This window comes from Rhineura floridana, chromosome 1 (genome assembly GCF_030035675.1).
Source record: "Rhineura floridana isolate rRhiFlo1 chromosome 1, rRhiFlo1.hap2, whole genome shotgun sequence".
NCBI lineage: Eukaryota > Metazoa > Chordata > Lepidosauria > Squamata > Rhineuridae > Rhineura > Rhineura floridana.
The window spans coordinates 160,349,535-160,420,198 of NC_084480.1; the positions used below are offsets into that span (position 1 = coordinate 160,349,535).

The following is a 70,664-nucleotide window of genomic DNA, read 5'->3' on the forward strand; positions in this document are numbered from 1 at the left end:
TCCAATAACCCAGCTTGAAGCTGGATTGAAATTAATCTAGATAATGTGCTTCATCCAGGAAAACGTAGAGTTGAGATGACATCACATGCTGATGCACCTTGCCAAGAATGGAATACTGTGGACTGGCCAGAAATTATCCAATATGATGGGGTTCAGGGAGGGCTTACTAGTGCTTTTTAAAAGCATGATGGAATCATACCCTTTTGTATTATTCAGCCATGAGCAGCCAAACTTGCCCTCCCTTCTTCCTCTCCCCTCCTTTCTTCCTCTCCCCTCCCTCTTGCCCCTTGTCTCCCCCTTCCTTTGCCCCTCCAATGTTATTGTACTGCCCTGAAAAATGAAATGAACTGCCTTCAAGTCGATTCCGACTTATGGCGACCCTATGAATAGGGTTTTCATGGTAAGCGGTATTCAGAGGTGGTTTTACCATTGCCTTCCTCTGAGGCTGAGAGGCAGTGACTGGCCCAAGGTCACCCAGTGAGCTTCATGGCTGTGTGAGGATTTGAACCCTGGTGTCCCAGGTCATAGTCCATCACTCTAACCACTAAAAGCAGACAAGTTCCGGGGGGGGAGGAACACAGTCATAATAAAGCAAATCCTCTCTACTGAGGATAATTCGTACAATACTCTAAATAACTACATTTTGTCCAAATCTTCTATTCTAAAAGGTTAAGAATATATTGCATTTATCCAAGAATTAGTTTCTACTTACCTGCCTACTCTAAACTAAATTAAATTCGCTAACAGGCAAAAAACCTTGCAGTTTAAGGACGTACCTACAGCCCACAGATATTTCTATCAAACTTTAAAAAGCAGGGAAATTGGGTAGCTATAGTGAATCCACTAGGGGAGCAGGAGACCTGACCTTCTCTCTGAGATATTGTACTGCCCTACAAATCTGTAAAAATGCAAATACAATTTGAGTTGGTCTTTCACAGCATAATCCACTTCCTGTGTACTTGGAAGAATTTAGTCACATGTGCCTCTGAGCATATGGTGAGTGGTGGCAACACCTGCAATCAGTCCAGATAACAGAAACAAGACATGTGCTGTGCTGATCTTGTTTTAGCAGGGAGGAAGTAACAATATTATTTATTTTTATTTATTTATTTAATTCCATTTCTATACCACCCATAGCAAGCTCTCTGGGCGGTGTACATCAAATAAAAACACAGCAAATACAATTTAAACGATCTGCTCATCAAATTACAATTTAACTGTCTGTTAGAACATTAAGTACAAAATACTAAAATATTAAAAATGTTAAAAAAATGTTAAAATGTTAAAATGCCTGGGCAAAGATATTAGTTGATATAGTTCAGATAGTCCCTTTAAATATTTTTGATTTACTTTACAATTTTAGTGAAGCATTTTCTTTTGCTTCTGTTTCTGTGAATGTGTGAAGTACAGCAACACTTTGCATAATTTACACTAAAAAAACCTCTCCAAACAATTGTGGAATAATGGTACTGACTACTTTGCAGAATAGTCTCCAATGGGCATGAGGAATGTCTCAGTTTGCACAGCAATTGAAGGATATAACTTGTTCAAAAAGAACAGAAGGAAGAGAAAGGGAGGCAGAGTCATGCTATATGTTAAAAATGTATATCCCTGAACAAAAATACAGGAGGATGAGCTCTGTAGCTCCACCGAGAATATCTGGATTAAAATAAATGGGGCAAGGAATAAAAGGAATATGGTGGTTGGAGTCTACTACTGACCACCCAATCAAGAAGACGAAGATGAAACTTTTGAAAAGCAAACTGCCAATGGTTTGAGGAGACATGATATACTAGTAATGGGGGACTTCAATTACACCGATACCTGTTGGGGAACAAATTCTGCCCAACATAGCCCCTCCAAGAAATTCCTGACTTATGCTGCAGATAATTTTCTCCTACAGGAAGTGGAGGATGGAACTAGAGGATCAGCTATCCGCGACTTGATTTTAACCAATAGAGATGACTTGGTGGATGAAGTGACAGTTACGGGAACTCTTGTGGAAAGTGACCATGTTATACTTGAGTTCTTGATTTTAAAGGAAGCAAAAGCTGAGGGTAGCCATACGCATGCCCTGGATGTCAGGAAAGCTGATTTTAATAAACTCAGAACAATGTAAGTAAGGTACCATGGCAAGCAATCTTTATGAGAAAAGGAGTCCAGGATGGGTGGGAGTTTCTAAAAAAGGACATTCTAAAGGCACAATGGCAAACAATTCCATCAAGGAAAAAAGGGGGAAGACAGCAGAAGAAGCCAATGTGGCTTCACAGAAAACTTAGAGATGACCTGAAAACAAAAAAGGACACATACAGAAAGTGGAAGGAAGGCCACACCACAAAGGAAGAATACAGAAAGGTAGCACAAAATTGCAGGGATGGCATCAGGAAGGCTAAAGCTGAGAATGAGCTGAGGATAGCGAGAGATGCCAAAAGCAACAAAAAAGCTTTCTTCACATACATCCATGCGATTGCTAAACTGTACGCTAAATATCTGTTAGGTAAATTGGAACAATGGGCTGCCGAGAACTCGATTCTTACCGAAGAACAGGCGGGGTTTATCAGAGGAAAATCCAGTACAGATCAATGCTTCACACTCCTCCATCTAATTCAGAAATTATTCGCCACTTTTGTTGACTTTGCTTCCGTCTTCGACCTTATAGATTGCAGGTGATTGTGGCAAAAGTTAGCATCTACTAATATCGGTAGAAGATTATCTAATCCAGATGCTACATTCTAACACCTCGCTTAGGGTTAGACTGGGAGCAAATGGCCTGTTATCTGAATCCATCCCCACTCTGAGAGGTGTCCATCAAGGCTGCCTTTCAGCCCCTTTTCTTTTTAACTTTTATATTAATAATATTGTTCAAAACCTGAGTGGCCCGGATTATTTTCCAGCCACAATCTTAGATACCAAACTTTCAGTTCTTTTATATGCAGATGATCTAGTTTTGATCGTTATCACACAAATTGGCATGAGAAGGCTACTAAGAAGCCTGGACAAGTTCTGTGCCAAGGAACACTTAGAGCAGGCAAAACTAGAGCTAGACTTCAAAAACATTCATCTTAATTCTGATGTCCCAAACCCCCAAATGGTTCTGGGTCTCAATTCCTTAGGTGGGTTTTTTTTAATCTACTAGTGATTGATTTTATATTGCTATCTATATTATATATTGCTATGTTAATGTCTTGTGACATTATATGTTTTACTCTTTTTATATGTATTTACTTTTGTATATTGTGGCGGCCAATGGCTATGAACAATAAATGGTCTATCTATCTATCACATACATCCATAGTAAAAGACACAGAAAAGAAATGGTGGTACAGCTACTCAACGAGAATGGCAAAATGATAACAGATGATAAAGAAAACACAGAAGTGCTCAACGCCTGTGTTGGCTCAGTCTTCTCCCAAAAGAGGGTCTATGACCCTCTTGGGAAACATGAAGTTGAAGAGGCAGGATTGCAGCTTGAGATTGAGACTGATAGACAAATGGTCAAGGAATACCTAATTGCTTTGAATGAGTTCAAATCTGCAGGGCCCAATGAACTGCATCCTAAAGTATTGAAAAAATCTGGCTGAAGAACTCTCAGAACCACTGTCTATTATCTTTTCAAAACTGTGGAGGATGGATGACGTGCCGGACAATTAGAGGAGGGCTAATGTTGTCCCAGTCTTCAAAGATGACAAAAAGGAGGAACTTGGGAACTACAGACCAGTCAGCCTGGCATCAATCCCTGGTTAAATTATGGAGCAGATTATAAAACAGTCATTCTGGAAGCACCTTGAAAACAGTGCAATGATTACTAGAAGCCAATATGGATTTATCAAGAACAAATCCTGCCAAACTAATCTTATCTCATTCTTTGATCAGATAACCTCCCTGGTAGACTGTGGGAATGCTGTGGACATAATATCTCTCTACTTCAGCAAAGCTTTTGACGAAGTACCCCATGATATTCTGATTAGTAAGCTACCTAATGTGGGCTGGATGGAGCAACTATCAGGTGGATCCACAGTTGGCTATAGAACAGTACTCAAAGACTGCTTATCAATGATCCCTTCTCAAACTGGGGGGGAGGTAACGAGTGAGATACTGCAGGGTTAGGTCCTGGGCGCAGTGCTCTTCAACACTTTTATTAATGACTTGGATGAGGAGGTGCAGGGAATGCTTATCAAATTTGCAGATGATACATAATTGGGAGGGATAGCTAATACCTTGGAAGACAGAAACAAAATTCAAAGTGATATTGATAGGCTTGAGCATTGGGCTGATGGGTGCAAAGTTCTACACCTAGGAAAAAGAAACCAAATGCACAGTTATAAGATGGGGGATACTTGACTCAGCAATATGACATGTGGGAAGGATCTTGGAATTGTTGTTGATCACATGCTGAACATGAGACAACAGTGTGATGTGGTTGCAAAAAAAGCACATGCTGTTTTAGGCTGCATTAACAGAAGTATAGTTGCCAAATCATGTGCAGTATTGGCTCCCCTCTATTCAGCACTGATTAGGCCTCATCTTGAGTACTGAGTCCAGGATGCAGACAAACTGGAACAGGTTCAGAGGAGGGCAATGAGGATGATCAGGGGACTAGAAATAAACCTTTTGAGGAGAGACTGAAAGAACTGGGCATGTTTAGCCTTGAGAAGAGGAGGGCAGATATGATAGCACTCTTCAAATACTTTAAAGGTTGCCATACAGAGGAGGATTTATTCTCAATTGTCCCAGAGTTCAGGATACAGAATAATGGGCTCAAGTTGCAGGAAGCCAGATTTCAACTGGACATCAGGAAAAACTTCCTAACAGAGTGGTATGACAATGAAATCAATTACCTAGGGAGGTGGTGGGCTCTCCAACACTGGAGGCATTCAAGAGGCTGCAGGACAGCCACCTGTCGGGTATGCTTTAATTTGGATTTCTACATTGAGCAGGGGGTTGAACTCGATGGTCTTATAGGCCCCTTCCAACTCTATGATTCTAAAATAAAACAGTGGGAGATGAAATATATTCTAGCAAATTTCTAGCTGTGCTCTATGTTTTAAATTAACCATGCCCACCCTTCCTTAAGTGGGGTGGTTTAAGCTGAACACATGCATCTTGGGCAGGCCAAGTTTGTTTTTTCCAACAGCTAGATTCATTGCTTACATAACAGATTGTAATCAGTCTGGTTTTACATCAAACTGCAATTTTAGATTCAACTGTTAATGCACCCAAAATAGAAATAAAACCTCCAAGTTGAAACACAAAAGGCTGTCTTCACTATCATAAGACATTGACCAATAAAAAGGCTTTGAAATTAATAAAAAATAAATTTGATACAGATTTCTAGGATGAATAATGAGAGAAATATAATTTTCTAGGTTAGATGTGCTGTAGAAACAGTAGTAACACAGGAAAGAAGGAAAGCAAGAAGAACAAACATACAAAAATGTAATTCTCCATCTTTAGAGATGTAGTCCTGATTACAGGTGTTGCCATCGCTCACCATATGCTCAGAGGCGACTTCCCAAGAGGATCCCTCCGCCTGTGCAGCCTCTGAGACGGGCTCCCGTCTTGGATGAAACTTTTTCAGTTTTAAATCCAGTCAGAAGGGTTTTTTTTGACTGGGGATAATTTCTTCCGGATAAGGAAGAAACGTGAGATTTCCCACACAGCTTTGTTGTGATTGTTGGAGACTGGAATTCGTCAGAATTGTCTGTGAAAGAAGGTCTTCCAGCAGCTTGGACGGAGCGAGGATTTCTAGCTAGCTCAGCTGAATAAGTGACCCTTTTTTTTTCTTTAAAGAAAAACGGACTAACAGGCAAGCATTCTCCTGTCTACGCTTATTACTTTCTTATCTATACAGCTAAAGAGATTTGTCAAAGAACCAGCAATTAAGAAAACCTGGGTGAGTCAAAACTTTCCTTCTCTTTTACTCACGGAACTAAGGGGGAAGAAAATAAAAATAGCCTATCTTTTTTTTATTGCAAAAAGCTGACATGGAAAATAGCATTATAAAGATTACAATGGATGAGGGGTTTCTGATTGGAAGAGAAAAGAAAAATCTTTTTGATTTATAAGACTTTTGTGTAATATATGTCGGACTATTTTTTCTGATCTACTTTTTTTTGACGAATCTGCTCATTCTGTTTGCTACTAGTTATTTGGACGCTGTGAACTAAAGCTGTTTTTGCACTTCTGGGCATATAAGAGATAAGAGCTGTCTAGAATGTGACACTAGTTGGTTTGAAAGATTAACTCCTTTGTAACTGGATAAAGAAATAAACTGCTCTTTGCTTGGGACATTGAAAATTGAAGGAGTTTTGTTTCTTTGGCTTTAAGAATGACAATTAAGAAGATCATGGATGTACAAGAAGGGACTTTATCTTTAGACATGTTTCAGAAAATAATGAATGGGATTAAGTCAATAAAACAAGAACTGAGAAATAATAGTCAAGCGTTGAGAATTGAATTTGACGAAATGAGACAGGAGCTGAAAGAAATTCAGGATTCTATGAGAAAGGAGAATAAAGATAGATCTGGAAAACCAAAAAAGGATGAAAGAGAAATTAAAGGCAAGGTTCAAACTATGGAGATTGGATTAAATATGGACATGGAAAAAGATTTGGATTTCCTGGCTGTGATGGATCCTGGAGACAAATATTACGGTTTGGAACTCAGCGCTGTCCCTGAAGGAATTGAAGAGATTGGAGATAAAGATATTATCGGTTCAAAAAAATTCCTGGACTGGAAGGATTTGATGGAACTTGAAATGGAGAAAGTTAACAGAATTAATCCCTGCTTTGTGTCAATGGAAAAATCTTCAAGAGATGTGCTAGTGTATCATGTAAAAAAGAGGAGCAGAGATGCGGCTTTGCAACAATACTTCAGTGATACGTTCGGAATTGATGGCAAGAAAATATCTGTATAAAGGAAATTCCTATCAGACTCTTATTATATGACTATGACAGCAAGATTATTGGGTGTGTAAAGATGGAAGATGGAAGATGGAACCAATACGGATAATGGAAGAAGAGCGATTTGAAATTACTGGACTTAGTAGACTTGATGAGTTGGATTAATTGACATGTTTATCTAGAAAAAAAATTGATGGACATATATCTCAAGGATTGGAAACTTCTCTTTGACTTTTTGTGGAAGAATAAAATGATATGATGTTAATGAGATTTGAAACCAATTAAGATAACCGCTGGAGGAAGGTGATTTTATAATCTATTAAGAGACAGGCTTGTTATATATTATAGATTTATAGCTGAACTACGACAAATCGGAAGTCAATATTTTTATATTTTTTTTTCTTTTTTTATTGTATTAGTTATTGATTTGTGTTTTTTCTTTTTGTATTGTTTTGGTTTTGAAAATTTGAATAAAAATTAATTGAAAAAAAAACCATATGCTCAGAGGCACAGGAAGTGGATTGGACTGTGAAAGATTAACCCAAATTGTGTTTGCATTTTTACAAATTTGTAGGGCAGTACAAGAGGCAGTACAAGAGTCAGGTCTCCTGCCCCCCTGGTGCATTCACTATAGCTGCCCAATTTCCCTGCTTCTTAAAAGTTTGATAGAAATATCTGTTACTATAAGTACATTCTTAAACCATGAGGGGTTTTTTTTTGCCTTTTAGTGAATTATTTATTTTACTTACTTAATAAATTCATATCCCACCCTTCCTCCTAGGAGCCCAAAAACACTCTAAAATATCTTAAAAACAAAAGACTTTAAAACATATTAAAACAAAACATTAAAAAATCTTAAAACGAAGCATCTTTAAAAACTTATTAAAACAAATCTTTAAAAATATATATTTTTAAAAAAGCTTTAAAAACATCTAAAAAGTAATTCCAACACAGAAGCAAACTGAGATACGGTCTCTATTAAAAGGCTTTTTGAAAGAGGAAGGTCTTCAGTAGGCACCAAAAAGATAACAGAGATGGCAGCTGTCTAATATTTAAGGAGAGGGAATTCCAAAGGGTAGGTGCCCCAACACTAAAAGTCCTCACCTGCAGAGCACAGTGATCAACTGGGTATATAAGGGGTATGATGATCTTTCAGGTATTCTGGTCCCAAGCTGCACAGGGCTTTGTACACCAAAACCATAATCTTGAACTTGGCCCGGCAGCTAATTGGCAGCCAATGCAATTCCTTCAGCAGTGGGGTGACATGTTGGCAATACCCTGCCCCAGTGAGTAGTTGCGCTGCCGCATTTTACACCAGCTGCAGCTCCTGGACCAACTTCAAGGGCAGCCCACATAAAGCACATTACAATAATGCCCAACAGTGGTCAGGCTATCCCAGTCCAGAAACAGCCGCAGCTGTCTTACAAGACAAAGCTGGTAAAAGGCACTCCTAGCCACTGAGGTCACCTGGGCCTCTAGCAACAAAGTTGGATCCAGGAGCACCCCCAGACTACGAACCTGCTCTTGCAGAGGGAATACAACTTCATCCAAAGTGGGCAATTGACCAATAATCCAAATTTGAGAACCACTAACCCACAGTGCCTGTCTTGCTAGGATTCAGACTCAGTTTACTGGCCTTCATCCAGCCCACCACTGAGTCCAGGCAGCAGTCCAGGGCTTGCACAGCCTCTCTTGATTTAGATATTACAGAGCTGGATATCATCAATGTACTGCTGACAACTTGCCGCAAATCTCCTGATAACCACTCCCAAGGGCTTCATATAGATGTTAAACAGCATGGGGGACAAGATGGTACCCTGCGGCACCACACAGCACAACTGCCAGGGGGCCAAAAGACATGCACCCAATGCTATGCTCTGAAAATGACCCTGGAGATAGGATCGGAACCACCATAACAAGGTGTCTCCAATACCCGTCTCACTAAATTGGCTCAGAAGGATACCATGGTCAATGGTATCAAAAAGCTGCTAAGAGGTCAAGTAAGAATAATAGGGTCACACTCCCCTGTCCTTCTCCTGATAAATGTCATCCATTAGGGCACCCAAGGCCAATTCAGTCCCCAAACCAGGCCTGAATCCAGATTGGAATGGGGCAAGATAATCTATTTCATCCAAGAATACTTGCAATTGCTGTGCCACAATCCTCTTGATTACCTTCTCTAAAACGGTTTGTGACCGGATAGTAGTTATCACAAACCAATGGGATATTTCAGGAGTGGTTGGATCACTGCTTCTTCAGGGAGGCTGGGACCACTCCCTCCTGCAATGATGCATTGACCACACCCTGGATCCACTCGGTCAGACCCCCTTGGCAAACTTTAATAAGCCAAGAAGGGCAAGGGTCGAGAGGACACACTGCTGGCCTCATTGTCACAAGTTCCTTGTCCACATCATCAGGCCACATCAACTGAAACTTATCCTAAGAAGTTGCAGCAGACATTGCACTGGGCACCTCACTAGGGACTATAGCAGATGTGGATGGGGCATTAAGATTGCTACGGAGGCAAGCAACTTTACCCTCAAAGTGCCTTGCAAACAATTCACAGTGGTCCTCCAAAGGATCTAAAACTCCATTTCCTGGAGTTGATATCAACAGAGCCCTGACAATACAAAAAAGCTCCACTGGATGGCTACTTGAGGATGCAATGAGGCAGAGAAGTGGGCCTTCTTCGCCACCCTCACCACCACAGAGTAGGCACGATTATGATGTTTTACTCATGCTCAATCAGCCTCACACCACATCTTTTGCCACTTGTGCTTTAGCCGTCGTCCAGCCTGCTTCATTGCCCCTAGTTCACTGATGTACCAAGGTGCAAACTGGGCTCCACAATACTGGAGAGGGCATTCAGGGACAACAGTGTTAAAAACCCAACATGTCTCATGGTTCCACAGTGTGACAAGGGCTTCAACACCTGCTCTATCTACTAGAAACACCCCAGGGCATGCAGGAATCCAGTGCATTCCATTAGTCTCCGGGGATGGATCATCTTAATCTATCTACCTCTCCTGCAGGGGAGGATTGGAGCCGTAAGTCTAAACTTCACCAGCAAGTGGTCCCAGGCTATGGTCTGAAGGCACATGAGGCCAGCACACCGCTGAAGTTAAGCAGGGTCAGGTTTGGTCAGTGCCTGGATGGGAGACCGCCTAGGAACGATATGTAAGCCTCCTTGAGTTTCTATCATGGAAAGAAAGGCGGGGTATAAGTGTAATAAATAAATAATAATAAATAAATAAGTGGTCTGACCAAGGCAATGGAGTGACATCCATCCTCCCATCTCCAAACCACCCTTTCCTCCACGTGGAGCAAAAACTAAGTTGAGGGTCATGAAGTCCTAAGCCGGAACATTGGAGGCAGCCACAGCATGGACACTGACATCACCCAGGACTATCGTTCTGGGCTCCTCCAATACCACAGCCAAGATGGCCTCAGCCAGCTCAGTCAGAGAAGCTACTGGGCAGCAGAGTAGATCGTACACCTGCAGCAATCCTAGTTTACTGTCTCCTTGGCCCAGCACCAGGTAGGGACCCTCACAGCCAGCTCCAAGACAGAGTGGTTTCCTGGTGACAAAGATGGAAGTTTTGTAGACCACAAAAACTCCTCACCCCCGTCCTTGCAGTCTGTGCTGGTGTTGCCCCAAGTATCCAGGTGGGCAAAGCTGGGTCAGATCAACTCCCCCACAGCTCACCCACCCAGGTCTCAGTAATGCACACCAAATCGGCACCCTCATCCATGATCAAATCATAGATGAGTGTGGCCTTATTGTGCATCGATATTGTAGAAAGGTATTCTCTACTGACCTTGCCCACTCAGCCAGTCCCCCTTCCCCCGTTTATAAACCAGGAAGGGCAAGGGTCAAATATACACATGATACATCTGACATCTCCAAGGATCCTGTCCAAATCCTTGGGCTGTACAAATCTAAAAGTATCTAATACTGATCCTGACCAAGCACATGTCAGGTCACATTAATGTACCTACTATGTGGTGGTGGCAAAGATGACCTCAGTGGCTAGGAGTATCTATTTCCAGCTCCAGCTGGTTCGCTAGCTATGGCCCCTTTTGGACAGAGATGATTGGGCAAGAGACTCCATGCTGTAGTAGCTTCCAGATTGGATTATTGCAATGCGCTCTACATGGGGCTGCCCTTGAAGACGACTTGAAAACTTCAACTGGTCCAAAATGCAGTGGTCAAGTTACTGGCTGGGGTTGCTTTTAGAACACATAAAAATCCCTGTTCTAAAACAGTTGCATTGGTTGCTAATTATACAGCCACGAGAGTGGCTGTACACTATAGCCAGTGTGGATTTTTCACATTCCGCAATGTTAAATTGAAAATAGCCCCCCATGCCATTCTGATGCTTCCCATAAGCTCATTTCAAAACAAAACCTTACAAAACTTATAGTCCTGAACTCAGAAACAGTTGCTTAACAACCTTCTAAACCCTCTGAGAGCCAGTGTGGTGTAGTGGTTAAGGTGTTGGACTACGACCTGGGAGACCACGGTTCGAATCCCCACATAGCCATGAAGCTCACTGGGTGACCTTGGGCCAGTCACTACCTCTCAGCCTCAGAGGGAGGCAATGGTAAACCCCCTCTGAACACCGCTTACCATGAAAACCCTATTCATAGGGTCGCCATAAATCAGAATCGACTTGAAGGTAGTCCCCAAATTTTCATGGCGATACACAGAACAGTCAGAGAGAATAGAGAGTTCAAAATCTAAAAAGAGAGAGAGAAAAACCCCAGAGCCCTTTTGGACATTTTTCTGTCAGAGTTCTCATAATCTGTTGAAATTCATTACAAATCAGCCATGTTCACAGAGTACCTGTAATCCTATTACTGACTTTGCCCCATACTCTGACCTTCATCTTCTGCAGTTTAAAAGTTAAAAAAAATGCTTGGCTAATTTTTAATTAATTTAAGAAATTTTGCATTGAACTGAATGATAGTGTTAGGCATGCTCAGTAAGAGGTAGGTAGAGAGTGGATGTCATTCAGTGAAACAGTTGAATGGAGGGGGGTAGCCCAGAATGACGAAAAAGCATAAGTAAAAAGTCAGTTTTATTCCATTTATGTAAATTAAAATTGTAAAAAAAGCCCAACGCGTTTCAGCTAATCTTATATAGCCTTCACCAGGGGCTGAAAGAGACAGATATACATTGGAATCACTAAACATTCTGTACAAACTTGTAACTTACAGTTTCTGTTTTTTGAAAAAGGGAAGGTGGGATGGGAGTACATACATTTCTTTACTCACATGCTTATTTTAAATTCTTCATTCAAAGTAATGATGATTCAGATTCTATTCAAAAGATCAACAATCACTCAATAATTACGAACTCCAGCTGAGAGCATTTGAGACGGACTATATTTTACTGTGCAGCTTTCAACAAACACGCTCACTAGATTCGGCCTGACAAACGTGCTGCTGATAATCAACAATCTTTTGATTGCTGCTCCTTATTGGTGGCCTATGCTTTTTGCAACCATTGTCATCTGGCCGTCTCAGGGTGGTATCCCCTGTGAAGAAGAGAGATCTTGGAGCTGGCTTATATGCGCACAGAGTGCGAGACTATGCTGGTGTGTCGATGTGATTTGAGATGAATGGGTGGTTGGCTATATGAATGTATGTGTGAGTGCGTATGTTTATATGTTGTATGTATGGTTGTTTTTACATGTATAATTGTTGTATTTTTTAGTTTTATTATGTGCTTCGGAGAGAGTTTCATCTATCAGGCGGGGAGACTTGAGGGGGCCACAATTACCATAGTGACGGGCAAAGGAAGGTATGGCGCTGTGAGAAGGACGTGCCAGGTAAGGGGAACGCGGTCCAGACATATTGTGGCTGTGCCTTGTTCCGGTCCTTCCCACACCCGCAAGGTCGTTGGTAGTCCTCTCAGCCAACTCTCAGATCTCCAGTTGCTGTTATTAAATGCCAGATCGGTATATAATAAAACCTCTCTCGTCCACGATTTGATTGTGGATGAGGCAGCCGATCTGGCATGTATAACCGAGACCTGGGTGGGTGAGCAGGGAGGAGTTGGTCTCTCTCAGCTCTGCCCACCGGGGTACTTGGTTCAGCATCATGGTAGATCTGAGGGTCGGGGAGGTGGGGTTGCTGTCGTCTATAAGAGTTCCATCTCACTCACCAAGCACCATGTTCATGCAGTTACTGGCCTGGAGTGTTTGCACCTTGTGTTGGGCCAGAGGGACAGACTGGGAATCCTTTTGGTGTACCGCCCACCCTGCTGCCCAACGGCTTCCCTAACTGAGTTGGCGCAAGTGGTCTCGGATATATTGTTGAGATCCCCCAGACTATTAGTACTGGGGGATTTCAACATTCAACTTTGTCTGGAGCGGCTCAGGACTTCATGGCTTCCATGACAGCCATGGGGCTGTCTCAATATGTTAGTGGTCCAACGCGTGTATCGGGGCACACTCTAGACCTTGTTTTTGCTACTGAGCATGGGGATAGTGATCTGGATGTGGGGAGTCTTACAACACTCCCTTTGTCATGGACAGACCACTGCTTGCTGAAGTTTAGACTTTCAGTAACCTCTTCCCTCTGCAAGGGTGGGGGACCTATTAAATTGGTCCACCCCCGGAGACTAATGAATTCTGAAGGTTTTCAAAAGGCTCTGGGGGTTTTTCCGGCTGATAAGACTGGCGCTCCTGCCGAAGCCCTGGTCGATCTGTGGAATACAGAGATGACCGGGGCTGTAAACACGATCGCTCCTGCACGCCCTCTCCTGTGTAGAGCTCATACAGCTCCATGGTATACTCTGGAGCTGAGAGCGATGAAACAAGATAGGAGGCGGCTTGAGCGGAAATGGAGGCGAACTCCCGACGGATACAATTATGCGCTGGTTAGTGCTTCGACTAAGCTTTATGTAGGAGCGGTGAAGGCAGCTAAAAAACATCATTTTGCTGCCACTATTAAATCATCTCTCTGCCGCCCAGCGGAGCTTTTTCGAGTTGTCCGGGGGCTTCTTCATGCAAACCCTCCAGACACAGTGGAATCATCGGAGGCCCACTGCAATCAGTTCGCCGATCACTTCCAGAATAAGATCTCATGTATCCGTCGGGACCTAGACTCTCAAGTTATAGCAGTTGATCCTAGTGAGATGTCCGGAGCACAGTCTTGTCATGTTTTGTTGGATGAGCTCCAGTTGGTTCAGCTCGAGGACGTGGACAAGATGCTTGGACAGGTTACGTGCAACCACTTCGGTACTGGATCCTTGCCTCTCCTGGCTGATAAAAACTAGCAGGAATGGAACAGGTAGCTGGGCCAAGGAAGTGATAAATGCCTCTTTACTAGAGGGAGTACTAGAGGGACCCTTTACTAGAGGGTCCCGGGCTGTCTGAAAGAGGCAGTGGTGAGACCACTCCTGAAAAAGCCTTCCTTGGACCCAGACAATTTTAACAGCTACAGGCCAGTGGCGAATGTTCCATTCCTGGGCAAGGTCTTGGAACGAGTGGTTGCTGGCCAGCTCCAGACGCTATTGGATGAAACCGATTATCTAGATCCATTTCAATCGGGTTTTAGGCCCGGTTTTGGCACCGAGACAGCCTTGGTCGCCCTGTACGATGACCTATGTCGGGAGAGAGACAGAGGGAGTGTAACTCTGTTGATTCTCCTTGATCTCTCAGCGGCTTTTGATACCATCGACCATGGTATCCTTCTGGAGAGGCTCGCGCAGTTGGGAGTTGGAGGTACTGCTTGGCAGTGGTTCCACTCCTACTTGGCGGGTCGTCTCCAGAAGGTAGTGCTTGGGGAACATTGCTCAACACCACGGGTTCTCCAATATGGGGTCCCGCAGGGGTCAGTTTTGTCCCCCCTGCTTTTTAATATCTATATGAAGCCGTTGGGAGAGGTCATCAGGAGTTTTGGAGTGCGTTGTCATGAGTATGCTGATGACACGCAGCTCTACTTCTCCTTTTCATCTTCTTCAGGTGAGGCTGTCGATGTGCTGAACCGTTGCCTGGCCGCGACAATGGACTGGATGAGAGTTAACAAACTGAAGCTCAATCCAGGCAAGACTGAGATGCTGTTGGTGGACGGGTTCTCTGATCGGATGGTGGATATATACCCTGTCCTGGACGGGGTTACGCTCCCCCAAAGGACTGGGTTCGTAGTCTGGGAGTCTTTTTAGACTCTTCCCTTTCACTTGAGGCTCAAGTAGCCTCGGTGGCTAGGAATGCGTTTTACCAACTTCGGTTGGTAGCCCAGCCATGTCCCTATTTGAGTAAAGAGGACCTTACATCAGTGGTACATGCTCTGGTAACCTCACGTTTGGATTACTGTAATGCGCTTTACGTAGGGCTACCTTTGAAGACAGTTCGGAAGCTACAGCTAGTGCAAAATGCGGCGGCCAGATTGCTGACAAGGACCAAGCGGTCCGAGCATATAACACCTGTTCTGGCCCACTTGCACTGGTTGCCAATATGTTTCCGGGCCATATTCAAAGTGTTGGTATTGACCTATAAAGCCTTATACAGTGCGGGACCACGATACCTGGCGGAATGCCTCTTCCAATATGAGCCGGCCCGTACACTACGTTCTGCTACGAAGGCCCTCCTCCGGGTTCCAACTCATAGGGAGGCCCAGAGGGTGGTGACAAGATCTAGGGCCTTCTCAGTGGTGGCCCCCAAACTATGGAACAGTCTCCCCGAGGAAGTACGCCTGGCACCGACTTTGCTTTCTTTTCGGCACCAGGTCAAAACCTTCCTATTCTCTGAAGCATTTTAAGCTAAATTGATTTACTTTAAAAATTGTTATTGTATTTGATTTTTGACTGTATTACTAGTATTATTCTGTTATTTATTGTATTTTTATGCTATTTTTATGTTCACCGCCCAGAGAGCTATCGCTAGTTGGGCGGTATATAAATCTAATAAATAAAATAAATAAATAAAATAAATAAATAGAAAGGAAAGGGGCTTCCCCTCTGCCCAGTGCCCAGCCACCCAATCTCCTCCCCTCCTCTCCTCCCCTCCCTACCCCTCCTCCGGTTCAGTGTTGGACTACAACCTGGGAGACCAGGGTTCGAATCCCCACACAGCCATGAAGCTCACTGGGTGACCTTGGGCCAGTCGCTGCCTCCCAGCCTCAGAGGAAGGCAATGGTAAACCCCCTCTGAATACCGCTTAACATGAAAGCCCTATTCATAGGGTCGCCATATGTCGAGATCAACTTGAAGGCAGTCCATTTCCATTTTCAAACATGATTGCACAAAAATAAATCCCACTGAACTCAAAAAGTATGCAAATGATCAAACCCACCCTTCCTTCTACTCCCTCCTATCTCCTCCCTACTGCCTCTTCCCTCCCCCTTCCTTTGCCCATCCCTCCCCATCCACATCCCCTTCCAATCCCCTCCTTCCCCTTTCCCCTCCTCCCCCTCCCCTTCTTCCTCCCCCTGGTTAGTTTTACCTATCATAAGCATGATTGCACAGGAGTAAATATCACTGAACTCTATAAGCATGCAAATGATCAAACCTGCCCTCTACTCCCCCTCCCTTTGCCCCCCTCTAATCCACTCTTTCCCCTTCCCCCTCCTCCCTCATGGTCAGATTTACCTATCTGTCAGCTCTGCACTGAGTCAGCAGTGGGGGTTGGAAATTCCTGGGTCGTTAGCAGGGAAGGGAAGTCCTTAGCCGGCAGACTGGTTGTAAATATGCCAGGCCAACGAGGAGGGAACCTGATAAGGGCCAGGCCTGTCTGAAGCTTACTTGCCAAGTCACAAGTCCAGAAGTGAGGTCAGTAGAGGTCCGGGATCAATTGCCAAGGGGTCAGTCCAAGAGATGCTGCAGGGAAACTGGGAATACACGAAGCCACGCCTGACGTTGCAGTCAGCAACAAGCTGCAGCCAAGGTGTGCCTTATAAAGAGCAGGGTTGACAGCAGGGGTGAGCCCTCAGCGTTTGGGCCTTAAGGGGACAGGCCTGCCTCTCTTCTGCCTGACCTTCTGCTGTCTACGTTCTGCAGGTGAGGGGGGAGTATCCTGTTCACTGTCTGCGTCTGGCTGCAGGGCCTCCGCTGTATCTGGGGTGCTCTGCAGCTGAGGGGGAGAAGGAGCTGGATTCTCAGGAGTCTCTTCCGTGTCTCCTTCTGGGTCTGCTGCTCCTGGGTCTGCTGCTGTTACTCCCGAGTCGTCCTCATCGGAGGAGTCCTCTGAGGGGGCCATGACACTATCCTAACCATGATTGCATAGGAGTAAATTCCACTGAACTCAATAAACATGCAAATGATCGTCCTTCTCCCCCCCTCCTGCCTGTTCCCATCCCCCTTCTCCCCTCTGCCCTTCCTCCCCATCCCCTCCCTATTCCCTGTGGTCAGTTTCACCTACCCACTCCAGCCCTCCCTTCCTCCCCCCCCCGGTCAGTTTCACCTAGCCTAAGCATGATTGCAGGGGAGTAAATCCCACTGAACTCAATAAGCATGCAAATGATCAATCCATTCTCAGTAAACTTGCACAGGATTCCATTTCTTACCTCCCAGATTAAAAAGCAGAGAAATTCACTAACAGGCAAAAAAACCTTGCGGTTTAAGAATGTACTGATAGCCAACAGATATTTCTATCAAACTTTAAAAAGCAGGGAAATTGGGCAGCTATAGTGAATATACCAGGGGGGCAGGAGATCTGATCTCCTCTCTGAGATATTGTACTGCCCTACAAATTTGTCAAAATGCAAACACAATTTCACAGTCCAATCCACTTGCTGTGTAGCTTGGAAGAATTTGGTAACATGTGCCTCTGAGCATATGGTGAGTGGTATTACCTATGGAATCCAAGTCAGCACAGATACAAGCAATATTATCTGCAAAATGGTACAATGGGCTATTGAAGACTCTGAAAGCCAATCTCTCCCATCCCCAACCCTATGGGTTCTTCCTTTCTACAAGAGAGCAGGTGCCAAATGAGAAGGACTTCAAAGGAAGATTTTTTACAACTTTTCTTGTGGTCACAGTTTATGGAGAAGTGAAACCAACACACTGTCACAAGTCATACAGAAACCACAAGGACAAAAACAGCATAATGCATGCAATAGTCCCAGTCTACCTCTACAATCAAGGATGCCATGTCAGATTTCAAAAGAGGCAGCAGGCATGTAGTCATCAGGGGTCTCAGGGGGGGTCTTAGATCCCTTACATTTTTGGGAGCAGGGTCCCAACAGGGTCCTCATGTCTCCGGCATCCTACAAGCCAATCAGCATGAAAGGAGAGTGTGTTAGCCACTGAGAAGAGTCTTCTAACATGCTTCCTTGTCCTTTCCTGCTGATTGGAGCCAATCAGAGTGAACAGAAGTGAGTCAGCCACTGAGAAGACTCTTTTTAGTAGCTAACAATCTCCCCTTTCATGCTTATTGGCTCCTATGGATGTCGTTGTGGGAGAAGGCATTAACAAGGATCTCATTCTCAACCCAGCAGCAAAAGAGGGGGGGAAGGGGCCCTGGCGGTGACTCTTCTGAAGGGCCCCTACACTTCTGAATTTGCCACTACACAACTGGTGGGAAGCAAAGTTCCTCAGGTAGATTTAAACTAAGACTCATTCTTTAATATATTCACAACTGTCAACATTATTGTCTTTCCTTCTCACAGCAGCAAGATACAAGCCTGAAAAAGAAAAGAAAAATGGGGGGGGGAAGAGTGATAAAACTCCTTTTGGCTGTGATCCTACACTTACTTGGGAATAAGTCCTATTGAACTCAATGGAGCTTACTCTTTAGTAAACATTAACACCATTGCCTTATAAGTTGGACAATCATTGTACAAAGTGTCAGAAACTCATCATGAAGAATCTCACATCTTAAGTCTCAGAAACAATGAGTCATGTTCATAAATAATCCTGACATTTTCTCTTAATATAGAAATATTTTCTCATTTGTACAGAAGGTAAGGTACTTAGAACCAAGTTCCCAAAATGTTACTTTTCTATTTTATTCAGTGAACTCTAGATTTTGATCAACAATAAAAATGCTTCTCACACTGGGGTTGGATCAACGCTGGTTCTTGTTTGTTGTTATGTGCCTTTAAGTCAATTACGACTTATGGCGACCCTATGAATCAGCAACCTCCAAGAGCATCTGTCGTGAACCACCCTGTTCAGATCTTGTAAGTTCAGGTCTGTGGCTTCCTTTATGGAATCAATCCATCTCTTGTTTGGCCTTCCTCTTTTTCTACTCTTCTTTTTCCCAGCATTATTATCTTTTCTAATGAATCATGTCTTCTCATTATGTGTCCAAAGTATGATAGCCTCAGTTTCATCATTTTAGCTTCTAGTGACAGTTCTGGTTTGATTTGTTCTAACACCCAATTAATTGTCTTTTTTGCAGTCCATTGTATGCACAAAGCTCTCCTCCAACACCACATTTCAAATGAGTTGATTATTCTCTTACCCACTTTTTTCACTGTCCAACTTTCACATCCATACATAGAAATCAGGAATACCATGGTCTGAATGATCCTGACTTTGGTGTTCAGTGATACATCTTTGCATTTGAGGATCTTTTCTAGTTCTCTCATGGCTGCCCTCCCCAGTCCTAGCCTTCTTCTGATTTCTTGACTATTGTCTCCATTTTGGTTAATGACTGTGCTGAGGTATTGAATCCTTCACAAGTTCAATGTCCTGATTATTAACTTTAAAGTTACATAAATCTTCTGTTGTCATTACTTTAGTCTTTTTGACGTTCAGCTGTAGTCCTGCTTTTGTACTTTCCTCTTTAACTTTCATCAGCATTTGTTTCAAATCATTACTGGTTTCTGCTAGTAGTATGGTATCGTCTGCATACCTTAAATTAATGATGTTTCTTCCCCCAATTTTCACACCTCCTTCATCTTGGTCCAATCCCGCTTTCCGTATGATATGTTCTGCATATAAATTAAACAAATAGGGTGATAAAATACACCGCTGTCTCACACCCTTTTCTATTGGGAACCAATCGGTTTCTCCATATTCTGTCCTTACAGTAGCCTCTTGTCCAGAGTACAGGTTGTGCATCAGGACAATCAGATGCTGTGGCACCCCCATTTCTTTTAAAGCATTCCATAGTTTTTCATGATCTACACAGTCAAAGGCTTTTCTGTAATCTATAAAGCACAGGGTGATTTTCTTCTGAAATTCCTTGCTCCGCTCCATTATCCAATGTATGTTTGCAATATGATCTCTGGTGCCTCTTCCCTTTCTAAATCCAGCTTGGATGTCTGGCATTTCTCTCTCCATATATGGTAAGAGCCTTTGTTGTAGAATCTTGAGCATTACTTTACTTGCATGGGATATTAAGGCAATAGTTCGGTAAGTACTGCATTCTCTGGGATCCCCTTTCTTTGGAAGTGGGATATATATTGAACGCTTCCAATCTGTGGGCCATTGTTTAGTTTTCCATATTTCTTGACAAATTTTTGTCAAAATCTGGACAGATTCAGTCTCAGTAGCTTGTAGCAACGCTATTGGTATGCCATCTGTTCCTGGTGATTTGTTTCTTCCAAGTATTTTAAGAACAGTTTTCATCTCACATTCTAAAATTTCTGGTTCTTCATCATGAGGTTCCTCTGTGAGTGAATCTGTCATCTCTTTTACAGAGTTCTTCAGTGTATTGCTTCCATCTTCCTTTTATTTCACCTCAGTCAGTCAGTGTGTTCCTCTGTTGATTATTCAACATCCCTACCCTTGGTTTAAATTTCCCTCTGTAATAGTTTCTTTGTCCCTACATACTAGTTGTTGTATAGTTGCATTCAGGGTTCTGACTGTGTTTCTATCTCCTTTTGCTTTCCTTCTCTCTTTAACCATTTTAAGAGTTTCTTCAGTCATCCACTAAGGTCTTTCTCTCTTTTTAACTAGAGGTATTGTCTTTTTGCATTCTTCCCTGATAATGTCTCTGACTTCACTCCATAGTTCTTCTGGTTCTCTGTCAACTAAGTTTAAAATCTCAAATCTGTTCTTTATTTGAACTTCATATTCTTCTGGGATGTTGTTTAAATTGTATTTTGGCATTACGATTGCTTTGTTCTTCTTTAGCTTTACTCTGATTTTCGATACGATCAGTTCATGATCTGTAACGCAGTCTGCTCCTGGTCTTGTTTTTGCAGAAAGTATGGAACTTCTCCATCTTCTGTTTCCAATTATATAATCAATTTGATTCCTATATTGACCATCTGGTGATGTCCACGTGTACAGTCGTCTTTTTTGGTTGCTCAAAAAATGTGTTTGCAAGACACAAATTATTGGCGTCACAGAATTCAATAAGTCTCCTGCTTCATTTCTGTCTCCTAAGCCCCATTTCCCCACAATTCCTAGTTCTTCTCTGTTCCCTGCTTTTGCATTCCAGTCCCCCATGATTATCATCATATCTTGTTTTGGTGTGTGATTAATTTCCTCCTGTACATCTGCATAAAATCTCTCCAATTATTCTTCTTCTGCGTTTGACGTTGGAGCGTAGACTTGGATGATGGTTATGTTAATAGATTTCCCGTTTAATCTCATTGATATCACTTGCTCAGACCTTGCGTAATAGCTCCTAATTGCTTTTGCTACATCACTTCTCACTATTAAAGCAACCCCGTTTCTTCTTGATTTCTCATTTCCTGCATAAAATATTTTGTAGTTGCCTGATTGAAAATGTCCTATTCCTGTCCATTTTAATTCACTCACGCCAAGTATTGTAATGTTGATACATTCCATTTCTTGCTTGACAATTTCTAACTTTCCCTGGTTCATGCTTCTCACATTCCATGTTCCTATTGTGTGTGTCGTACAACTCCGGACTCTCCTTACGCATTCAAAATTGGCAGTATATTGATATGCCGCTAAATGCATTAATATGAAGTATTTTTCAGATTAGCTGAAATTATTATAATGTGTTAAACTAACAGAATTAAGATTATATTACTTTAAATTGTTTTACAAATATGGATTACAATTATAAATCAGGAAAAATGTAGTTATAAAAACACTAATGTGCAAAAGAGCAGTGTATTTTAATACTTTTCATTTTTGTTGTGAAGAAATCTTTGGTCTCTTACCCTCCATTTTCCTGTCCTAGCATCTCTCATAACTCCAACCAAAGCCTGCCAATTTACATGCTAAAGATTAGAATGTCTGGCAGGAAGATGGATGATCCCAGTGCCAATTTCCCCAGTGATAGCCATCTTCCTGTACACCAGGGGGATCTATCCTCATTCCCCTCAGATCCCAAAAAGTGTGAACAGGATACCTGGTGAAGGTGTCATGGGCTCTGATTGGCTGTCAAGAATAGGAGTGCCCTTTAAAACTAAGCTGGGCCATGCAGTCTTTGTTTCTGGACTGCCTGCCCCAGAGTCCATTCTTGTCAATCATCTGAGAACAGGCAACACCATCTAAGCCTGAATGTAAGTAGTGACTTATGATCAGGTAGTAGGGTAGTGATGTTATGGGATGGGCATGAATGCATTAAGCATCAACCACAGTTGCTTGGCAGTCCAGAGCTTGGAAAAGTTACTTTTTTGAACTACAACTCCCATCAGCCCAATCCAGTGGCCATGCTGGCTGGGGCTGATGGGAGTTGTAGTTCAAAACCTTTTCCAAGCTCTGCTTGGCTCATACAATTCAAACAAAAACATTTATCTGATTGGAAATTAAGATAGAAATCTTAGCTAAAAGATGAAGCCTGGGTAGGGAAACATTTAATCTAGCCAACTTGTTTCTGGCAAAAAGGGTTTAAGTGCCCTCAGTCCAGGCCAGTCACCAGAAAGCCATTACAGGAAGAAAGGAGCCTAGTGTTGTGGAGATGTTAGATGGGAGCACCCAGGAGTAAAGATGGATGCTCCCAAAGGCTGCAATTCTAAACACACTTACTAAGGGACTAAGTCCTATGTGCACGCATCCCTGCCATGAGCCAGGATGGCAGGAGAGGCTTTAGCCCCTTCGGGAAACCTCAGCCGCCATATTGGTTAAGGGCAGCACTGTGTGCGCAACCGCACAACAGCCAAGAAAGATAGGTTGCAGCAAAGGAATGGCGGGGGCTCTGGAGTTCTTGGTGTGCAATCTGTGGCAGCGACCCTGCCGCAAATTGCAGAAGGGAAGTAGAGGGGCCCCTCAGGGGCCCCTGTAGCCCCAAGGGCCCTCAGCCAGGGCCCCACCTGGCCGCCCTTTGGAGCCGGCCCTGGGAACCATTAATAAGCACTCTGATTACAATTCTGTAGCCAACTGTGGATCCACCTAGTAGTTCTTCCATCCAGCCCACGTTTAGCTAGCTTGTTAATCAGAATATCATGGGGCACTTTGTCAAAAGCTTTACTGAAGCCATCTAGTATTACATCCACAGCATTCCCATAGTCTACCAGGGAGGTTATCCGATCAAAAAATGATGAAAGATTAGTCTGGCAGAATTTCTTCTTGATAAATCCATGTTGGCTTCTAGTAATCAGTGCATCGTTTTCAAGGTGCTTCCAGACTGACCACTTTATAATCTGCTCCAGAATATTCCAAGCGATTAAAGTCAGGTTGACTGTTCTGTAGTTCCCAGGTTCCTCCTTTTTGTCCTTTTTAAAAATAGAGGCATTAGGAGGGCTGGCCCCAGGCATGCCCTTGGACACCAGACTGCCCCGGGCCCCGGCACTCGCCTTCTGCGATTCATGGCAGAATTGGTACTGCAGATCGCAGGGTGGGAGATCCCAAGCCCCCTGCCATTCCCCTGCTGTACTTATCTTTCTCTGTGCCGTGTTTTTTCAGCTGCATGCACTGCATGCGCAGGTTTGCCATCAATCAAGATGGCGGCCGAGGTTTCCCTAAGGGGCTGAAGCCTCTGCCGCCATTTTGGTTGATGGCACGCATGCATGCTACACGCGTGCATTGCTGCCATCAACCAAGATGGCGGCAGAGGCTTCAGCCCCTTAGGGAAACCTCGGCCGCCATCTTGATTGATGGCAAACCTGCACGTGCAGCCGCAAAAAAAGCAGAGAGAAAGGTAGGTGAAGTAGGGAAACGGCAGGCGGCTCTGAAGCTCCTGTCCTGCTATTTGCGGCAGCAATCCTGCTGCGGATTGCGGAAGGAGAGTGCAGGGGCCCTCGGCCAGTGCCCCATCTGGCTGCCCTTTAGAACCGGCCCTGGACATTAGCCCTCCTCCAGTCATCTAGCACTTCACCTATGCTCCACAATTTTGCAAAAATAACAGAGATTCCAAAAGTTCTTCAGCCAGTTCCTTCAATACTCTAGGATGCAGTTCATCTGATACTGCAGATTTGAACTTGTTCAAAGTGATTAGGAATTCCTTGACAATTTGTCTATCAATCTCAAGCTGCAATCCTGCCCCTTCAATTTCACGTTTCCCACGAGGGTCATAGACCCTCTTTTGGGAGAAGACTGAGCCAAAGTAGGAATTGAGCACTTCTGACTTTTCTTTGTCATCTGTTATCATTTTGCTTTCCTCATTGAGTAGCTGTGCCACCATTTCTTTTCTCTGTCTTTTACTATGGATGTATGTGAAGAAAGCTGTTTTTTTGCTTTTAGCATCCTTCGCTATTCTCAGCTTATTCTCAGCTTTAGCCTCCCTGATGGCATCCCTGCAATTCTGTGATACCTGCCTGTACTCTTCCTTTGTGGCCTGGCCTACTTTGCACTTCCTGTATGTATCCTTTTTTGTTTTCAGGACAGTAGTAGGTAGTAGACACCAACCACCATGTTCCTTTTATTCCTTGTCCCATTAAATTTAATCCAGATACTCTCAGTGGGGGCTACTAAGCTCATCCCTCTGTATTCTACTCATTAAAGTCATCACACCAAGTTTCAATTATACCCATCAAGTCGTATTTATCTTGCTGTAAGAAGAGTTCATTGTTTGTTTCCTATACTCTAGGCCAGTGGTTCCCAACCTTTATAAATACGGGACCCCTTTTACAAGCTCAAAAAACTTAATGAATCCCCCCCACGCTAATTGTAATTTTAGCCTCTGTTAATTAAAAAAATGCTGTGTGGCAAAATCACATATCCAAGTATCCCTTTCCATAAAAAGCTCCCTGCAGACAGGGAGGTGTTGCTTTCTTTTCTTAATGCAAAGGTCCAATCAAATTGATATACCCCCTCCCGCACAGTCTGAAGATGTACAGTCCTGACTCCCAACACCAGTGGGTTACATTGTTGGACTAAGATCCAGGTTCAAATCCCCACCCAGCCATGAAGCCCACTGGGGAGATTTGGGCCAGACACTGTCTCTCAATCTGACCTATCTCACAGGGTTGATGTAAGGATAAAATGGAAAGGGGAGGGGACTATGTGTACCACCTTGTGCAACATGGAGCAAAAGTGAGATATAAATGCAATAATTAATTAAATACATACATTTCAGCTGCAGTACTCATTCTGAGTAAGGGTGTCGTCAGCAGCCATGCGAGGAGATGGGAGTGATAGTAACCTCTTCTTGGTAGCTTCACCCTCAGCCTCCTTTAGCATCTGCCACGTTTTATAGGCAGATGCCTGCCCTTGGCATGCCTGAAAGATGCTCTGGCGCTTCAGCAAAAGGCCTCCCCTCTCGTTTGGAGCAAGGGGGAGGTGTCGTCTGCAGCAGCAGTGGGGAGCAGACAGTTTCCAGGGACTTTTTAAAAAAAATAATAAAAAATTAATTTCTTTCCTGTTTGCGGCCCCCTCTGGATTACTTTGCTGCCCCCTAGGGGCCACATCCCCTAGGTTGGGAACCACTGCTCTAGGCATTAGTATACAAACATTGAAGACCATGTGATTTATGGTCTGGCTTCCTTCCTACATTTTTATAAAGGCTATTATTGGGCCCCATTAAAGCCATTCTCTCAGTTTCTGTTACTGTGCATAAGCCTTCATTAATCCTTCAAGTTTACATCTCCCTCCCCCTTAGGGTTCAGTTTAAAGCCTTCCCGATGAAGTTCTCCATGCTGTGGTCAAACACATTCTTCCCATTCCTTTTGAGGTGCAACCCATCCCTTGTCAACAGTCCATCTTCCATCTATGTGGAAGCCTTTGGTGAGGGACATTGTCAAAAGCTTTTTGAAAGTCCAAGTACATAATGGCCTGGGCTGCCTGTCGCTCGCTGGGGGTGTGGCCAGTCGTGGCTGGCGGCGGGTTTCGTCCCGTTGTCGCTGCCGCGGCTGGTGTGTCCTTTATTGTGGGCGTGGCTGTACCCTTGCTGCTGCTGCTGCTGTTGCTGCACTTCTTTCTGCTGTGATTGTGCTCCATCCATGCCGCTGCGGTTTGTCCTTGCCTTGGCGGCCTACGCCTCTTTGTCATCGTTATCACCTGGACTGTTCGAGGGTGGCGTTTTGTGTGGAAAGAAGAGAGGTTCAGAGCTGACGTTTGTGCGCACAGAGTGCGGGACTATGTTTGTTGTGAGAGTGTGAATTGAATGTGTGGGTGTCTGTATGAGTGTATGTTATGAATGAGTGTGTATTTTTATTTATATTGAGTTTTTATCTTTTGAGTTTTTTGCTTTCATAGTTTACAATGTGCCTGGGGAAGAGATCTTTCTATCAAGCGGGGAGACTTGAGGGGGCCCCAATTGCCGTAGTGACGGGCAGAGGGAGGTATGGTGTTATGAGAAGGACGTGCCAGGTAAGGGGAACGTGGCCAAGACATGTAGCGGCTGTGCCTTGTTCCGGTCCTTCTCATACCCTCAGGGTTGTTGGTTGTCCTCTCAGCCAACCCTCGGATCTCCAGTTGCTGCTTCTTAATGCCAGATCGGTACAAAATAAAACCTCCCTCGTCCATGATTTGATTATGGACAATGCAGCCGATCTGGCATGCATAACCGAGACCTGGGTGGGCGAGCAGGGAGGAGTTAGTCTCTCCCAGCTCTGCCCTGCAGGGTATTTGGTCCAGCATCATGGTAGATCTGAGGGTCGGGGAGGTGGGGTTGCTGTCGTCTATAAGAGTTCCATCTCACTCACCAAGCACCATGTCCATGCAATTACTGGTCTGGAGTGTTTGCACCTTGTGTTGGGCCAGAGGGACAGACTGGGAATCCTTTTGGTGTACCGCCCACCTTGCTGCCCAATGGCTTCCCTAACTGAGCTGACGGAAGTGGTCTTGGAGGTATTGCTGAGATCCCGCAGACTATTAGTACTGGGGGATGACAACATCCATGCCGAGGCTACTTTGTCTGGCGCAGCTCAGGACTTCATGGATGCCATGACAACCATGGGGCTGTCTCAATATGTTAGTGGCCCAACGCATACATCGGGGCATACTCTTGACCTTATTTTTGCTACTGGACATGGGGATAGTAATCTGGATGTGGGGAGTTTTACATCTCTCCCTTTGTCATGGTCAGATCACTCCTTGCTGAAGTTTAGACTCTCAGTGGCCTTTTCCCTCTGCAAGGGTGGGGGACCTATTAAAATGGTCCGCCCCCGGAGACTAATGAATCCTGAAGGTTTTCAAAGGGCTCTGGGGGATTTTCCGGCTGATAGGACTGGCGCTCCTGTCGAAGCCCTGGTTAATCTGTGGAATGCAGAGATGACCCGGGCAGTGGACACGATCGCTCCTGCGCGCCCTCTCCTTTGTAGAGCTCATATGGCTCCGTGGTATACACCAGAGCTAAGAGCGATGAAACAAGATAGGAGACGGCTTGAGCGGAGTTGGAGACGAACTCCCGACGAATCCAATTATGCGCTGGTTCGTGCTTCTACCAAAATGTATGTAGGAGCGGTGAGGGTGGCGAAGAAACAACATTTTGCCGCCACTATTAAGTCATCTCTCTCCCGCCCAGTGGAGCTTTTCAGAGTCGTCCGAGGGCTACTCTACCCAGGCCCACAGGACATGGCAGATACATCGGTGGCCCGCTGTAATGAGTGTAACTCTGTTGATTCTCCTTGATCTCTCAGCGGCTTTTGATACCATCGACCATGGTATCCTTCTGAAGAGGCTTGCGGAGTTGGGTGTTGGAGGCACTGCTTGGCAGTGGTTCCATTCCTACTTGGCGGGCTGTCTCCAGAAGATAATACTTGGGGAACATTGCTCAACACCATGGGTTCTCCAGTATGGGGTCCCGCAGGGTTCGGTTCTGTCTCCCATGCTTTTTAACATCTATATGAAGCCGTTGGGTGCGGTCATCAGGAGTTTTGGAGTGCGTTGTCATCAGTATGCTGATGACATGCAGCTCTATTTCTCCTTTTCATCTTCTTCAGGTGAGGCGGTCAATGTGCTGAACCGTTGCCTGGACGCGACAATGGACTGGATGAGAACTAACAAGCTGAGACTCAATCCTGATAAGACTGAGATGCTGCTGGTGGATGGTTTCTCTGGTCAGATGGTGGATACATACCCTGTCCTGGATGGGGTTACACTCCCCCTGAAGGAGCAGGTTCGTAGCTTGGGAGTCGTTTTAGACTCTTCCCTGTCACTTGAGGCTCATGTAGCCTCGGTGGCACGGAATGCGTTCTACCAACTTCGGTTGGAAGCCCAGCTACGTCCCTATCTGAGTAAGGAGGACCTTACATCAGTGGTACATGCTCTGGTAACCTCACAATTGGACTACTGTAACGCACTCTACGTAGGGCTACCTCTGAAGACGGTTTGGAAGCTACAGCTAGTGCAAAATGTGGCGGCCAGACTGCTAACAAGAACCAAGCGGTCTGAGCATATAACACCTGTTCTGGCCCGCCTGCACTGGCTTCCAATATGCTTCCAGGCTAGATTCAAAGTGTTGGTACTAACCTATAAAGCCTTATACGGCGCAGGACCACGATATCTGCTGGAACGCCTCTCCCGATACGAACCAGCTCGTACACTACGGTCTACTACGAAGGCCCTCCTCCGGGTCCCGACCCATAGGGAGGCCCGGAGGGTAGTAACAAGATCTAGGGCCTTCTCAGTGGTGGCCCCCGAATTGTGGAACAGGCTCCCCGAGGAGGTACGCTTGGCGCCGACACTATTATCCTTTCGGCGCCAAGTTAAAACTTTTTTCTTCTCTGAGGCATTTTAATTTTTAAGTTAATTTAAGTAAATGTTATAATCTTATTTTAAATGGTGTTTTATGTATTTGTTATATTAGATCCTGTTATTTTATTGTATATGCTTTTATGTTCACCACCCAGAGAGCTGTTTGCTAGTCGGGCGGTATATAAGTTTAATAAATAAATAAATAAATATCTACTACTATACTATATCTACAGGTTTGTTGACAGTCTCAAATAATTCAAAAACAGTGATGAGACACAGCTTTCCTTTAGAGACCATGCTGATTTTTCCTCAGCAAGACTTTTTCTTCTATATGTTTAACAATTTGAGCTTTAATAATATTTCCACCAACTTAGGCTAACATGCTATAATTCACTAGATCGCTTCTTGAAAAATAGTGTTACACTGGCAACCTTCCATTCCTCTCCTCAGGAGACTAGTTTTAGTAACAAAGACTGAGCAGTCCACCCACTGCTGAACATATGCTGCATGTGAGTCAGACAAAGCTAAAAGGTGATTTTGACAGTGACTTAAATAACAGAGACATTGCTTTCATCATTACACTCTGATCTAAGGATATAGACAGATCAGTCCATGTCAATTTTGTATGCCTTCATTCATAAGCCCATTCCATCTTTTTTTGCACTTAGAAAATGTGCACAAATATTTATATTTTAATACTTATTTTACTTATTGTATCTCAATGTATGCATTTCTGAATGTACTTTATCTTAAAATATACACTTTCAATGTATTTTGGAAGTTTTATGAGCCAAGGAGTTTATTGCAATATTTAGAGAAGTGTAATATCAAAAGGATAAATATGTTCCAGTCTGCACAAGAAAACTAAGCCAAGAAACCAAGATAGATCTTTATATTCACCAACCCAGTCCAGACCACAATCCAAAATTTGAGCTACTGGAGTCACTGCAAACCAGAGAAAATGCCTGCCCATGAGATCACATTGGCAGGCGTATAAGAGAGGGAGGGAGAGGATCTTCTTGCAGTGGTTACACAATTATGGAATTTTGTCTTGTCAGGTTTGGAGGTCCCCCTTATTTGCATTTATTTCAGGATGCTTTTTCTAAAATCAATTGATCCTATCGATTTTACGGATATTTAAACGATCCTCCTGGTATCTAAATGCTCTTTTAGTGTTTGGTGGAAACAGGTGCCAGAAGTAGGAACTGCAATTGGGAAGAATGAAAGGGGCTATAGGCTGGTGTGTTACTTGTCTGAGGGCAAGAATGCAACTCACCTAAGGACGCCCAATGAGTCAATAACTTAAATGGATACTTCACCTAGTTCCTGCTTGAGTGTCCATTGAATCAGATGTGCTCTTTTCAGTGTTGCATAGCGCTTGGAGCTGGCAGAGAGAAACACAGACAAAGCAGGCAAGGAACTGATAAAAGGAGAGGGACTAAATTTATTGCACAGCCACTTTCTTGGCCTTCTTAAGCAGGAGCGGAGAAACTGTGGTCCACCAGCTGGTGTGCTTCAGTCCCCATCAGCCTCAGCTAGCACAGAGAATGGTCAGTGGTCAGCAAGGATGGGATTTGTAGTCTAGCTCACAGGTTGCCCATCCCTGTAAAGTACGTTTTTAAAAGTGAAGACAATGTTTTCTAGCAGTGCCTGTGGAAAAAAAAACGTTCTTCCCGATACTAAAAAAGGTTGAGTTTAATTATTTCAAAGTATATTTAGTATGCAGAGTACCATCCAGTGAGGTCGTGACTAAACGTGGATTTGGATTTTGGATTTGTCTAAACAAGAAATAAAAGTGATGAAATTTTGTGTGCCTAATTTATGTAACTTCCCCCCTGCTTTGGAATTAAATAGTTTGATCTTAGGAGTGGGAGACAAATTCAATTCAGTTCACATTTAAAGGCAAACCTGCCTTATTTGCTCTTTCTGAAACAATACACAAATGAAAACACAGCCAGTCTTTGACATCTGCACTTTCCCAAATTCTGTAATGCCGTTCTCTAGCCAAGTAATGTGTACAAAAATACATATACCGGGATAAAGTGTGCATAAGAATGTATATATTAGTGAAAATAACATAGAATTCCTATTAGGCAAAATTGCTTTACAAAATGTGTATACATTCTCATCAAAATGCCGATGAATTTTCACGAGGATTTTTTAAAAATGCAAATTGATGTGCAGAAGCTAATTAAGGTCAGGAAAAATGAGAAACTGGAATCACCCATCCCTGTTTGATCTACAGTTAGCTGGGCATCCCCACATGTTCATCTCATCCCCACTCATCCATCAGAACTCCTCCTCAAATGAATGACTCATCCAAGCAAAAAAGCCTGTTAAAACATTACTTCATTCAAATCATTTTGGAAATGTGTGGGTGTTTCACCGCTCCAAGCATAGTGGCAGCAACCCATACACTCTGCCACTCTCATAAGCAGCCCACCTCCAGTGATGTACGCAAAAGATGCCCAGTGATTGTAATGCAGTAATTGTGAGCACCAGGCAGGTTCATGGGCTTGGATGGGAGTCGGGAGTCTCAAATGTTTCATGGGAGGTGTGGGAGAGTGCTGTTTCCCAGGAGGTGGGGTCATCCATGGTAGGCAGGGTACTGTGGGAAGGACACTGTCTGCTAAGATGCTTGCAACTAAAATATTTGGAATACTGGGTTTGCTGGCGAGTCAAGGAGGTGAGGCAGGGACAATAAAGGTGTTTACACTTTATATTCAAACTAGTAATAGTGTCATAGCTTCTACCACAGAACTGCTGGGAACTGAAATTTAGAGAGGTTGCTTAAACTCTTGGAAACAAGTTTGAAATTGGCTTGCATTTGTAGAGAAAGCACACCCTTACGAGACTACGGAATAGAAGGTTCCATCCCAAGTCACCCTGGGGCACCCACATGCAAATGGCTCCAGACCCAATGAGGGATGTGACAACTGGGAACACGTCAAATAGGTAATTGGCTAAAGGTTCATGGCTAAAGGAACCCTGTCAGCCTGGAGTCATGTTAACACGGAGCTCCAGCAACCCTTCGTAGCAGGACCAGCACCGGGCATGACTGGGCTCTTGGGCACCAGACTGCCCCAAGCCCTGGTTGTCATAATCCCTAACAGCCCCTCCTGATGCAGGGGGCACAGGCTTAAATAGGCCTGCCTGCCTCACCTTCCATATTGCTGCGTCAGCGCACCAGCATGCCTGCCATCATCCAAGATGGCGGTGGGAGCATCAACCCCTTAGGGATACCCCTGCACCATCTTGGGTGAAGGTAGGCATGTGCACATAGGGTGCTGATGCTGACAGGTAGGTGGGGTGGGCGGGCCTATTTAAATCCATGCCACCTGCATCATAGAATCATAGATAGTAGAGTTGGAAGGGGCCTATAAGGCCATCAAGTCCAACCCCCTGCGCAATGCAGGAATCCATATCAAAGCATTCCTGACACATGGCTGTCCAGCTGCCTCTGGAATGCCTCCAGTGTTGGAGACCCACTACCTCTCTAGGTAATTGATTCCATTGTCGTATGGCTCTATCAGTTACGAAGCTTTTCCTGATGTCCAGTCGAAATCTGGCTTCCTGCAACTTGAGCCCATTTTTCTGTGTCCTGCACTCTGGGACGATCGAGAAGAGATCCCAGCCCTCCTCTGTGTGACAACCATTGTCTTATAGACAAATTCATGGAGGACAGGGCTATCAATGGCTACTAGCCATGATGGCTGTGCTCTGCCACCCTAGTCAGAGGCAGCATGCTTCTGAAAAACAGTTGCCGGAAGCCTCAGGAGGAGAGAGTGTTCTTGCACTCGGGTCCTGCTTGTGGGCTTCCCCCAGGCACCTGGTTGGCCACTGTGAGAATAGGATGCTGGACTAGATGGGCCACTGGCCTGATCCAGCAGGTTCTTCTTATGTTCTTAACCTTTCATGTACTTAAAGAGTGCTAACATATCTCCCCTCAGTCTTCTCTTCTCCAGGCTAAACATGCCCAGTTCTTTCAGTCTCTCCTCATAGGGCTTTGTTTCCAGTCCCCCGATCATCCTTGTTGCCCTCCTCTGAACCCGTTCCAGTTTGCCTGCATCCTTCTTGAAGAGCGGAGACCAGAACTGAACGCAGTATTCAAGATGAGGCCTAACCAGTGCTGAATAGAGGGGAACTAATACTTCATGTGATTTGGAAACTATACTTCTGTTAATGCAGCCTAATATTGTATTTGCCTTTTTTGCAGTGACATCACACTGTTGGCTCATATTCAGCTTTTGATCAACGACAATTCCAAGATCCTTCTCACATGTCGTATTGCTGAGCCAAGTATCCCCCATCTTATAACTGTGCATTTGGTTTCTTTTTCCTAAGTGTAAGGTTCTTCCTCAGTGTGGTTGTCTCCCCTCCATGATTCATGGCAGCGTTGTGTCACTGGGTGTGATTTGTTCCACAACCCGATGCCAGCACGGATCATGGAGCAGCAGCTCTATCAGCCTAAGGAGGAGCCCTTCTGGGCTGCTGGGGTCCTCGGCCAACATCAAACCTGGCCATCTGCTGGTGTTGGGCCTGCTTTGTGGGGTGCTTCTCTGGAGGACAGCAGCTGGTTCTGGTGCATTCTAGGAAAGGCTTCATTTGAGCTAGAGCTCCAGCCCCTGCTTCATATGCCAGGGCTCAGGAGAAAGTGATTTGGACCTTGTGTAGAGTGCATTTTCTTCAGCTCTGAGGAATCACATCATCTGGGATTAATGATAAAGGCTATATGACTATATGAAGCCAGGCTGTATTAACCTATGCGTCAAATCAATATTGGCCTGGACCAAAATTCTCTATTCTTATCAGCAATGGTTTTCCAAAGTCTCAGGCAAAGGTCCTTCCAGCATCTGCCAACTATGTGTCAGAGCCCTGACACTTCTACTCTTTACAAAAATGACCACTGATTTTTAATCAGCCAGAAGGTGCCAAGATCAGCTGCTGCCACTTAACAACAGTGCCCACGGAAGCCCTCCTGAGATGCCTCCCCACTCACCCCTTTTCTTGCTCTCACCTCAACTGTACAGGGGCTGCATGCAAACAGCACTTTTAAATTATTGCCGTTTGAAGGCTTTTGACTTTTCTGGTGGACCAACTGATGTCAGCCTGTAAGCCACCACTTGATTCTCTACAAATGCCTCCATCTACTCACCTTCAGAGTACTGACACAGAGAGCACACTTCATATCCTATCCCATACCTAGGGAGGTGGTGGGTTCTCCAACACTGGCAGCATTCAAGAGGCAGCTGGACAGCCACCTGCTGCCTATGCTTTAATTTGGATTCCTGCATTCAGCAAGGGGTTGGACTTGATGGCCTTACAGGCCCCTTCCAACTCTACTCTTTTGTGATTCCTTTCCCTTTCCTCAACAGCCTCCCAACATAATGCTCTAGTAGCACCTGGTATCGATGTTCTGTTCTACCTGCCTGGGTTTCTGGTCCTTTGTTCCTCACTCCAAGTCTTCACATGTTGGCCATTGGTTTTTGTATGTGCAAAATGCCTCACTTACCTTCTTCCTGACTGAATATAACTGAAAACTCCCCACTACCCACTTTAGGCAAATCTGCCTTTTTTAGGCTCAAGGTGTATGGGACAATATCTCCTATGCAGATGAAGCTACTTCTTGGAAACAACACCTAACCCCATTCCTAAAGAAAAGGTAGTTATGAAAGGATGCCTAATCAGTCACTGTGGATCCCAGTTTCCTCAAAGAAGAGGTATAAAAGGCCCCAATGAGAAGAGGGTGAAAACTCGTAATCAAAGTCCTAGGAGGTTCAGTCTCGTGGACAATGAGGAGCTAGCAGCAAGATTAAGCCCCTGTAAACAGCTTCAGACCCACTGGAAAACATACAAGGTTTTGTTATTACTTTTCCTCTGTTTGCCCCCCTCGCCAAGCTATGTTGCACACTCAAATCATATAATCAGAAGTATGTTATGACAATCAACAAACTCGGTCCCAGGAAACACCAAGGGTCAGGTTGGAAAACAGAGAGTAAGGATACCAGGAGTGCCTCTTTAGGTCAAACCTCACTGGTGACCGACCGGGAAGGAATGAGGACGTCTGGGGTGGTGGGGACAAGAGATAGTTGAGGATCAGGTGACCTCTGCGAACACAGCTCCGTGATTCTGGAACAGAAAGGAAGAGGCAAAAGGAAGAGAATCAGATCTGCCTTCATAAACAGGAACACATTGTGTACGGTTCCGAGTAACAGGACTCAAGTTTGGGGGTCTTGAGTTTGAGCAGAAACTTTAGCTGAGCTGCACTAGAGCCAAAATGACAAGAAGAAGCAAGGCCGTGGTTGTGGTGGAACACCGTATCTTGCAATCTTAAAGCTTTCTTTCTCTTGTTTGGGTTGGTGTGTTTTTAAAACAGTATGCTCCTTTTGTAAAAAAAATATATTTATAGCTTTGAAAACTCAGAGGGTTAGGGGAATGGTTGGCTAGTCTTTACTTGTATATAGCCCTGTCATATGAGACTTTACTCTGTTTTTTCTAGTCATCACAAAAATGTCTGAAACAATAAAAAAGTATGTTTTAGTGTGAACAACATCAGGAAACAAAGCACAGCAACAAAGAAAACAGAGACTTGCCGTGCAATCCTATGCATGTTTACTTAGGAGTAAGTTCTATTTTGTTCATTGGGGCTTGCCACGTAGGTATGTTTAGGATTAAAACCTAAGTGTGCAAATTAGTCTGACTATGCAAATTTATCTAGCTCGCATGATTTATTCTAATCCCAGAATTTTTCTAGTTGCAGAATTTGGGGTGTCTTGCACAGAACCATATACACACACACACAATTACTACTGGTTTCCTTTGAAGGATGTGTTGGCAAAAACTTGTTTTTGAAGGGCCAGAACTGTAGCAGATGTGCAATGAATTGCACTGGATCCCTAGAGACCAGGCTGCACCTGTCCTCAGCCTGTCTTTCACCATTAGACCTGCTGGGAAGAGAGACTGGGACCCAGTGCAGAGGGTGTGGCTAGTTGCCCCTAGACACAAGTCAGGCAAGTTGGTGTCTTGCTCTCCTGACTTGCCACTTCATTCTTGCTTCGGAGGTGCCTTGCCTCACACACCTGCTTCAGCGATGAAAGCCAAAGCAGAGCATGGTGGGGAGTTCTCATTCTTAAGGAAGCCAGCTGCTGGGGTGTTCTCCAGCTGCCTGAGTAGTCTAACCATCAGCACCTAGGTCATGATGATCAAGTTGCTTCCTGCTGTTCTGCAAAGCATCAGAGAAAGTACAGTACAGCCAGAGCAAGCAGGTTATTAATGCTCACGCTCAGGGCCAGGGATGCAGTGGCAGGGACTGGTGCATATTGACAGCAGAGTGGGCAATGGGCATCCACAGATAAGCTGTCTATGCATATTTATTATCCATAATGTTGCCAGGCCTCCTGTTGCACGTGGAATTGTCAAAATAAGGATCTTTCCCAAGGAAGAATACCCCCCTCATTAAAATAAAGGGAACTCAGTGGGATTTAGGTAGATGCTGGCCCGTCAGTGCACATCAGATTCTGATAAGCATTCCTCTTCCACCTCCAAGTTGTGATCAAAACAAGCTGACCTCCCATGGATTTGCAGTGTTGAACCAATTTTGTTGATGCTGTAACATGGGTTAACTTGTGTGCCTACATGTGCAGACTGGAAGGTTGGAAACTACTTTTCAGAGATGTTTTGGAATCAATGGCTACAATTTCCTATGATGAGAAGAGTCTGTGATAACTTAAATGCTTTAGAGTATTTGATTTAGAGATGGGGAACCTCTGGACTCCAACTCCATCAGCCCCAGCCATCACAGTCAGTAGTCTGGGACAATGGGAGTTGGAGTCCAGCAACATTTGGAGAGCCAGATTCCCTACCCTGGCCTGAATAGAAAACTGACGATGAGAATCAGATGTTTGATACTCCACCATCTTGAAAGCAGAGGAACACTTTGACTTACTCTCATTATCAAGCTTTTATGGAACTAGCATTATCTTATACATAGAAAACATGTGCGTGCGTGCATGGGTGTCTCCTTTAAGATGATAAAAATTATGTATGTTTTGAAACTGAGATAGATGTTTGGTCAGATGAACTGATCCAAAGACACAGATGCTAAGCAGCCAGGTTCCAAAAAAAAGCATTAGGGACACAGACTGCAAATCCATGTAGGAAAACTAGATGAACGCTCAAAGCTTATTTGTCCTGGTTCATTTTTCTCTTAGCATTAAGTAATGCTGGGATAAATTCTTTTATTTCAAATGCATTTCTGATTCTTAGACATTTTCCTTAAAATATATATCCCAGTTTAAGAAAAGAGAAATTGCCTACTGGGTCTTAGTAGTCCACTGCACTAGAGGCTGCCTCTGCTCACATGCTATGATGTGGAAGCTGGTTGCAGGACAGCCCCAGCTGTGAAAACAAACCTAGGAATATAGGAAGTCAGACCCATCAGCTTATCTAGTTCAGGACTGTCTACAATGACTGGCAGCAGTTTTCCAGAGTCTCAGCAGGACTCTTTTGCAGTCCCTCCTGGAGATGCTGGGCGTTGAATCGGGGACCTCCTGCGTGCCAAGTGATGCATTTGGGCACTGAGCTACAGCCCTTCCACAGGTGGTTGCATGCATGCATGTGGCAGCAATATCTGCCCTCAATCCAAGGGACAGGTTAGATGGGGAGTCCTGCTTTCACCTTGACCTTTGAAACAATTATTTTGAGTGGAAAATGTCTGCTGGATTCAAGCACTCCAGCTCACCTGATCTCCCTTCCAAAGTGGATGGGAAATCTGGCTCTCCTTCCTTCCTTCCAATCTCAATTTCTACCTGAGGTTTCTGATGAGGCCATCAAAGCAACTGGCCCAATTCACTCAACATCTGCTTATCTGCCTCAGACATCTGTCCATTCCCACAATCCTCACCGCCTCGCTTCTCCACACTGGCTACCTTTACTTCCTTGACCACAGCCCCAGCATCCTGGTTATTGCCTGCACAACTATTACTCACCCTTCATGAATGTCCCTTGAGTAGATACAGATGATGTCTTGCAAGGGGTTGAGTCTCACCCAAAGGCAGTGCCCCCCCCCCCAGGAGCAGGCACTTACTCGTAGGGGTGGGCCACTGCTGTGCTGCCGGGTGCTGTGAAACGGAGAGATCGCGCTAGCTGCCTTTCCAGACCTCTTGAGAGTAGCGTAGGAAACTCCTGTTCTTCTGGGGGGTCCCTCACCTGCTACATCCCCCCCACCCCAAGGGGAGCAGCACCAGGGCAGGGTGGGGCAGACATGGATGGTTCAGGAGAGAATGACACAGAGATTGAAACAATTAGCTACTTGATCATTATGTGCTGCTTGGATGGGGAAGGAAAGAAAATGGAAGAGGTGAATTTGTTCAGGGTGAACTGTGTGGATTTGGGGACAGAATGGCTTATGCCACACAAATAATGATTCAAGAATCCCAAAGGTTCCAGAATTCAGAGCAAGGATAGGTTCATAAAATGTCTCTGTGTGTAGTCTACTGCCCTCTGTCTGTCTGCAGCCTTTGGTTTAGGCCAAGGGACCCATCATCGGGTCTATACTCAGTCGCACAGTTCCATCACAGGGGTTAGGTCTACACCAGGGATGGAGATGTAGCCCTCGGGTTGTTCTTGAATTCTGTCTCACATCAGCCCCAGCTAACATGGCCACTGGTCAGGGGTGTAGTCTAGCAACATCTGGAGGGTCCACAGGTGCCCACCCCCCTGTTCTACACTGTCAGTCCCACCCAACCATGCTGAACTGAGCTTACTATGGGGGGGTGGCAAGGTGTTGCTTGAACAAAAGTTACTCCTGGCTTAAAGGTTATGTGAGCAGAGAAGGGAAGGAGTAAGTGGGTTCTGAGATAAGCAAAATGAAAAGAGATCAGGGATCCAAGAGAGATGGCCAGTCTCTCCCTGGGAGGTAGCTTCCTTCCACATGGAACTCCAAGTGTCCCATGAGCCAACCCAGGGAGGCAGCTAGAGTTAGGGGCTCAGGAACTAGGGGGAGCAGCTTGTTGACCATTGAACTGTACTGTCACTGAGTTTATTTTTCCATCAAGTCTGAAAGTCTGGAAATCTGTAGCTAGAAGGAGTTATGTCTTTGCCCAGTCTGGGAACGGACAGCCAAGGCCGTTGCCATGGTAGCATCAAGATAGACTGGGAGAGTTCTAGCAGCTATCTGTGTTGAGCTGAGTCTTCTGTGTCATGTCTTTGAACTGAGAACTTCTCTCCTGGGGGGGGAGCAACTCTACATGTAATCTTAAAGCCTTAAGCCATAATGTCTTGTAGTAAAGACTCTTAACCTGATCTAATGCCTCTGTGATGTTTCTTGCTCAACTTAACTCCAATGTAACGTATGCTGTTTCACGCAACAACGCACACACATCAACAGGGTTATGGGCCCAGATCCACAGCGCGTTACACAGGAGTAAGTGGCTGGTCTGAACAGCAGACGGAGTTCCAGAGGGCAGCTCAATCGATTGTACCAGACAGAGGTGAGCAACATGGCTGTAAACCTGTCTGGGGGAGGCTTGCCAATGGAAAGATTGACGGAAAAGAATTATGCCAGCTGGAAGCCGAGGATGCGGGCTTTGCTGATAAAAGAGGATTTATGGGACATTATAGATGGACCCCCTCCGGCGGTACTGACCGCGGCCTGGACGCGTAGAGATCAGAAGGCGCAAGCTTTTATACTTCTGGCTCTATCAGACTCTCAACTGTTACACGTGAGAGATGTTACAAACGCCAAACAGATGTGGGACGTGTTGGAGGCCCTACATGTGCAACAGACCGCGAGATCTAAATTGTGTTTGGCAAGGAAGCTGTACCAGATGCGCTTCACGGGTGAGTGCGAAATGAGTGAGCATCTCACGGAATTCAGGCACCTATTTGCTGAGTTGCAGGATCGAGGCATGGAACACTCTGACCTTCAGAAGACCTATCTGATCCTGGCTTCACTCGATGGGACTTGGAATAATATGGTCATGGCTTTCGAAGCCATGCCTGACGGAGGTCTGAACGTTGCGTTTATTGAGGAAAAACTGTCCCAGGAATGGCAGCGGAGACAAGAGGCAAAAAGTGCTGAGGAAAAGCAAAGAGCCAAGCTGAAAGAAGAAAGCAGCTGCAGACAGGAAAACAAGCGGGAGCAGCAGCGGCTGAAATCTTGTTATGCCTGTGGGGCTCGTGGGCATCTTCAAAGAGACTGTGCAGTCAAGCGCAACTCCAGGGAAGGAGGCTTGAAGCAGGGAAGTGTGAACTTTGTTTGTAAACAGAAGCCACAAACTTTAGCAGCTGTTGACTGGATTCTTGACAGCGGTGCAAGCCATATATTAATCAAAGACAGGAGTTTGTTTTACACTTCAGAAGACGTGCAGGACTTTGTGTAACTAGCGGATGGATCGCGGAAGAATGTGGAAGCCCGAGGACTGGTGAGATCTGATAAGCTTGGAATACTGTCAGATTGTTTGTTTGTACCAGAACTGCATCATAACATGTTGTCTGTGAGAAAACTGGTGAGTTGTGATTTTTCAGTCTTGTTTCACAAAGACCAATGTTTTGTAATGAGGGGAGATCAAGTGTGTTTGCAGGGAAGCCTTAATGATTCACAGTTTAAAATGTCCATGGGTGTGAAGTGTGCTGATGCCTTGAGTTTAATGGGGCGGAAAGGGAATGACGGTCAGGGCTGTAAACAGACAGCCGTAAAAGGCATGCCGTCGGTATTCACTGCCCAGATGGAGGAGGTTCACAGAGAACTAGAAGAGCCATCATCATTTCAAGCAATCAGGCTGATGCCTGAGGCAGAGCAGCACAAATGGCAGCAGGCCATGCAGGAGGAATTACAAGCCATGCAAAAGAATGGCACGTGGACATTAGTAAAGTTACCCATGGGTTAAAAGGCCATAGGTTGTAGATGGGTGTTTAAGAAGAAGAAAGCAAGTTCCGGGGAAGTACAGAGGTACAGGGCACGTTTGGTAGCCAAGGGATTCACCCAGCAACATGGAACAGATTTTGATGCTGTTTTCGCCCTGGTTGTGAAATATGAGTCTATTCGTGTTCTGCTGAAACTAGCAGCGATGCAGAAAATGCACATTAATCATTATGATATAGGGACAGCATTCCTCCATGGTGATTTAAAGGAGGAGATATACATGGAGCTGCCTCCGGGTTCTGTGTCACAGGAAGGGTTTGTGTGCAAGTTACATAAGTCTATCTATGGATTGCGGCAGAGTGCACGCTGCTGGAATGAGAAATTGGACAGTGTGTTACAAGGGATGGGATTTCAAAGGTGCAAGGCAGATCCCTGTGTATATGTCCAGAGAAAAGGAACACAAACCAATATCTGTGCTGTTTATGTGGATGACATCATGTACATGTATCATGATCAGCAAGAGGAAAGGGAATTCAGGGAGCAACTGGGCAGGCAGGTGGACACAAAGAATTTGGGGCCTGTCATACACTATTTAGGCACGGATATTGTGCGTGCAGAAGACGGAAGCATAACATTGAGTCAGGAAAGTAAAATAAATCAGATCATAGAAGAATGCAACATGACAGAATGCAATGTTGTGAAGACTCCAATGGTTGTGGCTTTCCAACAGAATGTGCAGGAGACGCCCTGTACAGAACCTGAGAAGTACAGGCGCATAATAGGGAAATTGCAATATTTGGTGAAGGTGTCTCGCCCAGACATATGTAATGCAGTCAGCATTTTAAGCCAGAAGGTAGAGCATCCTTCAGAGGCTGACTGGCAGGGAATTAAAAGGGTAGTGCGTTATCTGAAAGGCACGAAGACAAAAAGTCTGGTTTTGACAGGAGCAAAGACAGGAGGTCTTGAATGTTTTGTGGATGCAGATCATGCAGGGGAGCTGAGCAGTCGTAAGTCAACCTCTGGCATAGTTATGATGTGGCACGGATCTTGCATTGATTGGAGTAGCAAGAAACAGACTATGGTTGCAACATCAAGTGCAGAAGCAGAGTATGTGGCCTTATCCCAGGCCTGTAATGAGTTGCAATGGTTCACAATGCTCATGCAGGATTTAGGCATGGAGATACAACTACCAATCACTGTACATGAACACAATCAGACCTGCATCAAGATAGCCACATCAGAAGCTCATACCAAAAGAACAAAACATATTAGTGTCAGATACTTTCACGTAAGGGATTGTGTGCAGCAGGGGTTCGTTAACCTGACATTCTGTGACACTAACAACATGGTGGCTGACATAATGACCAAGCCGTTGTGTGAGGAGAAGTTTGGAAAACTGGTAAAAAGGCTTGGAATGAGTCAAAGTTTGATTGAATAAAGTGGTAGCTAAATGTACAGAGATGTTCTGAACTGTACTGAAATGTAAACTGTATTGCAAGATGTATTGTAGAAATGTATTATTGTTATTGTTGTCATGAATTGGGAAATGATGGGAAAAAGGGGGAATTGTTGACCACTGAACTGTACTGTCACTGAGTTTATTTTTCCATCAAGTCTGAAAGTCTGGAAATCTGTAGCTAGAAGGAGTTATGTCTTTGCCCAGTCTGGGAACGGACAGCCAAGGCCGTTGCCATGGTAGCATCAAGATAGACTGGGAGAGTTCTAGCAGCTATCTGTGTTGAGCTGAGTCTTCTGTGTCATGTCTTTGAACTGAGAACTTCTCTCCTGGGGGGAGAGCAACTCTACATGTAATCTTAAAGCCTTAAGCCATAATGTCTTGTAGTAAAGACCCTTAACCTGATCTAATGCCTCTGTGATGTTTCTTGCTCAACTTAACTCCAATGTAACGTATGCTGTTTCACGCAACAACGCACACACATCAACACAGCTATCCTGACACATCTCTCCATCGTGGTTATAGCTGACAAGATACTTCTTGGCTATGTCATGCTGCCACTTCCTCTTCATCACCCTAAAGACCCACCTTTCCTGTCTCTTCAATTTCTTGCCTTCTCCTTCCTGGCCTTCCCTGAGTTCAGAATATGTCAGCCAAGGGCCTTTTTCCTTCTGATCAGTGATCCCATCTTACCCTTTCTTTGGCATTGGCCCCATTTCATTCTTGGTATCAATTTCAGGCATTTAATCCACAAGTTAAAGCTCTCTGCCTTCAGATTGTGAGCCAACTGATCAAACACTTTTTGCATGGTGGAATTCCCCCCCCCCAGCTGTGCTTTATATATAAGGGCTGTCCTTTATATTTGCTTAGGTTTTTTTTAAAGATAAAAGCAAGGAGCCATGCCAGACATTAGCAGGAGAAAGAACACGTGGAGAAGGAAAGGACAGGGCAAGAAAGTCAAGGCCAGAAGAGTGAGCAAACAGCAGAAGGTGCAACATAATGAGAGAAATCAGCAACTGCAAGGGCAAAGGGGCTTTCCTGGATGTCGAAGCAGGAAGCAAAAGTGTCCCTGAAAGATAATAGGGAGCCAGTTCAGTAAGCAGTAAAGAGCAATGACATGATCAAAGCCCCACCATGTGGTGAACAGATTATTCAGCAAGCAGAACTTGGAACAAAAATGAAACATTTAAGATGGGAGACAGGCAGACAGAAAGCAAAACATGATGAGAATCCTGGAATCTGAGAAACAAACCAAGCAAGGATTTTGCAATAGAAAGAAAAAGGGATGGATTCCGGCAATATTAAAAAGAAATGGAACAATGGAAGAAGAGAGACGTTTTGATGAGGGAAAACACACACAGAGACACACACAGGCTACATACTTGGTTAGACTGGACACCCAAATAATTAGAGATAAAAAGCAGTAAAAAGAGGGGTGGGAAAAAATCAGTGCTATGCATATGAATGGTTTATCAGTAAGTTAAGATCTGATGCAGAAAGTGAAGAAGGAACAGATGACACAAAACAGACCAAAGAAATGGTAGGTATATGTCTGTGTGTTTGTGTGTGACATTCAGATGTAAAGACTGATAATCCAGACACATCCTGTGAATATCTGAAAGCTCTGAGGTACACCAATGAGTGTATATTATTGGTGTGGCTGTCGGCATTCATATGTATGTTCTAAACTGGGAAAACATATCTACTTTCAGGCAGTCACAAAATTAATCTGTGATTGTTGCTGTTCATGTGCAAATGATGACATTCACCAGATTTTGGACATCCCTGTAAAAAGGGTAACTCTTGGAAACTGTGTGAAAGTGGTTGTCCAATTGCCCAGTTGTGCAACGAGGCAAGAGCTAGTCAGTCCTTCATTTGGCCATTCATGTACTGTATTGAAGCAATCAGATGGCACAATGATTGCTGAGGGTTTAGGCACCATATGGTGGGCAGCCAAACATACCCACTCACAGAAGAGGTTGATTTAAACAAACTGGTTCTATACTTCCTCTCTCCTCTTCTTCAGTCTCTGACCCCTTCCCTATGCACAACTTCATCCAGTCATCGTCATCTTCCACTTTGGTGTCTTCTGCCAAGCTGCTCTGCACATCTGGGATAACCCCTCTTTTCCTTTTACATTCCCTCTAAAATCCAATTCTTCCACCCAAACCTTTCCTGGATTACCATCGCCATCTTTCTTGTTCCTGATTACTCCTTCCTGCTATCCTCTCTCCCTACTCATGTTATATCTTCTTCCAGATTTGTCCTTTCCATCATGTCAAGATTATATAGGTCAGTAAGTAACAAAGGCTATTAAATTCTCCTTGTTTGGTTTATTATGATAATATTCCACCTTTCTTCTTTCATGGAACTAAAGTTGCCATACGTGGAGTTCCCAGAAGATCTCCCATCCAGGTTCTGATCAGGCCATGACCCTGCTGAGCAGCAAAGCTCTTGTATCACACGCCTTAAGACCATCCTCCCCATAACTCCTGCAAGAACTTTCACAAGTATTTGTTCCCCCTGCCCAAAGCATGGAATGTGGTAGTTCTAGTCCACCTCTTCTTCTCGTCATTTGCTTATGCTCTCTGTTCCTCTGTCTTTGGCCTCTCTTTTCCTTAGACCATCAATCTGGATTAAGAGCTTCACCTTGGTACCAGAATCTGCTTATGGGCCTTAACCTGTTTAGGATTTAGGCAGTGGTATTTTCACTCAGATCCTGATATCCCTCAATTTCTGCTGATGCAGCTTTTTTCAAACCATCAAACTTCTCTGAGTTCCCAACCCACCCAACCTTCTCAAAGGGAAAGTGAAACCCCAATCTTAATACTGACTCCATTAAAAAAGTCTGGCTCAGCACACCAAATAGCTGGGACTAGCCTCTAAAATGGAGGCATTTCCCACAATGCCCCAACACAGTATTCTTCCAGGACACTGTACCGAATTTAAATGGTGGCTAGAGCCAGCCACCTGCTGTTGCTGCCCTCCACTGTTGCCATGTAACCCCGCCAGGGCCCACTGGAAGAGGACAGGACCCACTAGAGGGCACTTTGTCCTTGGCCCCCACAAACCAGGAGCCAACCCTGTGTGTGTGTGTGTGTGTGTGTGTACACGTGCATGTAAGCTGTAGAGATGTCTCAGGATTTCACACAGCAGGAGGCACACAGGGGTTGTTAGGGTGGGATGCCCCTTACCTGAGCCACACTTAACTTTTCAAAGGAACTATCAACACAGGGCAAGCCCATGATGGGGACACTGGGCAGACTGTCAGGTGGGGGTGTTTTCTTGGCTGTAGGTGGACTGCTCTGAAAATTGTTGACCACGCAAGTCACCTGCCAGAGAAAGAGGGTAGCAGCATGAAGCCAGTCTTCTCCTGCTTGCTAGCAACACAGTGAAAAATGCAGCATTGCTCTGCAACTGCCCAACTTCCACTTCTGCTCTAATGCCGTATATTCTGCTATTGCTGGCTTTCCTTTACCCCATGACCCCATGGATCAGACCAAGCACCCATCTAGTCAAGTATTTTATTTCCACAGTGAACAACTAGATGCCTATGGAAGCCCACAAACACAGCATGAGCCCAATGGCCTTTGCCTCACTCAATCTGCTTGGGCAGGAGTTCTATGCCTACACTACAGTATTTAAGGAAGGTCTGGAGAACCTCTGGCCCTCCAGAAGTTCTTTGACTACAACTCCCAGGCCCTGAACATTGGCCAAACTGGCTGAGAGTTGGAATCCAACAACATCTGGAGGGCCAAAGGTTCTCCATCCCTGATTTAAGGCCAGATTAGACATAATGCAGGAGATTCTTGAACAGTCTTTTTAACTGAAATATAAACATGAGTGGGGGATTCCCATCTGGTCAGAGTGGCAGTGGAAGAGAGCAGGTATTTGACCTTTTCCCTAATAAAAACCACTTCCCTCAAGTTGCTTTCCCACCCGTAGGGGAAACAAATCTGGGGTTCTTGCATCGTTTCCACCACAGAGAAAAAGCAGCATGGGAAGAGTGAATTTGATGAGGAAAATGGCCCCTGGGGAAAAAGCTAAGCACCCCTTCCCTCCCACCACTGCTGCAATCACATATGTAATGTAAAGCCCCACCCATGGATGCACATCTTAAAAACAACAATACCTGTCAGGACTTGAGAAAGTATTCATGGTCTGCTGTGCCATGTTAAATTGGTCCCAATGTTTTTTGTGGTCCCTTAACACAGTTAACTAATGCAGTTACACCAACCCCCTGACATTTAAACAAACCCATGTCAGTGCTGATAAATTAACTCTAATAAACCCATAGCGAATTAGTGACGGACAGATGATGCAAAGCTGCAAAAGCTGACCAGATCCAGATACTTTGGAAGAAACTGATCTTCTGGATCCATTTCAATCAGGATTTAAGTCTGACTTTGGTGCTGAGACCGCCTTAGTTGCCCTGTGGGATGACCTGCACCAGGAAGGAGTCAGGGGGAGTGTGATCCTGTTGGTTCTTCTGGACTTCTTAAGAGTTGATATCGTCCACCATGGTTTGCTACTGGGATGGCTGTCCAGATTGGGGGCTTGGGGTATTACTTTGTGGCGGTTATCTCCTACTTGGATGGCCAGTTCCAGAAGTTAGTGTGTGGGGGGGGTATTGTTGGCCTCACAGAATTTACATTATGGAACTCCACAGGGGTCAACATCATTCCCTATGCTATTTAATATCTACAAGGCACTGCCTAGTGGTGTCATCTGGAGTTTTGGAGTGTGGTCATCATCATACAGATAACACACAATGCTGTTTCCCCTTTTCATCTCCGTCAGGTGTGAAGGTAGATGTGCTGGGCAGGTGCTCAACCATAGTAATGGACTGGATGAGAGCCAACATAATTAGGCTAAATCCAAACAAGACAGAGATACTGTTTGTGGGTAGTTCCTGGAGGGAGATGCACTCTTTATGAAGGAGCTTGGGAGTATTCCTAGATCCATCATTGCCACAGGTGTTCTCTGTGGTGTGGACTGTGACCCTGTCTTGGATGGAAATAAGCTAGCATCAGTGACCTATGCTCTGGTAACCTCCCTCTAGATTAATGTAATGCATTATGCATGAAGTTAGTTCAGAAACTTCAGTTGGTGCAGAATTTAGCAGCAAGCCTCCCCTCCCCCATTTGCCCTCAGGCCCCATAAAAGATACTCCATCACTTACCAGAAAGACAGCAATGGCCCCACCTGTGAGGAACCCAGCCAACACATCAGACCAGTGGTTCCGGTATTCAGCAACACGCACCACACCCACCAGGAAAGCCGGGCACAAGAGTGCCAGGCACAGGGAGGGCTTGGCCAAACGGGAGCCCTTCAGCCGGAAGACCAGCGTCATATACATCTGCAAAGGAAGGGAGGAGCAACAGAGGTCGTAGTTGAAGGCTGGCAACAGGGACAGTTAACAGTCTTCCTTGAAGGATGTGAGGAAAGCAGGTATCACATAATGCACAACTGTTTGTTTTAATGTGAAGAAAGATGTCAGCTTTAAATTTCTTATTACAAGCATTCTCTCTCAAGGAGCACCCAAAGAGATAGCAACGTCCTGCTGCCACCCTCGGGACGTCAATCCCCCACAGAATTCCCATTGAAGCAGGCCTGATCACAACCAGCGATTTCCTGCTGTTCTTGACGCTGTTGCCACTTTCCTCCAAGCCCTCTGACCACAGTTTTCCCTCCCCAACCCAACACTCACACACACTAGCCAGCTTTCATTCACCCATGAACAGCTCAGTACACCTAGCCCTGCTTAAATCCAGCTGAAATGATGTGTCCCACAAAAGTTTCACTTTGGGGAGACTCGTTTTATTCATGCTCAGGGGCTGACCAACCCACATATCTGGGGTTGGAAAAAGTTCTCCCTCTCCAACCCCAAGTCAGATTGGTTAGAGGTACATCTGTGTGTGTCTGCATTGGAAGATGCCATGATAATGTGGTTGAAGGGCAGGATATACATCTTCTTAATAATAAACAAGCCAATCAATAAAAACAATAAATAAGTAAGCACCTTTCTGCTGCACTGTGATATGCATTGCATTGTTGGTTCTATGGAGGAAGAAGCCTGATAGGTAGAGATGGCCCTGCTATGTAACCCAGGATGGATCTCTTCCAGTTCTATGATATTATGGATTTCTCCCTTAGTTGTGGCTGACACCAACTACTGCCTCAAGACTTTTTGCTGCCTGAGGCTTTTTGCTGCCCAAATCTCTCTCTCTATCACACACACACACACGGCCAAGCTAGAGAGTGACCAGAGCCAAGGGCAGCCAATGTGATGCCGTCCAGATGGTGCTAGACTCCATAATCTGTGGCTATTGGCCATGTTGCTGATGGGAGTTGAAGTCCAGCAACATCCAGAGGGCACGATGTTGGCTACCCCTTGATCAGACCATCAGAAAGACTTTGTGGCAACAGTCTGCTTTAGGCAGCACCATAAGGGTAAGAAAACATAAAAGCAGGAATTGATGTCTGCATGTCCAACGAGGCTCTGGTCACTCTCTAGGTTGGCCATCCTCCTTTTCATGTAATTTTTTGCATGTTGTGCCTGCCTTTATTTTGTTTTAAGCAACAAAGAGCTCAGTCAAGATTCATTTTAAAGGCATTTGTAAGAAGAGGTATGAGCCACTAAGGAAAGAAGGAACTACCAGGAGTTCAAGTGTCACAAAGCAAAGCATCTCCATACACAAAGGGCTGTGTCAGTCAGCACCTTGAGGTTTGTCTGAAAGGTACATGTTAAGTGAGCTGAGCATTCCAGGTAAGAGGTTTTAGCATCCACCTGATCATAGGAGCTGGTGGCAGGAACTGGCTCAGGTAATAATGTGGGAAGTGGAGTGAGGGCACCAGTCAAACACCTGCATAAGCTGCCTTTAAAATAGTCTGGCCATTTGGTTACAGCACCAAATGGTTTACTAGCCTTCAGGCTGCTCCAGCAGCCATTCTTTTGGGAGGATGGAAGCATGGAAGCAATATTCAGTTACCATTTATAGCTTTTAAAATTACTCTCAAGCAGCATATATGAATCAAACTGTTTTCCTATTGAATATCTTTTGGATAAAACAGCTTCTGTAAATCCAACTGTTCCAGACTCTGAAATGTTTTCTCAACTGTTGCCATTGCTACTAGCATGCCACACTTCCAGGGCCCAGAGCATTAGAACGATGAGGAAGAAAGGACAAGAGGAAAGTTGAGGTTTTCCTTCAAGGTATCCATGGGTTGTACTCAACTAAGTCCTACTCAGAGCAGACCCACTGAAATTAATGAACATAAGTTAATCACATCTATTAACGGCAATGCGTCAATTCTGAGTAGGACTAGCGCTGAACACCACTTCATGCCTCTGGTTGGTTTTATAGACCTCTCTTTAGCAGCTTCTGTATTAAAACAACACTGATATGAGAAGTGATGGTGGTAACACCAAGGATTAGGGTCTGCCTAAAGTGCAAATAAAAATTATTTAATCCTCTCTGGCTGGCTGGCAGGAGAGTGGGCTCTCCATTCAGCTCAAACACTGTTTTTCTGAAGATGCCTAGCCACCAAATTCTTTTCTTGACCTTTAAAAGCAAGAAGCTCAATTTCTTTCCATTTCTTCTGTGCACCTGTGATGTTCCTGTATTAGTGTATATATGGTAAGTGCTGTTTGAATAGAAGATACATGGTAAGTGGAGTGAAAGAGGAGGGGGGAGTGAATGGGCAGTAGAATGCTGGATGATTGGCTGAATGTTTAAAATGGCTGACAGTATAAATGGAAGGATGTCAGGTAAATCTGGGTGGATGTGAGGTGGATGGTAGTGGGTTGTTTTGGTGGGTTTATGAGAGGAGAGTGTGGAGTTCGGATTAATACTAAGACCAGTACCTCAGGAATAGATGAAACCATATGCTTAAGTGCCTTTTAAAGTAATCTTGTTATCTTTGTTATTTAATAAATATATTTGGTTTACCAAAGGCCTGATCCTTGGCTGGGGTTCCACAGACCAGAAGGGAGGGTAAGGTAAATACCAAGGCTGAAGGGTAACAAATGGTGGCAGCGGTGAAGGGAAGAATAATACCACAAGTATTCAGAGCAAACCAGAAATATATGTATCTGCATTGATACAAAGGGAGTGGGACAGCTTAAGCACTCAGTCACAGAGGTAACCTGATAGAGAGACTCAGGCAGAGTCTCTGGGAATACTGGTTATAGGACGTGACTGGTGGTGCTGCCTAGCAGGGGGATCTGTTGAGATCTGTGCTAGAGCGGAGAGAGAAACCATAAAAAAGGACAGTCCGGACTGGTGGAGTCCCTGGTGGTGCCTAGTGACAGGCAGTAACCACGAGCAGGTAGGAACCTGACAGGGAGAGCCAGGGAAGGGCGTCACAGCGCCCACCAGAGAGCACTCCAGGCCTCCTAATGAGCATGCTATGGGGTCAAATCCAGACTTGGCTGGCGTGTTTTGGGGGCTGTGTCTGCATGTGTGGTCGGTCTGTCTGTCTTTGAAGGCTCAGAGCCAATCTTCATCACCTCACCACCAGTAGCGTAGTGGCAAATTCAGAAGTGCAGGGTCCCTTCATAATAGTCACACCACATGCTCTCACAGCCACACTCCTTTTTCTACTTTCCCTCATCTCTCTTGCTCTCTGTGTGGTCTCTGAGTCCACAGTCCACTATAATAGACATCCTTAGGAGCCCATTAGCATGAAAGGGGGGAAGCTGTGTGCTGGCTACCAAGAAGAATCTTAGTGCCCAACTAATTTCTTTTCACTCTAGCTAGCTCCAATCAGCCCTTTCATGCTGATTGGCTCATACATAGGGGCCTGGCTAGGACCCTGCTCCCAAAAAAGTAAGGGGTCTACAATCCCAATGCGACCCCAGATGACGACCCCCCTGCCCACCACCACCTCCAACATAGACTTTGCTCCAATGTGATATATGGGAGGGGAAGTGTTACTCCAGCCGCTTCTGCTCTCTCCTTCCCCCCACATCCATTTTCCTGGCCCCGCCTCAACCCCACTGAAGTCTGGTACCACAGTGTAGGCCACAGCATAGGCGCTGAGCGCAGCATCCTTAGAGGGGAAAGCCTTGCGGGCGGCAGTGACCAGGGCAGGGTTTCCGTTGCAGGCTGCCTTGTCCGTCACGTAGGTGGTGCCTGGTGGCGGCTGGCAACCCAGAACGGTGTAGTTGGGTCGACACACAGAGAGGAAATGAGGAGTCTGGATGCCAGTCACCACTTGGCCTGCATTAGCAAAGATGGTGGTAGTGAAGAGGCCGAAGGAGTAGATGCCTGCGGAAGTAAAGGAAGGGCCTGAGAGGAGGCTGGCCAGCAACAGGGGGTGGCGGAGCCCAGGGTCTGGAGGGGGTCTTGGGGGTGGCCTCTTGAGGCAAAAGAAGGAGGGGGCTTGGAAAAGTCATCCTTCACTTACCCAGAAAACGGATGATGCGTCGTAGAAGGGCGTTGAAGTAGCAACACTCTCCCGAGGTGATCGTTTTCTCCTCCCGTCTCTCTAGCTGGAGGAAGAAGGCAGCCAGCTCTCCGACAAGAATCTGAGGCATGCAGGCAGGCGGAGTTGGAGGGCAAGAGGTAAGCTTCTCTGAGTCAAGCCTAGTTCATTCAACACTGAAATGAATAAGGAGGGCTGGGCCTTGGGAGTGAGGTTTTTTTTGACATGGGGTGTTATGTCCTGAGTCCTGACATAGTGCTGCTCCACTTGTTATGGGAATGTGAAATGGCTGCTGCCTGTCCTGCTGCTCAATAAATCAAGCCATGGAGTACAAGCGGGTGGATGAGGCCAACAGAAGCATCTGCCCCCCCACCGCCACCATTGACCTGTCAACAGCTGCCCAGCCATGCCAGGTGGTGCCACCAGCCCTGAAAACTGACACAAGTGTGGGACAGAGTACCATATTTGAAGGGTGTTTGTCAGTTGGGTATCATTAATATACACATACACGTCATACTGCTAGAAACATAAGGAGCTTAAACAAACTGACAGACAGTCAATCCTCTGATTTTTTCAAAACAAACAAGGCTTTCCTAATGCACTGAGGTACATAAACTGCCAGCTGTAAAGTGATGGCATCTATTTATGTCATTTAAAAAATAAAATAGACATTTTCCTTACTTTCTTTTTAAATAAAATATATGAAATACTTACTGTGCAGTCACTGCATACATGCATGACCACAAATAAATTACACACAAACACACACACCCCAATATAAAATGTACAATATAGAATACTGAATACAATATTGTTAATTGTCTTAATGGTATCATATCTAGTTTAGCCCTGAGCCAAACTGAATAAAAGTTTCTTTTGAAAAATTGGAGTATGGACTGATATGCTTTAGCTCCTCTTAGTTCCCTATATTTAAGCTCTTTACGTTTCTGGAAACATGGTGTATATGTACATTAATTAAACACAAGTGTACCTGGGTTTCCTGAATTCAGGTTTCCCATAATCAAGTCCTCCTCTGCACCATATGCTGCCTTCTTTTTTTAGGAAATAAAAAATTAAAGTTAAACTAATGGGTTAATACCAAATTCATTAGAAGAGGCTTCTGTTTAAGTACATGATGTTGACAGAAAGGGGGACTGAGTGGGAAAGGCAGGAGTTTGCTGAGAAAGGCTCCTTCCAAGGCCACACAATGTGAATAAGAGACTTGCTCTGATCTCCCTTATGCCTGCTGTAAAAAAAACCCTCTGAAACTGTCAAGTGGGCTGCTCCTGGCAAAGACCTGGGGAAGTCTGATGCATATGTTGGAATTGCTTTTAATATGTTCTTAAACCTTCTTTTTAAAAATGTTTTTAATCTTAGGTGTTTTGAAAGCTTTTTTAAGTAATGTTTTTGAAGATGTTTTGTTTTAATGTGTTTTAAAGTTTGTTTTTATATCCTGCTGGGAGCAAGGGCAGGATATAAATCAAATAATAATAATAATAATATACTCCACATGTGTTTCTGTATCCATATAACAGAGTATAACACACATGATAACACCAACATTTGGTGGACTTTGGATAAAAATATAATGGTGTGCAAAACATTTCTTGAGTCTTGCTTCAGAGGCACTCTGCCTCTGAATAGCTCTTGCTGCAAATCACAAGTGGGGCGAGTGCTGTGGCGCTCAGCTCCTGCTTCTGGGCTTCCCGTGGACATCTGGATGGCCATTGTGTGAACAGGATGCTGGACTAGATGGGCCTTTGGCCTCAGGGCTTTTCTTGTGTTCTTACCCCTGTTCTTTCTGAAACCCTTCTAAATATTTGATGCTGCTTTTGCAATAGGTTGGAATCCTGCTTTAAGCTGACAACCAAAATGGCCCTGCATTTCCTATAAGGCTACTTGGCTCTACAGCATTCCGGCTGGACAACACCTGCCAGGGATTTGCCCTACTTGAGGAGGGTTCAACGAACCAGCTTGGCAGTTGAAGGATTAACATTTGCCACCGAGCCCAATTCAAGGTTTGGGTGTTGATGTATAAAGCCATAAACAGTCTGAGACTACCTGTGGGGATGCCTCTTTCCCTACCATGATCCAACTTGAGATCCACCACGGAGGCACTGCTGGTTGTTCCCAGCATTAAGTGACATCCAGGAATCAGTTACCTGCCTTCTCAGCAACAACTCCCTCTGGAGATTAGGCTGTCACCAACGTTGTATAGCTTTAAGTGCCAGCTTAAACCCTAACGTTTTCTACAAACTTTTAATGTCAATGTGTTACATTTTTTTAATTAGTGAGACATTGTTACAAAAAAAATTTATTGTGATTTTAGATGTTGTGCTTATACTTTTGGTAATCCATCCTGGAGTCTTAGGATAAAGGATGGGGTATAAATGAAAATAAATACTATTAAAAAGCCAGCTTTATTTGTGGTTGGCCAGGATACCATTAGTCTGATACCTTGCCACAATCTGGGTCACTTTCTTGCCTGCAAACCAACCATTGTCCAGAGTAGACAAGAAACGGCATCTGGAGCGAAGGAGGGCAGTGGGATAGTAGTTGGAATAGAGTCCGACATTCAGCATGCATGTTTCACAGAAAAGTGGGGTAATATTAACTCTAAATGTGTGCAATAAAGACATCCCAGGAGAACCTGGATCAGTCCTACTGTGTTTGTGTATAAATCTGCAATCTCTACTGCAGTAGGTTCCCAACCTGGGGTCTGTGACCCCCAGAGGGGCTGGGAAGTCATCCAAGGGGGCCGCGAAGAGCCAAGACAGGAATTTTTATTTATTATTTATTATTTGATTTATATCCCGCCCTTCCTCCCAGCAGGAGCCCAGGGTGGCAATTTATTTATTAATTGTTTTAAAGTTTTCAGGACAGCTGCAACAACCTGAGTAACTGCGAGTGACTTTCATTTCCAGCTCCTCACCCTGTCCCCCAAGGAGACCAGCTGCTGATTGCTCTTCCTGGGATCCCAACTCCTTACTCCTTAACCCCTTATGGACAAGGGTAGGCCCAGCCTTGGCATGCTGCTGAGACTGGTGGCGGCGGCAGCAATAGCAGAAGGAGGAGAGTGCAGACATGGTGGCCATGGCCATGTGTATGTGTATGTAGAAGAGGGGGGTTCTCTAGCCTTCTTGCAACCCCTTCCCACAACCCACCAGACCCCTGCAATGTGAGCAACACAGACAGAGGTGTGGAGCAGCGGTGGCACACTCTCCTCTCCCTGTACGTTTCCCTGTAGTCTCATGCCAGGCTAAGGGAAAGGTGGTGGTGATGGGGGGGTGAGGGAGAGAAAAAAAGAAGGGGAGGTCACTCCTCACCCTTTTGCCTCAGAAATGGAGGGAAAGAAAGGAGGCTGCGGCTGAGGAAGATTCCAACCTCACGCACACCATCTACTTCCCTCTTCTCCCACCTGCGGGATACCTTTCCTTTGGTGGAAGGGGACAGGAGGGGGGCCATGAGGAAGAGGAGAGGAGTGGGACCCTGTGTGTTTGTTTTGAGGTCTCACTCCCACCACAGGTCCCTCCAAGAAAGGAAGCACCTAGAATGGACACAGCCCACTTTACTCCCCCCCTCTGCCCTCATGTCCCTCCCGCCCTCCCGGCTGTTCCTCTTCACTTTTCCACTGAACCTCTTAAATTGCTGCCTTCTTTTGACCCACCGGACCTCTCCCCCACCCACAACTTGACATGCACTTCCTCCCTCTATCCCTGCCTTCTCCCTTCACATTACTTTTCTCTTTTTCTTCTCTCTCTGCCCACTCACACTCACCTGCCCCCACTCCTGGCGCCCAAGCTTGCTCTTATTTTGATTTTGCCTATAGACTTGCATGATCCATTTATTTAAATTTATTATATATTTATTGGGCTTTAATTTTCTGCCAGGCAGATTTCTCTGCCTCTGTTTCTCTGCCTGCATGCAAATTGTAGTGATGGCCAGAGTGGCAGCAGCAGGAGGAGCAACAATTAACATGTGGGGATCACGAAATCTGTTGAGGTTACAGAGGGGGTTCTGAACTCATAAAGGTTGGGAACCACTGCTCTGCTGCATATAAGTTGATACATATAAGATCTAGTATGTTGCACTTATTAGAGTGTTGTGAGTATGGGGATACTTGGGTTTAAATACCTGCTCAGCCACAAAGATCCCGTGATGACCTTGGGCCAATCACTGCCTCCCAGCCTCACCTACCTCACCAGGTTGTTGTGAGGATAAAATGGGAGAGGAGGGAAGGACCATGTATGTTGCCTTGAGCTCCTTAGAAGAAGAGTGGGATAAAAATGTAACAAATGTAAATAGTTTAAATTGAGACATTTGAGATGGGGCATCAAAAATTCTCAGCATACACTTGAGTGTCTTGTTCAGACATTTGTGTGAGAAGCAGGGATCCTTGAGTCATCCATTGTTTGAAATTCTTATACAAACTGACCTGATCAGCACCTGCTGGACTAACGTACAGTTCAAAACTTCTCTGACTTTTGTGATGCAGTGCTCAGCTCAAAAAATGTATATAAAATGCATATTTTAGGACAAAATATATTTAGAAATACTTGTTTTGTAAGAAAATGTGTTAAAGTACGATTTAAGTTACTGTTCATGCAGAAATGGGACACAATGGACATGTGAAACTGACATGGACACAGACTGATCTGTCCATCCCTAGTGGGTAGTGGGCACAGCACATGCACAGCACAGGCAGAGACACCTGCACATGAGTGAGGCAGCTAGATCTGGACAATTAGTGTTTATGTTGGGGAGGCAATTAGTGTATGATCTATATTTCTGAATACCTCTAGAATTCTAATGCAAAAGAGAATCAAAGAAAGCTCCACAACTTTCCCAGTGGAGCATCAAACGTCTTTGCAAACAAACAGCTAGTTGCAGTCACCCGCCTGCCCTTTCTGTTTACTCCTTGGCTATTAGCAGCTGTACTATCTGGTGATCTTACCCCAGAGAAAGCATCATGGGGCCTAAATCAAGTCTTATAGCAACAGCAGGAGGCCTGACTTCAGGAGGGTGTGTGTGTGTATGCATGGTTACAGCAGATGTGACCATGGATACTTCCACTAGCCCTACTTCTCAAAAGAAATGGAGATTTTCACTCCCCCCACCCATACACCCCCCCCCAGACCCTGCTTGGCTCTTACCGTTACTGTGGGCACAGCAGTGACAAGAGAGTAGACCAGGACTGGTGGTGCCCGGCTGGAGTCCTCAGGGCCAAGATAGGGCTTTGCATAGGCACTGTCGTAGCAGAAGAAGCCTTGGAGATGCACAGGAAAAGTGTCTGTGTATTCGAAGTGGTAGGCCAGCACCACAGTGCCTGCCATGATCACCAGCTGGAAGTAGAACATGGCGCATCAGGCAGGAAATAGCACAACTGACTGAATGGGGGACCGAGGCAACAAGGAGAGCCTGGTCCCTGGAGCCTGGCACACACTCCCCTTCCCCACCTGCTTCTCCATGCAACTTTCCTCATGTACTCCTTTTCACGCTCAGGTGCTTGCTGTAGCTGTGCAGCGCATCATGGCTGGCGAGAGAGGCACTGAGCCTGCTGGACTCAAAGTAAAGCAGGCAGTTGCCTCCTTCTCAGGGAGCCCCTCCTTCCCCTGCTGCTTCCTGACAGAGCAGCACCCAATGACTCCTCAGGATCCCTTCCTGTCCCTCCAAGCCAATGATCCCAGGAAGGGGGCTGAACTCCAAGTCCATTTACAAGTAACAAACTTCTCAGAGACTCAGAAGTGGTGTGGCAGAGCTATCCTATCCTGTCCATGTTGTTTTGCTGTCCTGCCTACCCCCAGCCTTGCAACTTTTCAAGCAACCTTTCAGGTGTGTTTTACATATGTGAAGGTGCTCCATGCAATTCAGGGGAAGCAAAGCCTCACGGCTGACACTGCCCCAACGCCATACACCTCTTTGCCCACCCCCCACATTGAGTGTAGATGTCTGGAGAGAGGAGGCCTATGCACGCATGCCACCTTGAGCTCCTTGGAGAAAAGGTGGGATACAAATGCAATAAAAGAAAATAAATGAAGTTCAATTAATGTAGGCTTCCCCTCTTAAGATGTCCAATGCTGAACACCTGGATGTTGGTGAGGTGCATGACATCAGGGCAGGGCAGGGGCAGCCCAACTTCACCTTAATCATATGGAGTCCTTTTACCTGCAGAATGGTCTTTAGGAACTAAAGACTGAAATTGCTCCCAGGAGAGCAATCAGTACCATTGGCGTACACACAAATATAACTGTTACAGACACTGACTATGACGTCAGTAGGAGCCACTTTTGAGTGGATTATCCCTCTGTGCTGCTGTTAACATTTAAAGATCCATTCAAAACTGGGGTTCTTACCACCACATTATGCCCTCACGCACATACTCCCAGACGGACAATAATTTCATAGTAATTGGTTCAGCCCACATGGTAGTAGGTTTCAAACGTTGCAGCAGTGCTATGGGATAAAACCAGGGGAAAACCAGCTTCCCCCTGTTGCTACTGTAACATTTACAGGGCACCTGAGGGCCACATTAAAAGGTGATGAGGAAGATCTGTGATAAGGCAGGTCATGGAACTGGTGCTCAGGGAGAGGGTGTTTGAGCCTTTCCTCCTGCACCATGTCTCCCAGTCCAAATCCAGTCCCATCTCCCAAATCTGCTCCTGGCTCCGTAGGTGAAAAAGAGGCACACAACAAATTTAGGTTCTTGGCATTTGTGCAGGCAGGCAGTGGGGGAGAGGAATGCAGCATCATTCTCCCCAGTAAATAAAACAACAGGCTAACCAAGCGATCCTTTGAGGAAGGAGCATTTTTAGGGTTGCTAACGAAACAAGCAATCCAGGGTCTATTTCACTGTTGTAAATGCTACTGGAACAAAATGGCTTAGATTGTGCTGAGCAGCTGCTTCAGGACTCAGCAGTAAATGCTTTGGGCTGGTCCTGAATAAAATACTTTGAATGGCTTCAAAGGACTTGTAAGGACAGCCAATGCAAAACACATGTTAAAGCACATTGCGCACCAATGCTGTGATAGTCCTTGTGCAACTGCCCCTCGGAGGTCAAACCCGTGTTTTTGTCTCCTTTCCTGGTACTAAACAGTAAGGAAGTCTGGTCTGAGTTGAGTTGAGTTGGCTACATTTACTGCTCCTCGTACCTCCACAAACACAAAGCAGGGGATGATGGAGATGCTCCTCTTAAGCTCCTGCTTATCACCAGCCATGGCCTGGATCCCTCCTCAAGGAAAGAGGTTAACTGCAAGAAGAGATATCAAAGCAAGTTTGTCAAGTGCATTCCAGACAAGCAATACTGCTTTCATGCAATAACAGCACCTCTCCCATTTTGCAATGCATAGTTGTGATTTTAACACTTGACAGCCACATCTTCACATCGTCCCTTTAAGGATAAGCAACAGATTTAATATTCTGCTCTGAAATTTGTGATCCAGGCATCTCCCACTTTAAAAATATGGATTTAAGTTTCCTAGCTATTCTGGTTTAGCAAAGAGAGCTCAGATTTGAACTGGCAGCCCAAGTTTTCCAAGGCTTATTTTAGTTAGCTGGCAGAGGGGCCAAGCTGTTCCAGCATTTCGGGTTTAGCAGCCAAGCCCTTGGAAAGCTTTCCTTGCTAAAAATAAATTTGACCTGAAAGAAAAAAGATAAAGTCAATCTCAAAACCAGGAGTTTTGAGCTTCTATTGCAGCCTTTCCCAACCAGTGTGCCTCCAGATGTTGTTGGACCACAACTCCCATCTTCCTGACCATTAGCAATGCTGGCTCAGGCTGATGGGAGTTGTGGTCCAACAACATCTGGAGGCACACTGGTTGGGAAAGGCTGTTCTATTGGGAGCATTGATGGCACAAACCATGTCCATGTAAAACGTTTAATCCTTTACTTGCTATTTCTTTTATCCAAATACTTTTCTTTTGCTACTCCAATCAATTCTCCCACCATAGAGTTCCCTATAGTCCACAGACAATGGTTATCACTTGTGGTTCATGAGTAAGGGGATCTCCCCTCACCTGTAACATCTGCATTTATATCCTGACTTGCCTTCAAATAGCTCAAGGCTGCTTACATAATACTGTTCACTTCCATTTTTATCTGCTCAACAACCATGTGAGATAGGGTTAGCCTGAGAGATAGTGACTGGCCCAGTGAGGTTTATAGCTGAGTGGGGATTTGAACCACGATCTCCTTAGTCCTAGTCTGACATTCTAACTACTATACCACACCGGGTCTTAATTTGATGGTTTCATATCCTCTGTAGTGGAGAGTCTCACTTTGGTGTACAGCATTTGGTTGAACGGGGACTATTGAATTGAATTGAAACTTTATTTTTACCCCGCCCTTTTTCCAAACTGGAACTCAGGGCGGCTTACAAATAAAACTACATGTAGTTAAAAACATGGAAAAATATACAATTAAAATACAATTAAACTATGCACAATCTTAAAACCGTAAAAGGCACTTAAAAATCTAAAAACAATTTAAAATATTACAAATAATAATATAAAACAAGCCTTGTAAAGCCCAATCCTAAACACCTTCTATCCCAAAAGCCTGTCGGAATAAAAAAGTCTTTACTTGCCGACAGAAGGATGGCAAGGAGGGGGCCATTCGCGCCTCCCTAGGAAGGGAGTTCCAGAACCTAGGAGCAGCCACCGAGAAGGCCCTATCTCGCGTCCCTACCAATTGCACTTGTGAGGGTGTTGGGATTGAAAGAAGGGCCTCTCCTGAAGATCTCAGGGCCCAGGCAGGCTCGTATAGAGAGATAAGGTCTGACAGATAGCCTGGACCTGGGCCGTATAGGGCTTTAAAAGTCAAAACCAGCACTTTGAATTGTGACCGGAAACAAACTGGCAGCCAGTGGAGCTGTTGTAACAAGGGAGTTGTATGGTCCCTGTAACCAGCCCCTGTTAATACTCTGGCTGCAGCTCTTTGTACCAGTTTAAGTTTCCGAACAGTCTTCAGAGCAGCCCCACGTAGAGTGCGTTACAGTAGTCTAAACGGGATGTAACTAAGGCATGCATCACCATAGTCAAATCAGGCATTTCCAGGAACGGGCGCAGCTATGGTTCCTAAATAAAGATATTTGCGTTGTACGCTGTTATTCATAAAAAATAATTCAAGGGTGGTTTGTAACAAAAACGATAAAATAAAATCAGCATTAAAACCAGAAAATGAAAATGAAAACAGAATTAAAACGATCCCTCTCTTTTTTCAAACCTCTGTTTGCATTGCTCACACTGCCCAAAATTATATTCTACAATGTTTAACATACCACCTGAGAATGCAATCTACACTTTCCTGTGAGTAAGCCAGTGTGACATAGTGGTTTGAGTGTGGGACTAAGACCTGGAAGACCAGGGTTCGAATCCCCACACAGCCATGAAGCTCACTGGGTGACCTTGGGCCAGTCCCTCAGAGGAAGGCAATGACAAATCCCCTCTGAATACTGTTTACCATGAAAACCCTATTCATAGGGTTGCCATAAGTCGGAATCCATTTGAAGGCAGTCCATTTCCATTTCATTTTTCAAGGCCTATTGAACACAATGAGATTTATTCCCAGTACACATTTCTAGATTTGCTCTGTAAATCCTGGCATATAAAATGAAAAGTAACTTCGCTGCTTCCATCATATCTGATTCTTCTGAGCAGTTAAAGAAGGGATCAAGTTCTCCCAGAAGAAGATGAACCAAGTGGGATGGTTCTAATGTGCTGATGGGATCAAGGCAGCAAGGGGTCTGCTCTGCCATCCAGAGTTGTATTCAGCACACTCAAAGATCCATCCCATACACCAGTGTGCACGTTTTCTGTCCCCACTTATCATCATGAATAGATCTTTACACAGAGCTGCACAAACATGTATGTAGAACAATATTTGGACACCTCCTAAGGACATCAATACTATTGCAAAGGGAGCTCCTTTCTAACTCACATAGTTGCTACAGTATAGCAGAATCTACAAAAGTGTCCTCAGGCTTTAGGAGAAAAACACCACAGCTCAGTACAGTGTGTGTGGTATGCAGGTAGGTGTCAACGTTCTCACACATGCATATGCAGGGCTGGCCCAAGACAATTTGCTGCCTGCGATGAAGGACAATATGATTCCCCATCAGAAGCTGACTGAAGTGGTAATTGACCTGAGGACAACAAGCTAGATTAGGGGCACAAGGCAGGCCCTAATCTTTCATCTGCAGCCTGAGGTGGCTGCCTCAACTCTACCTAATGGTAGGATTGGCTGTGCTCACTACCTGCACAGTGTAGTGATGGGTCAAGTCAATTGTCTGGGCTCCTGCTGGGAGGAAGGGCGGGATATAAATCAAATAATAAATAAATAAATAAATAAAATTGTAGTCAAAGTGGTGGATTTTTTTTTCACATCAGTGACAGTTGCAATAATTCAGACAACTTTATTTCTTTTAGGCACCTATCCTATGCATGCTTATCAGAGAGTAAGAACCCAGTGATCCTCATATACATGCAGACGACCAAATGTTTAGTTCAGGCTTTTAAAAAAAAATGTTTTAATCAAAGTTTCAGTCTCGCTAAAATGTTATAGACCCATTGATCAGATCATGCCAGAAAATTAACTGAAACAATAAATTCCTTGTACTCATATTTAAGGAGGAAGGGAGGGGCAGCATTCATAAGTTTTTAATCAATTTCTGGAGGAATTACTTAACATGGTTTTATTTACACAAATGTTAACTTGTAATTATTATTTTAGCCATTCCATGTTAATGTATAACTGTATGCTGTTTTCTAGACTGGGGTAGGGCTAGATGAAATTGTATCCCCATTTCCCACACTGGACCCTGTGATTGTGCCTGTCCCCCTCCCGTCCTTTGTTGCTCTTCTCTTACTCCCCTGTCTCTCCCCGCATGTCTCTGACAAAAGAATATGAAAACTCAAATGCTCCATTCAGGATAAAGGAGGCATCACAACACCAGACAAGATAAGTACTTGTTAATATATTGTATTGATTTATTGAATTTATTTTGAGCAAAGAATTGGGGTTTTTTAATGGTGCAAGATTTAGATGGGGGCAGGGGGAGAATATTCACTAACGGAATACTGTTAAATGTTCTAAATGAAGCCAGAATCAGAGGCATACAGGAGTGCACAGAGACAGACACGCACCTACTTCAGGTGTTCTGTTACAGGTCCAATCAGTCCCAACAGTCCATCATGATAAATGCACAAGGGATGCAGGCTTTCTCTATGTATCTCCCCATATTATAAAGCAAGATTTGAGGCCTGAGTGATCTGCCCCACTTTTCTTTTTGCATGATCACCAACTCACCTGGACAAACCAGAGCTGACCCCCCCCCCATTCCACTCTCAGGGATGGAAAGATCTGTCAGTTTCGGTTCTCTCAGTTTCTCATTTTTCCAATCTTAAATTCAGTTCTCCCCATTTCTGCGGCAATTTGCATTTTTTTTTTAAAAAAAAATCCTCATGAAAATTCTCCAACATTTTAGTGTGAATTTCTCCTAATAAACACATTTCTGTAAGCAGTTTTAACAATGATACACATTTTTTTGCAAGCAATTTCTCATTATCTAATGCATTTTTGCATGTTATTTTCACTCATATTAATGTTTATGCACACTTTCCCCTCATTTATGCATTTTTGTAAATATTGTTTAGTTGGTGAACTGCATCACAAAATTCTAATAAATGCAAATTTCTAAGGATAGCTGTGTTTTGGCTCTCACACTGATTCAGAAAATGTGATTTTAATAAATTCTGCTTAAAATGTGAACTGTATTGAAATTTTCACCCATCCCTATTCCTAGCATAGCAGAGCCATGTTGCTCCCAACGGATGCCAGGTCAGAGCCACCTGCCAAGCTTTGCTAGCATTGGGGCCAGTGCCATCTGAATCCAGCTGCAAAGGCATTCCTGCTGCCTGTCCCCTGAGTCAAGGGGCCCATTGCTAAGAGCAACTCACCAGCACAATAAGCCAAGCTTAAGACAAGTGCTCTGCTTTATCTTAATGATGAATGAAATCAGTGACTATAAGGCTGCAAATAGCAATGTGCAGCAAATATGCATGCGTGTGATATACAAAATGACAAACACACACTCGCACCACCCTCAGAGTGTAACTTAGCAACATGGCCTTTAAAGGAAACATGCACCCTCACACACATACGTACACACTCCACACCACACGGCACAGCAATTGTCAAAGCTCTAACAATGCCTGTATGAATAACTGGAAGGAGAAGGAAAGAGAAAAAAGCAATTGATGAGCCAAAAACAGAAAGCCTATTTGACACATGATGGAAGTGAGACTCTGTCAGCTAACCAGAGCCCCACCATCACATCAGCCCCACAACCCAGCCGCTGCATCTCTCACCTTCTGTACGTGAGTGTGTGCGCGTGTGTGTATATATATATATATATATATATATATATATATATATATATATATATATTTAGGCAGCAGCCATGGCTTCTTCGGCCCCCATCAGATCTCTTCTTCTCTTTCTCCTGTTCTGTCTAAGCAATTTTAATGGTCCACAGGATTTGCCGAGGAATCCATGCTGATCATGCCAGTATCCCAATTAGAAGCCGGACTGCTGGATTACAATGTTGTTTCGTGTTCGCAGCTGGAGCTCTTCCAGGGAGAGGGAGGGGGAGAGAGAGACAGAGGGGAAAACACACATATACATACACATACACCCAGGGAGGGGAGAGGAGAAAGAGGTTTTTTTAAAGGGGGAGGATTCATTTAAATGCTGCCTGTGTCTGCTCTGGGTCAGAAGGGCAAGAACACAATCTAGACTGCTTTGTTGAGATCCATAAACCAAAAATTCACCATGATTGTGATCACTCTCCATTTACAAGTGTTGGCCTTCTTGCTCTATAGTTGAACAGGAACTGCAGGTATCTAAAAAATTGCCTCATCTCACTCTCATCCACCAAATCCTGCTCACATAGTTCTATTTTACAGACAGGGAAGTTGAAGCACTAGCTAAACAAGCATTACTAACAGAGCATGTACTAAGAGCAAGCAGTGAATTCTCACATTTCAAGTGGGCTCCTGCTGGGAAGAAGGGCGGGATATAAGTCAAATAATAATAAATAAATAAATAAGCATATTTGCTTCAAACTGAATAGAAAACTCAAAAAGTTTAATTATTCCATTGTGAAAATATAATTCATCCATTATGCCATTGCCAGCTACACTCTTGAAGTCACTGTGGATTAAAGTGGTATGAAAAGCAACTTTACATTTTGAACTCTCAATATCAACAAAATGTAGAAAGATTATTTCAAGATTTTAGTGCTTTGCTTTTCCCTTACAAAAAATCAAGCCACAGAAGCAAAAGTCATTGATATAGAATTCCCAAAGAAGGGGGCAGCTGGGCTTTCTCTTATTGGTTGTTAGTAGGCCTAATTCTCTTGAATCCTTTGCTGTATCTGGAAAAGTATTTGAGGTTGGCTTTTAGGAGCTGCAAATGGAATTAGAAATTAAGGAGAGCATACCTGAGGGCTCCACAGTGAATTTCCTGCTGAGCAGGGCCAGCATCAGATGTCAGCATGGTCGGGCACCTGCTGATGGCCCTGGGCCTCAGAAGGGTCCATTGCTACCCCTGCTGCCCTCAACAGGGCTCCTGCCTGACATTATTGCTGCCCTCAACAGGGCTCCTGCCTGACATTATTGCTGCCCCCCTAAAGTACTGGGTAATCCCACCTGGTTATGCTGCACACTGACTGGCACCACCAGTCACTTACCTTCCCCAGGACATAACTCTGACCGATGCCAGCATGAATTACATTTTGGCAATCTAAGGAGGAGGATAGCAATTCCAGGTCAGCTCATTTTACAAAATGTAACTACCTGGTTTTACATGGGGGCAACCATAATTTTCCCCCACGTAATTTCCTCTGAGAATGGAGTGTCATCAAGTCCCACAGCTCCCAGGGGGACTTACTATAGTCTATTCTATTAAGAGTTACAGTGCAAGTCTAACTTTTCTCTTTGCAGGGGTGGGGAACCTATTATGGTGGTCTTCCCCCAGAGACTAGGATCACCAACTTTTTTTGGACCAGGGAGCACATTTTGAATTTTGAGGCTGCTGAGGGTGTCAGTTACAGAATGGCTACCATGGAGGCGTGGCATGCAAAATTAGAGAGATTACAGTCATTGCTGCTTCTGACTCCCCTCCCCCCCACTGGCCCCCTGATGACCTCATGGATACCATGGGAAGTTAGTTATGTCCTGCTGGTTCTGACTGTGGAGATAAAGCTGTTAAAGGCACAAAAATCCTGTTTTCTCCATTGCTCATCCTAAACCAAAGCCTAGGTTGCCATCCTGTGCCCACTTACCTGGGAGTAAGCCTCCATCAACACAAAGAGACTTACTTCTGAAGGAGGCATGTATACCATTGTACTGTAAGTTAACTATACAGTGAATTCTTATGCCTAAGCCTCTTTGCAAAGTTTCACATTTGTATTTGCCATTTGGAGGTTGAGGATTCTTTAACATTCACTCACACTTATTGTGTAGTAGTATTTGCAGGAAATAACCTCTAAAGAATACCTGATCTCACATAAGCCCTCCACCAGAAAGCTGCTTTCCGGTTGCAAGGTAAAAAAGGTTAAACTATGGAGATTCCAAGAACTACCAGAAAATAAGGCAGAAGCATAGAAAGAGGAGGGGAAAATAGCAGCTCATGCCCCTCATGGCTTATAAAATCTGGTAGGAAAGGGACAGCTGGATGGGCCAGGGAAGTAATTAATGCTTCTCTTCATGAAGGGGTGGTCCCAGGCTGCCCAAAGGAGGTGGTAGAATCATAGAATAGTAGAGCTGGGCTGGGGCCTATAAGGCTATAAAGTCCAACCCCCTAGTCAATGCAGGAATCCCAGGTTAAAGCATACCCAGCAGGTGGCTGTCCAGATACCTCTTGATCATGGGTAGATCATGAAAAGAAAATGTAAACATGTGATGTCACCAACCAATCACCACAGCAGTACACCTCAACAGTATTTCCTCAACAGACAGCAGGTCTTGTGGTTAAGCTTGGTCCTCAGTATCCATGAGCTATAACCAAGGTTTGTTCTTGGTTACAGCTCATGGTTAGTGAGAGGAGAAAGCTTCACTGGTCCTGGTTTGGACAGCATGCTATCCCAAATCATGGTTTAAATCTTGGTTTAATTTAGTACAGTGTGGCAGCAAGAAGGACTGGGGACAACCAAAACAGCTGCAGCTCCTCTCTGAGAGCCCGCACATTCATGCAGTCACTCTAAGTCAAACCTTAGGGGGGGAAATGGAGAAGTTGACTTAATTCAAGTTCAACCATGCTATGTGCAAGGTGTTCATTTGGGTGTATAAAGCTCTATGCAGCACAGGGCCAGGAAACCTGAAAGACTGTCTTACCCCTTAAACACCCAGTTGATCGCTGTGCTCTGCAACTGAGTGCCTCCTGGTGATACCATCTCATCAGGAGGTCCGTTCCACACAACATAGGAAGTGAACCTCCCAAAAGAATATAAAGATCAAATAAGGAACAGATTTGAGCCTTTAGCTGACAGAGAACCCGAAGAACTATGCAGTGAAGTCACGAGACACTATCAGGGAAGAATGCAAAAAGACAATGCCTCTCGTTAAAAAGAGAGAAAGACCTCAATGGACAATACCTCAACTCAAGAGAGAAGGAAATAAAAGCAAGAGGAGATAGAAACACTGTTAGAAACCAAAATGCAACTATACAGCAACTAGTACATAGAGACAAAGAGAACTACTACAATAATTATTGTATAGAAATAGAAGAGGACAACAAAAATGGTAGAACAAGAGCTCTATTCCAAAAGATTAGAGAAATTACAGGGAAATTTAAACCAAGAGTAGGGGTGCTGAATAATCAACAGGGGAACACATTGAGTCGCTGAGATAAGATAAAAGGAAGATGAAAAAATACACTGAAGAACTCTATAAAAGAGATGCAAGGAAGACAGATTCATTCATGGAGGAACCGTATGATGAGGAACCAGAAATTTTAAAATGTGAGGTGAAAGCTGCTCTTAAAATACTTGGAAGAAACAAATCACCAGGAACAGGTGGCACACCAGTAGATGCTACAAGCTACTGAGACTGAATCTGTCCACATTTTGACAAAAAATTGTCAACAAATATGGAAAACAAAACACTGGGACACAGACTGGAAGTGTTCCATATACACCACTGTGTGGTGTAGTGGTTAAGGTGTTGGACTACAACCTGGGAGACCAGGGTTTGAATCCCCACACAGCCATGAAGCTCACTGGGTGACCTTGGGCCAGTCACTGCCTCTCAGCCTCATGAAAACCCTCTTCATAGGGTCGCCTTAAGTCAGAATCGACTTGAAGGCAGTACATTTACATCCCAATTCCAAAGAAAGGGGATCCCAGGGAATGCAGTAATTATGGAACTATTGCCTTAATATCCCTCATGCAAGTAAAGCAATGCTCAAAATTCTACAACAAAGGCTCTTACCATATACGGAGCGAGAAATGCCAGATGTCCAAGCTGGATTTAGAAAGGGAAGAGGTACCAGAGATCGTACTGCAAACATATGTTGGATACTGGAATGGACCAATTTCGGAAGGAAATCACCCTGTGCTTTATAGATTACAGCAAAGCCTTTGACTGAGTAGATCATGAAAAACTATGGAATGCTACAGGACTGCAGCTGAACATCAAGAAGACTAAAGTAATGACAACAGAAGATTTATGTAACTAAGTTAGCTATGAGGACATTGAACTTGTCAAGGATTATCAATAACTCGGCACAGTCATTAACCAAAATGGAGACCATAGTCAAGAAATCAGAAGAAGGCTAGGACTGGGGGGGGCAGCTATGAGAGAACTAGAAAAGGTCCTCAAATGCAAAGATGCATCATTGAACACTAAAGTCAGGATCATTCAGACCATGGTATTCCCGATCTCTATGTATGGATGTGAAAGTTGGACAGTGAAAAAAGTGGATGAGGGAAAAATCAACTCATTTGAAATGTGATGTTGGAGGGGAGCTTTGCGTATACCATGGACTGCGAAAAAGACAAATAATTAGGTGTTGGAACAAATTAACCCTGAACTATCACTAGAAGCTAAAATGATGAAACTGAGGTTATACTTTGGACACATGATGAGAAGACATGATTCACAAGAAAAGACAATAATGCTGGAAAAAACAAAAGGGAGTAGAAAAAGAGGAAGGAAGCTACAAACCTGAACTTACAGGATCTGAAGAAGGTAGTTTATAATGGATGCTCTTGGAGGTCACTGATTCATAGGGTTGCCTAAGTCGTAATCGACTTGAAGGCATATAACAAGAAGAAATGTTAGACAGGCACCATCTCTGTTATGTTTCTGGTGCCTACTGAAGACCTTCCTGTTTCAACAAGCCTTTTAAGTAGAGACCTTATCCCAGTCCACATCTGTGTTGGGATTGTTTTTTTAAAAAAATTAAAGATTAAAAAAAAATAATTTAAATGATGTTTTGTTTCTATGATGTTTCGTAAGATGTTTTGTTTTTATGATATTTTATAGATATTTTTATTTTCTTGTTGGTTGTTTGCCGCCCTGGGAGGAACAGCAAGATATAAATGTTTAATAACAACAACAACAACAACGTGGGAGACGGTCAACTGCCATAGTAGAGGAGTGACCATAACACATGCCACTTCTCATGAATCATGTCACAAGCATATATCTCTAGTAGGTGTGTATGACTCTGGCAGAACCAGACACTATACATCTACAAGCAGAGAGAGCTGAAAAACAAATAAACAAATGCCATTTCACAACTGTTCCAACAATTATTATAGTACCTGGAGGACAAATGGTCTGATTTCTGAGAAAATGCAAAGATTCAGCAGCAGAGGCCCAGCCTTGAGGAAAGGTGTGCAGATTGTTAGGTGCTTCCAGACAGGTATTAGCTTGCATGCTCATGCATGTAAGCTTTTTGCAACATTCAGATTATGCTGTTGGCATCAAAATGGCAGCTCATATTCCCCCCGCCCCATGCAGATTTTCCCTTTGCAAGGATAATCCAATAAGTAACACAAAAACCATTGCCAACAGCCTGTTTGTGATATGCAAACGCATTTGCAGTAAGCTCCTGTCTAGAAGTACCTTAGTAACAAACTGAGAAAAATCTGCATTAAATTACACTATAATAAAGTGGAAGAAGAGAAGAGGAAGGGCACTAAATTGTATCTAAGCTATATAGCAGCCTTTCTCACCCGGTGTGCCTCCAGATGTTGTTGGACCACAACTCCCATCACCCTCAGCTGTTGGCAATGCTGGCTGAGGCTGATGGGAGTTGTGGTCCAACAACATCTGGAGGCACACTGGTTGGGAAAGGCTGCTATATAGGGACAATCATAGAAATCTTTCTGTAATCTGGCTTCTTAGAAGGAACCTGACTCATGATTCAAAGAGGTGGGGGGATCCTTTGTAGGGTAGGGCCAAGGGCTGGTGTCAAAATCTTGACAATCAGAGTACAATCGTGTGGCTGCTAAATTTGGAAACATAATCAAAGGAAGTGGGGCAGATGGAAGTGTGAAAAAATGACCAAAGATAAGAATCAAACCATGCTTTAAGTAGATCAGAAAATCCCTCTTTGAAGCAGAAATAATGACTTACCAAGGTTAAAAAAATATGTTCCAAGGGTGTTTGGGGAAGGTAGATTCCATTCTACAGCTCATCAGGGGTTAGAGATGTGGGTCCCCCTATGAAGGGGGAAATCAAGTCAAATGGGCATTTGTTAGGGTACTCAAAAGGCCAGGAGAAAACGCGAGGGATTGCAAAGTCTGCCCCAATGCACAACCCCAAGAATCACAGTAATGCATAGCTGATTGACTGCAGGCTGGGGACAGGAAAAGCTTTTGCCAACACTAAATCCAAGGGGGGGAGGACAAAAATGGCCCATTTAAGAAGACACTACTGGGGAATCTGGAAACAGACTGAAGTGAGAGAAGCAGCAGGGTCTCAAAAAGAATGTAATAAAAATAAAAATTCAGAAGGGTATGTGAAGAAACATCTAAGTCAGGATGAGGGCAAAGCTCAGCAAGTTTCATAGGCCTGCTCTTGGGTACACTGAAGTGCCAAAAAAGGCTGTTT

General features: G+C 44.5%; 1 protein-coding gene across 1 annotated transcript; it reads right to left on the reverse strand.

Moving 5' to 3' along the window:
* Positions 1–34,823: 34,823 nt before the first annotated feature.
* Positions 34,824–58,763, reverse strand: PLPPR2 (phospholipid phosphatase related 2). Its single transcript, XM_061629844.1, has 8 exons — positions 58,698–58,763; positions 56,702–56,890; positions 51,531–51,651; positions 51,135–51,391; positions 47,302–47,478; positions 45,314–45,451; positions 37,886–38,010; positions 34,824–34,929 (listed from the first exon to the last, which is right to left on the reverse strand). Exons 1-8 carry the CDS (start codon positions 58,761–58,763, stop codon positions 34,824–34,826), a joined length of 1,179 nt encoding a protein of 392 aa, XP_061485828.1.
* Positions 58,764–70,664: the final 11,901 nt, after the last annotated feature.

Excerpts from the sequence above, each read along its gene's own strand:
- PLPPR2 (XM_061629844.1), bottom strand. The coding sequence starts at position 58,763 with ATGGCTGGTGATAAGCAGGAGCTTAAGAGGAGCATCTCCATCATCCCC. Across the intron at positions 47,479-51,134 it reads ATGCTGTGGCCTACACTGTG|ATGTATATGACGCTGGTCTT; the intron begins GTACCAGACTTC and ends CTTCCTTTGCAG. Across the intron at positions 38,011-45,313 it reads AAAAGTTAAGTGTGGCTCAG|CAGGTGAGGGACCCCCCAGA; the intron begins GTAAGGGGCATC and ends GGGGGGATGTAG.